Here is a 72,089-nt window from a genome sequence, read left to right on the forward strand (position 1 = left end):
GTGAATTTGAATGCAGATTTAAACATTGGATTTGGTAGTTCAACTACGTTTTACTCAACACTTACTGTTAACGACTTAGCCAGAAGGCGCTTTTATGCGCTGAATAATGTTTTTTACGTTCATAAGTGTGTATTTATATTCTATATTTAGGATGAATTTCTATTTGTAAATGTATTTTATGACTCTCATAAATGACTAAGTGATTGGTCGTAGGTATTTTGTATATGTTTTAATGCCCATGCATATGTATGTATGCTATAACAGATTCAGTAATAAAGCCTTGTCAGTACACTAACGTCGTTTATATGGCACACGCCGTCATCTAGCGAATTGCAGCGAAATGAGCCAAATTTCGAAGACCAAGCACATTTTGTGATTATGTCCCACCTGGGATTCCGTAGGTGACAGATAGAGATATTAATACGTGACGCTATCTCCATGAAGGTTCGTATGGTCGGGGTAGTAGCTGTGTATGTCACTTCAAAACTGAAGCCAAGAGAAATAGCTTTTTCAATGTAATTTGATAGTAATAAAACGTATATTGCGCACAAACATGCAAAATATCTATCACAATATTCCGAGTCTAGCGTCTGACATGTGTCAAGAAAAAGAAATTGTTTAGAAATTGTAAACTCTGTTTTAAGTGCATTTGTGTAAGTTGGAAAAGCAACAGAAAAATGGTGGCCATCGTGAAAATGGGGGCCAAAATGACCCTTAGATGAACATGTGGGCTGTCCATCACATGAAACTGTGTAGCATAGACATCAATCTTTTTGAAAAAACATTACGGAAATTTGTCTTCCGATTTGGTTGTCAAACATGAAAATCAGGGGTCTGGCTCGTGCAGTACATGTATCCCGAATAATTGTGCTGTTATGGCCTGAAGTCTGAGCGGCTTGGTACCATCCCTGTGCCTCTTGACTCTATGATCAAGGACGATGTCTAGACGAATATGCTTATGTGCCGTTAACTAGATTGTTTTGACACACATCACTTCAGTGGAAGATGCACGCAGGTTATTGTGCTTACGTAAATATATAACGAGTGCGTGTGTGGACTTATCTGTGGATGGGTGGGTTGGATGGTAATCCAGCTGGAGCGATGGGGATGGTAGCCAAGTGGTTAAGGCGCTCGCTCGTCACGTCGGAGACCCGGGTTCGGTTTCCCAAGTGGGTACAATGTGTGAAGCCCATTTCTGGTGTGCCTCGCTGAAGTATTGCTGGAATATTTTTAAAAGCGGCGTAAAACCACACACACTCACTGACAGTTAATTGAGTTAGAACAAGTATATATGGATTACAACTTCAATGATCCAAGAGCCCGACATTCCGATACAAGTTAGTGCTCTTGAATGAAAGAAGTTGTCATCCATATATTTGTTGTATCTGACTTCCAACTTTAAAAAATGCCAAGTGAGTGAGTGAGTGAGTTAATATTTAACGTCACTACGGCAATATTTCAGCCGTATCGTGACGGGAACAAAACACTGAAAAGGAATATATGTGTGTTATAAAACCTGTCGACAAAGGACATTAAAACAACTACAGTATCACAATTTGAATTAAAACTAGCATGGAAAGTTAAAAGTAATATCAATATTTCGACAATACAATATAAAAACAGGCTATAGATCGCCAACAACAGAAGGTAGATCACCAGACTATGGACCATGGGGACTTACAGTACCTTTGCTACTTGCATGGATCCTAGATGGATTTACACCATCCCTTCAGCTGCTGGCGAGTGTACAATATGCTAGCCAAAATTAAAACAACAGGAATACTACGATTAAAAGCCTGGTAGACTTAAATTTACTATGAATGTTTTTTGGACTTATATACCCTCTCAGGAGGATAATAATTTTACAATACTTCAACCCCCTTTGAGGGTACAGCCACTAACAATTCTAGTTACCAATCCAATCTACCAATTATTAAAATACATCTTTTTACAGAAACATATTGCTCAAAATTCAATAAAAAATCAATTTCTTTTAAGAAACCAATGATTAAATGAAAACTAACGCCGGTAAAAAGATCCTTCATTGTTTTAACTGTAAAATACATATCCCTTGTGATGGAGAGTTCAACACAGTCAAGCAGAACATGCTTGACCGTGACTCTCCCATCACAAGGGATACAAAATGGAGGATCCTCACTTTTTAACAGGTATGCATGAGTATATCTAGTGTGACCAATACGACATCGTCGTAAAATAACCTCTTCAAATCTGGACTGGTTGCTTTTGCATGCTCCACCATATACGATGGAGCCATAATCGAGTTTCGAACGGACCAGTGATCGTTTTATTTGTAAAAGGGTAGTTTGATCCCCTCCCCACTTTGAGTTGGAAACAACTTTCAACAAGTCAAGAGCCTTCAGGCATTTAGTTTTAAGGGACTTAATATGAGGCAGAAATGTTAAGTGGGAGTCAAAGATTAGGCCCAAGAACTTGGCCTCCTTTACAACTGTGATGGGAGTGCCATCTAGAGATAGTTCTGGGTCCTTATGTGGCTTATATTTTCTGCAAACATGTATACAATTAGTTTTTGATTTAGAAAATTTAAAGCCGTTTTCAAGACATCATTTATTTATTTTGTTTAAACACAACTGCTGTTGCCGTTCAGTAGTATGCATATTTTTCCCACGACAAGAAATATTAAAATCATCCACAAATAACGATCCATCCATTGAATCGTTTAAAACTTTTGATAAACTATTTATCTTTATGCTAAAATGTGTAACAGACAGTATACTGCCTTGTGGAACACCCTGATACTGATTGTAATGATCAGACAGGGTAGAACCCACTCGAACTTGAAACTGCCTGTCATTAAAAAGTTGGCTATAAATTGAGGTGAACGACCTCGCAAGCCAAAGTCATGGAAACCTCTTAAAATACCATATTTCCAGGTTGTGTCATATGCTTTTTCGAGATCAAAAAAGATAGACACAGCATGTTGTTTATTAATTAGTGCATTTTTAACAAATGATTCTACACGCACTAAGTGATCGACAGTACTTCTGTTTTTGCGGAAACCACACTGTATATCAGTTATAAGGTTATTTGTTTCCAAGTACCAAACTAGTCGATTATTTATCATGCGTTCCATGGTCTTGCAAACACAGCTAGTTAATGAAATCGGACGATGATTGGATGGATCCGTATGATCACGTCCAGGTTTAGGTATTGGTACTACTATGGCATCACGCCATGAGGGAGGAAAGTTAACCGATGTCCAAATATCATCAAAAATACATAAGAGCGTCTCTAAACAGGATTCTGGTAAGTTCTTCAGGAGTTGATAATGTATGTTATCAGCTCCTGTAGCAGTGTCATGAGCTTGATCAAGAGCAGTATGGAGTTCATGAATAGAAAATGTTTCATTATAATCTTCACCATTATCAGAATTGAAATTAATAGTTTTCTTTTCCTGTTGTTTTTTACATTGCTGGAATTTAGGTACATAATTAGAAGAGGAAGAGTGTTTAGAGAGGGTTTCACCCAGTTTATTAGCAATATCTGATTTATCTGTAAGTAACTGATCTCCATGTTTAAGATGATGGATAGTAGATTTAGTACCCTTACCTTTAATTTTCTGGACCATGTTCCATACCTTGGACATGGGTGTCCGAGAATTTATTTTGGATACATAATTTTGCCAAGATTGGCGTTTGTTCTGTTTAAAAGTACGCCTCGCTTTAGCATTTAAAATTTTGAATTTATTTAAATTATGCACCATAGGATGGCGACGGAAATAATGTTCTGCTTTTTTCCTTGCCTTCTTAGCTTGTTTGCATTCATCGCTGAACCATGGTTTTCGAATATGTGGAACTGCAGAGGACTTTGGTATACATTCATCAGCTATGGAATTCAGTTCATCAGAAAAATATTTAATAGCATCAGGAACGTCAATAAAACGTTCGGGTTTAAGTTTTTCAGCACACTGCGTTTCATATAAAGCCCAGTTAGCCTTTTTAAAATTCCGTCTTGATGATGGAGGAACATCAGATGGAGTTACAGCTTTTAATATAGTAGGAAAATGGTCACTTCCATACAGGTCATCATGGACTGACCATTCGAATTCATTAAGTAGTTCTGAATTTGTAAGTGACAAGTCGAGAGCAGAATAAGTCCCTGTCCCAGGGTCTAAATATGAGTTGGAACCATCATTATAAATACATAAATCATTGTCAGAACAAAAGTTCTCCAACAACTTACCTTTAGTGTTTGTATTTCCACTACCCCAGAGTGGGTTGTGCCCATTTAAATCTCCCATTATAATACAGGGCTTCGGGAGCTGATCATATGGAGCTTGAAGATCGGTTTTGGCAAACGCCGAAGACGGTGAAATATAAAGAGAGCATAGCGTAAATGCTACATGTAAAGTAATTCTCACAGCAACAGCCTGCATATTAGTATTAAGTGAAACGGGGCTTTGAATAACGTTTTGTCTGATTAGAATGGATGATCCACCAGTGGCCCTATCACCCGGAGGTGCAAAACAATGATATGCATTAAAATGACGAAGGTCAAATGTATCTGTGTGTTTTAAATATGTCTCTTGGAGACATAACACTGAAGGTGTAAAATCTTGGAGTAATAGCTGTAATTCGTGTAAATTAGTCCTCAATCCTCTGCAGTTCCACTGTACAATATTATTGGAATAAACTATCTTTTGGGGGGATTTATTGGGGATCTACCCCGCACTCTTTTGGAGGGCGACAAGCTATGTGCCCTAGAATGGACGTTTTCAGAAACGTCCATGTCTTCAAGAGACCCGTACCTATTGAACAACTGAATTTTGTTCTGTGACCCTTTAGGAGCTCTGCCATTTTGTTGCCTTGAAGCATCAGACTTTGGCTTCGGTTTACTTTTCACCGTTTGTTGACTATCAGCTGTAGATTGAGACTTTGAGTGTGACTGAGATGCTGATTTGTGATCAGAAGACTTTGAGGTATTAGGAAGTGATTCCTCAGTCTGTGATGATATAGCAGTGCACAAATGCTGTGGAGAGTCGCAATTTACCCAAGTCAAGGTAGTTTGACAGCCTGTGGTTGATGTTGTTTTAGAACTAGACCCCGATGATGTCTTTGCTACTGTAGCATAACTTTCTGAAAGTTCAGATTTCTTTACTAGTTTTTTGGCCTCAGAAAAGGAGATATTTTGTGTAAATTTTATTTTATTGATCTCCATTTGCTCTTTCCAAATTGGACACTGTTTAGAAAATGAAGAATGGTCGCCTGAGCAATTGGTGCATGTTTTATAATCATAGTCACAATCTTCTGTTGTGTGTGTCTTCTCACCCACAGTGAGCACACACAACAGACAATGTGCAAGTATTCACACTGTGTCCATATTTCTGGCATTTAAAACACCTTAGCGGGTTGGGGATGTAGGTATCAACTGGAATGTTACAGTAGCCTGCCTTCACTGATTTGGGAGCATTAGGACATGAAAAAGTAAACAGATACGTGTTCGTTTTGATAGTTTCATTGTTTCTCATAGTTGAAAAGCGCTTGACGTAGAGTACACCGTCATCCTTCATTTCAGATCCTTTTTCAAGTTCCGAAATATCTTCAAACAATCGGTCTCGATCTCTAACGATACCTTTGCTTGAGTTCAAAGTTTTGTGTGCAGAGACCGTGACCGGAATGCCCACGAAAGATTTGATGTTCAGCAAATTAGTTGCTTGTTGCTTTTTCCTGCACTCTACTAGCAGGGCACCTGAACGTAAGCGTCTTATGTTCTTCACATCCCCTGCAATACCTTCAATACCCTTGGATACAGCAAAGGGGTTCAACTTCAAGGGTGTCTTGTCAGGAGTCTCAATTACAATGAAACGTGGCCAATACTCAATCGATGCAGGCGGTCGATGGTCAGGAGCAACAGGGTCAGTATCAAGTGGACGTTCTGGGGGTTTTTTTGTTGGGTTTTCATAAGCCATGGTTAGTTTATTTTGGTTCATCATCCGAGTTCCCCACCCACCACGGAGTAACACAAGGACAATGCTAAAGTAAGCGGGCCTCCAGCTTACAGCACCAAGGATACCCGGATGATATACTCCAGCAGAAGAATTAAAAGATTAATAATTCCACCAGACTGGCCCATGAGCCACCGCCTTCTGGCATAGGACTCTAGGCAAATTTCAGAACAACATATTTCAAAATCAAAAATGTTTTAGATAATAAATCCAAGTCCCAAGGTACAACAATTCCAAATGACATGATATGTGCATTGATAAATATAGAAAATACTCCATGCACAGGGCTTGGCATGACCAGCCGATTGGTCGAACCGGGCCCATTCGACCAAACGTCTAGGAGAAGTCAGGGCCGAAGTGGTGTGTTGAGCAACAGGAACACGGTTGCAGGCTCCCCTTGCCCTCAACCACCAGGATCCCCTCATCCACCGACACAGGGCTGCAACCCACGGCAAATGGGTTGGTGGACCAAATATCCCCCCGGGTCCACTATGGGGGTGTCGGCGAGCTCTTAGCGTTACCCAGCACCCACCACGAGGAGGTGGCTCGCCACGGGTGCCCCAAAAATGCCAAGAATTAACTGGATTGATTTGAGATTTATAATTAGCTTTCAGTAGTATTTTAGCATTGGCGATTTCACAATGATTTTGAAAGCAAGCATAAGTATATATAATATCTATTATCATGTTACATATGTTTGTAACACAGGTACGGTGGGGTAGCCTAGAGGCAAAAGTGTCCCCTGTGATATTGCTGGAATGTTGGCGTAAAACAAAATCCACTCACTCATTTGTCATGTACAACCTCACACGTCTGTGTCCAACAACTCCAGTCTTTCATCTCTGTGTTTGAGACAATTTTCAGACAGTATGAAATCTTGTCGCGTGTGTTATATGTTGTATTTTATTCCCGCTTCAGTCGGCGACAGCAGCAGGATTGGTGTTGTAGTTCCATTCTCGAAAACAGTGAGATACTCACACAAGATAGGTTCAGTAACTAAATACTGAGGCTTGTGTCGAATAAAAGGTTCCTCAATTACAACCCCTAAATATCCATGTATATATGGAGGAGAAAGTACTTTGCACATAAAGGGCACTTTGGATTTCATAGTGTCACTTTCTTGTTTCCAAGAAAGAAAGAGTTAATAGATGGCTCAGTGGCTCGATACATAAAACTTTTTCCTGATGTAACCTACTATAAATTTACTGAAGACATGAATAATAATAATGAATAAACATTGAACATGTAATGACTTTATTTTACATCATTATGTAGGACACAAATAGAGAATTTCAAGTGACAATAAATGACGATAGCCGTGACTATGTGCTAGACCTAACATGATTTAGAACTTTTCCTATATTGTAAAACGTCATTAATATAGAATAAACTCTGGATGTTGATAAGGAATAATGCGTCAAATATATTCATTTTGTAGGTTTTAAGACAACCTCAATATTTCATCCACTTCAGTTGGCGTCGATTTACACTGATTTTCCTAGATATTCACGAAGACATACAAATAAGCCCATGCCATTTTGGACACGTAATGGTGCATTGTTAGACAATTGTTGAGGTTAATTAGCTGTTAATGGCCAGCACATCATCTGTGTTCTTGGTCCTATAAGAGTGATTGATTATGGTTTTAAGCCGCTTTTGGCAACATTCCGTCAAGATTGGCCGCCAGAACTGAAATTCCCGCATTGTACCCTTTTGGGGAATCGAACCTGGATCATCGGCGTGACGAGCGAACGCTTTAACTACTGAGCTACCCCACTGTCCCAGCCATGCATTATAATTATCTTTGCAGCATAACGAATCTTTCTGTGACACAATAGTTTGACTTTTTCATTGGGGAACACAAGGGACATTTTATTACCTCGTCCTTGGTTCACTGTCTGTTTGGGGTGGAGTTTTTTCCGAGCTTCTTTTTCTGGACGAAATATCCCGGATGATAGAAGAATAGGCATGTCTGAATCTCCTCCCAGCCAGGAAGTACAGGTAGAAGTTAACGGCATGGTTGCTGTCGGCAATGTTGGTTGTAAGGACGTCGAGGAAATATTTTCTCGCTTCACCTAAGGAACAACTAGTTGGATTCCAGTATTCATATACAACCAAGAAAATGCATCTTGGAAACGACAGAAGTACAAACACTGCCGCCACAATTAACAGCATCGTTGTGATCTGTGTATCCAGTCTCCTTGTGGCAACAGTTGTCGAGTGGTTTTCTGACAGAGTCCGCAGATTGTTGGCCGACTTCCTGACGTAGACGACGATGAGGATGTTGCAGATGAAGAGGCAGGAAGCCGGCAGGACGGCGTACACGAAGGAACCGACATAGAACCAGGCCTTAAAGGATGGACCTTCTAATGTCAACGTGCAAGTGTATCCTTCATATTGAATGACAGTCCACAACAGATGCAGGTGGATGAGGCACAGCAAGACAAACACACAAGAAATAATCACCAGACCTTTCCTCACGGTCCACTTGACCGCCATCTTGAACGGGTACCTCACCGCTAGGAATCTTTCTATTGCCAGGGTAGTGAGTATCCAGTTAGCGTATGTGGAGAACACAAGCCCTAGGAAAAACAATCCTCGGCAACTTCTGTCGTCCATGGCGAGTCTCCTGTTCTGGGACTGGTTCTCTACGAGCTTAAGAACAATGGCGATGTTGTCCACCACTGCCAACAAACCGACGTAGAACAACGACGTTGTCAAACGTTGCTGGCACATCCTGGTGACCACAATAACGCTGATGATGTTGCCAGGGAAACCAGCGACAAACACAACCCAGATGTAGAACTGTTTTATGATGTCGGACACTCTGACCAGGTGGTCGTACTCGCCCGACGTGGCGTTGCCTTGACACAAAGATAGGTTGATCTCTGCCATGGATGTATTATGTTGAACACTCATCTTTCACAGCGGGGATGGCTAATTCACAATGATCTGAAAAAATCAAATATGTGGATTCAAATTAAGCTTAAGAAAACTGTACATTTTGAAAAAACGTATTTCATGTTGTATTTTTGTCAAATAATAATTTAACGTCATATTCATTCATTCATTCATTCATTCATTCATCCATTTATTTCAATGTTCATATTTTGTAAACAAAAAATCCGGGTGTGGGGTATTCCTTTATTAGAATAATACTGAATCAGTTCTTATCCGGACAATCCAGGGAGTGATATTATCAGCAATGTCCCATAGCCTCAGCGAACGCAGTGTGACGTTGAATCTGACCACGTCATCCGTTCAAATGCCTCCCAACGCAAACCTTGCTCCAATTCCCATGGGTTCCAGTCTAGTCAGCTCTTAACAGGGACTGAGGCCTGACTCATAGAATGAACTAATTCACCAACATAGACGTGATGCGTACATACATGTAAAATGTTCAGCAATTACTATTTGTCTGTTGTCTATGCATCACACGCAATATGCAACTTGATTATAAGACAAACATATGGATGTCAACTTCTCATATGTTGCATAACACAATATTTCTGGGATACTTGATGTCGGTGGGCGAGCTGGCTAAGGCGCCAGACTAGTGATCCAGCGAGTTTGAGGTTTCGGGATCGAGCCCACCTGTGACCGGATGTAAAAACCTTGGAGTCAACTTTGTGTGCAGACTCTTTCAGTGTTGTCTCAACCCCTAGTGTACGGTACACAACCCTGTGCACTTAAAAGAACCCACGAATTCGTTGGTATATGACCAGAACACGAGCATACACCTAGTTGTGGGTACAGCAACGTGCAGTAAACTTGGACAAAGTGCTGTGACTTTGTGTCCCAGTACACCCAGTACACCCAGCTGTCAGTTGGGTACCTCGTTAGGATGAGAGAGCCACAACAAACTCGGTGCACCTAGTGGCAGCAAGAGTTGTATACTCCCCAGGGAGTTGAAATTGAAATACCATGTGCTGTTGAGATTGACATCCAGTTATCGAGGGGAAAATAATAGGGCCTTGAGCATGCACTAGTGCATGGATATGTGCACTATATAAATATCCTATCTATCTATCTATCTATCTATCTATCTATCTATTTCATTCACCTGAATTGTGTTATACAATAAATAAGAATTTGCTATCCATATATTTGTTTTATATATTCACGGACGTCTAAATGCCTCTCAAGAATACAACTTCACTGCTTTCATTTTTGTAACCTTTTGGACCCTGCATTGTAATGTGTTCTGAAGTATTGCATTTGTTGTTCTGAGGCTCCACAGTTCTCATTTCCTATATGAATAAATATTCTTCAAATGCATTCGACAATTAACAGAAAATAACCTGGAGTACCACAAGACCAGGAACAAATTAATCACACATAACTTTGATGATATTTGCTCGAAAAGCAAGTTTTAGGATATGATGCTTGAAAAACTATATTATCCTTCAGAATGATTGAGAACATTAAAATTGTATGTCACTAAAATACATCGATGTAAGATGAAGAAAACGTAATCGCATCATGGCTGCTAAGAAGTATCCGTTTCATTGATACAGCAGCCTCTGAAGATGTTTAAAAGAACAAGAATATGCAATTTGAGACAGTTGTTGAAGTGGAGCAAATAGAAATGAAAAAATCAACCTTTTCGATAATGAAACGGAATCATGACGTATGATCACATGTGTTTGGTGTAGAGCACCATCAAAGGAGTAACGTAACTCTCATTCATAACTGAAACGTTACTACTCAAAGGAGCCATCGTTTCGGTTAAGAAATCATGCGATTTTGTTGCCATTAAGTCTAATTAGATAAGCACTGATTCTAAAATTAGCAAAGCAGTGGGCGGATAGCTTTATGGTTAAAGCATCCGCTCGTCTCGTTGAAAATCTGGGATCGATTCCCTATATGGGTAGAATGTGTGAGGGTGGGTTCACCAAAAGCGGCGTGAAACTATACTCACTCACTCTAATCTGATGGACATAACACAGCATGACGTTCGATGTTCAGTGTTTTTGTATTTGATAGCTCTACTTCACTATCTCTACTGTCCCAAATGTGATATTATGGAACCTACCACTTATCATCACACGGCCAATGTTCAAAGCTGACAGTAGCATGGTGATATATTCAAAATGGTCAATAAATCATTGTGAAAGTTGTCCAGCATAGTATGAGATAGTGTTGAAACCTTGTTGGTCTCTTAATTACAAACTTACATGACGTTGGTATGAATCGTAAAATAATCACATATGGAACATTTGACATGCCATGATGAATAACAGATGATGACTTTGAACCCATGAATCGTCCAGCATTCGTTTATACGATGTATCCGATTCAAAGACAGTCCGAAGGACAGTTCGGCTGGCGTTGTTGTGGATGTACACTTCCGACTTTGTACCAGACAAGGTATGTGGACAGAAAGGTTAGGACAAGCCGCTGGAATTCTGGAGATGTTTATTTGCAGCGGAAGGTGTCAGGACTGACACAAAATTGTCGAAAAACACGCACACGGCACAACTATTGGCGTTTGTATGTAGTCTCAGTTGCTTTTGGTTTTAATATTTCATCACCACCTACTACGTTTTTAGAATTAGGCCCGTGAAGGTCCGGTTAGAATTGGTTAGTCGTAAGAGGCGACTAAGGTGATCTGGTGACCTGGTGATCTGCGGAGATCGATATTCCTGCTCTTGATCGTTGGGTTGTCTGGTCCAGACTCGATTATTTACATACAACCGCCATTATCCTGGAATATTGATGAGTGCGACGTAAAACTTAACTCACTCACTTATGTAGAAATCAATGTTGGTGTGTGGTTGAATATACGATGCTGTTGCGAATGTCGATATAGCAAGATTCCGAGTGAGCGAGAAAGTTTAGTTTTACGCCGCGTTTAGCACAATTCTGAATGGTCAATCAAATGGAAATAAACATTTCTGATTGAAACAGCAAAGCTGAATGCCACATCTCGGAAAAGGCTTTTCAATGTCACGATTGTTTTTAGTACTTATATGTGCAGGAGTAGATTAATAATTACTTGTCCCTTCATTAATTTACACATGATGGTCCAATTCTACGTATTTCCACTTTAACCTTACAAATGTGCATTTAACTGGAACATTCAGGAAATTGACGGGCACAAGGAACCCCCCCCCCCCCCCCCCCTTGACTGAGATGTCTAACATGAAACAAACAAGTAAATGTCAGTCGATGGTGACGTATTTCATACAGATTGTTTCATCGGCATTTTATTAGTTAGTGTTTCAATATCGAAGGATCAATTTGATACGGATTGCTTTATCGGCATTCTAGAAGATGGTGTTTCAGGAACGAAGGATCAACTTGATACGGATTGCTTGATCGTCATTCTAGAAATAGAAGGCGTCTCTGTGTGTGTCTGTGTCCGTGTGTGTGATTGATGGTGTTCTGCCATCACTGTCTTTTCAGCCGAAATCACTAATTTGGGGAACTTTGTTAATTATTTTAGATTTCCATTGTTAACAACAGGTAGGCATTGAGCATAATCAGTGACAGATATATGTCGTTTTGATAATATTGGAATAGTTAATTGTATTTTTATAATATCGTCATAAGGGTTTTAGAATATTTTCTTAAGGTTAAGCTTCTTATGAGAAAAAGCGAAACTGATGAGAAACTTTTCAGTGAATGAACTTTTGTTTCGGTGATGTTTTTTCTTTCTTTCTTTTGTTTCCTGTTGTTGGTTTTTTATTAGGAAAGCGATAACTCTAATTTCCAAGCAGAAGGGTTGGAGTGAGAGGTAACAACATTGAGCTGGTAATTTACGCAGTTGGACATGATAAGAACAAACCATTATGATTTGAATAGAAATAAGACATTAATGTCTCCGTCTCAAGAACATAAAAATGGTAATTTGTTCTTTTATGGCAGTATTACATTTGATGTAGCCAAAAGGGCATTTGGTAATTTTATTCCATTTTCTATAGAGGCTAAACACGTCTGTACATTATCAACAAGTTGCTTTGTCACCTCTAATCATTAAGGAATGAAAAGGATTAGTATGTGAAGTCTCGTGTCTTGACTGCGTCTAATGCACACAGACCACAATCAAGGCAGTAAAAGAAAACATGGAGGATACTCTTTTTGTGTTTTATGGTTGCTATGGAAATGAGATTTTGTTTAACAGATACGTTTTCAGGAAGATATGTGTCAATAGTTTGAAAAGCTGGGGCAGCTGATGTTACAGGAAACATTCAAGCAGTGAACGATCGAGAACGATCGCTGGATTAGAAAGTAGATCTGGAGCTATGCACAAGTTTCTATCATCTCTTCTCGGTATGAAAAAGGGTGTTTGTTTACCCAAATCAGAGAGCCTACCTGATCTTGCAAATAGTTTCAATCGGTATTTTGCCGAAAAAATATCTTACATACAAGATAGTGTTAGAAGTGAGATGAAGGACAATCAACACCTATCTACACGCCATTTTGATGGCCCTGTCATGGACTGTTTTCAGCCATTTACAGAAGTGGAAGTCTTGAAACTGATTAAGGATTGTAAGCCAACGACATGTGTCTTGGATCCTATGCCCACCAAATTGTTGTTGGAATTTCGTGATGTGCTCATTGTTCCAATAACTAAACTGGTAAATTTGAGTTTAACTTCAGGTGCGGTTCCTACACCCCTGAAGGAAGCAGTCATCAGACCATTGATCAAGAAAGCAGGATCTGATCCCAACGACTTGAAAAATTATCGTCCCGTCTCCAACTTACCCTTTCTATCCAAACTTGTGGAAAGGGCTGTGAAAGTGAGACTCAACTCTCATCTTACAGCGCATGGACTTATGGAAAAGTTCCAGTCTGCTTATAGACCACGTCATAGTACGGAAACGGCACTCATTCGTGTTATGAATGATTTGCTCTGCTCGGTTGACAGTGGAAAAATCGCCCTACTTGTACTCCTTGACCAGTCAGCCGCTTTCGACACTCTTGACCACCATACACTTTTGAAACAACTTGAAATTTCATTTGGAGTTACTGGAGTGGCACTGTCCTGGTTTGTTTCTTACCTCAGTGATCGACAGCAGTCAGTTATCATAAACAATCATTCATCTAAGAAAACCCCATTATCCTGTGGAGTACCTCAAGGATCCGTTCTAGGACCAGTGTTGTTTACACTTTACACCAGAGATCTTGGAGATGTAATCAGTACACATGATGTGAGCCACCACTTCTACGCAGATGACACTCAGCTGTCTGATTCATGCTATCCCAACACTGCAGAACAAATGTGTGAGCGACTGTCAGAGTGTACTGGTGATGTAAAGACATGGATGACGACAAATTTGCTCAAACTAAATGAGGCGAAGACCGAGGCGTTGCTTGTCGGCACTAAGAAGAATCTTCGTCATGTGATGACCAACTCACTCACAGTTTGCAACATTGACATTCCATTTTCGAAAACGGTTAAAAATCTTGGGCTTCATCTGGACTCTGATCTCTCTATGAAAGCTCATATAAACACAGTTTGCAAATCCTGTTACTTCCATTTACGAAACATTAGCAGCATTAGAAGCTCCCTTACTACACCAGCAGCTCAAGCCCTAGTGCGATCGCTTGTTCTTTCAAAGATTGACTACTACAATAGCATATTTTATGGACTTTCTGAAAAACTTCTGTCAAAACTCCAAAAAGTACAAAACTCTGCAGCACGACTTGTCTGCAAAGTTCCCACAAGGATCCATATTACACCTGTCCTGGAAACCCTGCACTGGCTACCAATTAGAGCCAGAGTTGAATTCAAGGTCCTGAGTCTTGCCTACCAGTACTACCATCATACAGCTCCAGACTACCTTGTTGAGCTAGTCACCAAGTACAATCCTTCTAGAATGTTAAGATCAACAGACCAACACCTTCTCATTGTTCCCAGACAGAAATTACAGGCATTTGGATTTCGCTCATTCGGCTATGGTGCTCCACAGTCATGGAATCAACTCCCGATTGAACTCAAAATGTCTCCCTCCATTGACTCATTCAAAAGTTCACTGAAAACTTATCTTTTCAGAAAATATTACAATGTATAGCTTAAATTTCCTCAGATTGTTTTTCACCATCGTTCCAGCATAACCTCTGCCTTGCTTTGTAAATATTTGCTTGGATTCATTCAATGTAGCGCTTTGAGCATGCTTTATGTGCGGAATTCAGCGCATTATAAATACACATATTATTATTATTATTATTTGATGAAATTGGGACTTGTATGGATGAACGTATTTACTCCGTTACACAGACAGTGTGGAATCTCTCCAGGAGATGATAAGGGTACTATCGACACACGATATTCCAGTACTAGAATAGATCGGTTACTCAGTCAGATTTGTTCGAATGCCAAGGCTAGTTTTTCAGGAAACGTATAGAACGACTGTGTTCATTGTTTCTAACAGAGACGCAGACACTCACACTTCTAGCTGAAATCTGGTTAGTGTCACACTCGATATGTTAACAGTGTTGCAGGACTGGTGTTAACAATGTCTACAAGCACCACTTTCCAGTAAAACAAAACGTCATGCCATACACTTCTATACACTTCCATACACTCCAGATTACGTGTCAGTGAAGCTACCTCCATTCACTTGGTGAAACCGAAAGCGTCAAAGTAAAATTTACCCAAATCAATTTCCACATTACAACTTGATAATGGATATTTCATTATATCTGTCAGAATAAACAACAGATGAAAATGTATTGCCCCAGACGGGACTGAATGACTGCACAAACTGGCCAATGACATACATATGTGTCCTTAAAATATAATATACAAATGATGTCGACAATGCATCAATAAAACAGTCCTATTTGTCGATCTTCAGTTATCCATATAATTGCAATATTATTGGGAAATGTAATAAACTGTATGTTTCATCTCGTTTAAGCAATGTGAATGACAGTGTGTGATGGATAGGATGAACTTCTGGCGCCTCAGCTTGGGTTATCCTTCGTAATAACGTGAATGGATATAATGCCTGTAGAGGCAGGTCATACATGTTCTTAATTACTGAGTTTATTCGAACACGGATCTGCTGCTTTGCACGACACTTTCACGTATTTCAGATTGTGACTTATTGACACAATTTGATGTTAATAATGAATATTGAAAATAAGCTATTTCACCATGAACATTACAACAAGATGAGCTGTTTTGTTGTTTGTATGTTTGTTTCTTTATATATGTTTTTGTGTTGGTTTTTTACTATTTGGTTTACTTTTGATGAGTCGCGTATTTTGCATTGCCAAGTTCAGATCAGTGTGTTGTCTCATGTATACCTGCAGTATTATCTCTTGTACATCCGTGCTATTATCACATGACTAACTACACTATTATCTCATGACTAACAAAACTATTATCTAATGTATTACTGCACTATTATATAACGTATTACTGCACCATTATCTCGTGACTAACTACACTATTATCTCATGACTAACAAAACTATTATCTAATGTATTACTGCACTATTATATAACGTATTACTGCACCATTATCTCGTGACTAACTACACTATTATCTCATGACTAACAAAACTATTATCTAATGTATTACTGCACTATTATATAACGTATTACTGCACCATTATCTCGTGACTAACTGCACTATTATCTCTTGTATAACTGCACTGTTATCTCTTGTATAACTGCACTGTTATCTCTTGTATAACTGCACTGTTATCTCTTGTATAAATGCGCTTAGTATTATATCATGTATGTCATGACAATCAACAGGATGGGGAAATGTACAAACACTTCTGTCTGCCTTAGTGATAAGCGTATAAATACCCATTAAAAGTAAGCAATCTTCAGAAGCAGTTTTTGAAATGCTGCTAGAAATTCGTGCTGTGTCGCACTATATTATTTCTAGTCCGTAATTTATTTTTAGCCGCTTCACAATTTACTACGAACGTTGCCCAGTGCAACAAACAAGAAGTTGTCACCTTAGTCTTAGTTATATACATGTGTGCAGGTGCGTTCCCTGAGTCTCGGCGACCGAGTCTAGTAACATTATTTATGAAACATGTGTCATATTTGGGATTACACTTTCTTAGTAAAGTACAAATTCTAGTACTTTTTTGGTTGAGTCACATCCGGGATTCGAACCAACGCCAACCGCCTAGAAGGTGTTATCCAAAATATGGCATTTGTGTTACGAGTGTGAATTTTCGGTATATATTTGTTATTAATTAAGTAATAATTATTATTGGGTCACAACATTTAGTGTTTTGAATAGTAAATATTATGGGTCACATTTCGTTTTAATAGCTGGTCAACACTTTTAGCATTCTGGTTTTCCGGAATTTATCTGCTCCTAGTTTTCGATAAGATTACTTCCGGGAGACTTAATCTAGGGCATTCTACAGTGTTGACGATGTTAGTTTGTGCCCGAACTTTCGGGAAATGCCTAAATATATATATGAAGGCTGATTGCCGTGTTGAGGGCGACACTCACATTCATTCATATTTCCTGGAGTTACATCTCTGTCACGCTTGATCATCAAAACCCGTCAACTTCTGACCTACATTATCTGCTGTCGCACCGATCGCTGTGTTGACATTCTGCCATAGTTGATTCTCTCTCACACCAAGACTTTGGTGGGTTTGCTGTATTGTATTTTGTGACCCACTTACTAAGGTTTTGTCTCTCTTGAATTGTACCTGAAATCTGCATTGTTATATTGACTTGTGACTTTGTATACCTTGCTCTCGTTGCATAATAATGATATCTGAATATTTTAAACTTGTCTTTGTTCTGTTTTGCTGGTTTACAAAGGGATTTCTTGCATTGTTGTCACGGTAAATTCTTAACCGTAACATTTGTCAAAATTGACCATTTTCTAAACAACATTGTGTAATCATAGCTTTAAGCCGCGTGGGCCGTGCCAATTTACACTTATCAGAGCAGAGGGGTACACTAATTACGCAGGATAGACTATCAGTCAGCTTCTTTTTTTGGGTGGAAGTCACGGTGGCTGATCGGGGCTAGACGGTTGACTTTGTGTGCTGGCGATTAGGTGCCTGACTCTGAGGGTGCTGGTTCGATTCCCAAATGGGACTCAACCAAAACAGTACTAGAATCTGTACTTTACTAAGAAAGTGTAATCCCACATGTGACATGTGTTACATTTGACCACTTTCTACATGGCATTGTGTAATCATTTTTAATGTAATTCAACCTTTAGATACACGCTCCTTTGCGCAACACCCCATCCGTACAATAATGTATATTCTAGGAAAATGCAGCGTCAAGACAATAGAGAAAACATTTCGAACAAAATGCAATTTTTTGCCAGCGTCTTTCGAGATTTATTTCCAGAAAATTATGTATTTATGTATTTTCTCCTTATATCGGACGTCTAAGTGGTGATGAATGGAGACAAGATCCTTTCATTGACTGGAGACAATCAATAAGTTGGGGAGAAACGTCTTCATGGTTTTATTGAACTAAGACATAGCCCAAATAGATTGCCCTGTTGTTGACAAGCTTGTAAAATGTACGAACGTTTCTCTGTCTGCCGCTAATAATTAATGGAAACCGTGAAGTATAAACAACATCCAGAAGCATCTTGGAGAATGCCAGTTGGGAGCCGCGCTGTGTCTGATTGTGCTAATCTGACAACTATCCTGTCAGAGGGCGTCACATCGCTGATTTCATAACAGATCATATTGAGACACAATTGAAAGTGCTCTTTGTAGGATAATTTCAAGCTATTATCACATGCACGTCGACATACCAGACACTCCTAACTGGGATTCTATCAGTTGTTTGGGCGTATTGTCACGTATTGTCTACTGTATATTCATATCAATGGCTTACAAACACTAAATAAACTGAGTGAAGTATTTCCCCTATCTTACGATCGGTATGAGAAGCATGATTAATGGAATATTCAGGATCACTGCAGAAAAGAGAGTCCCAGTTGGTCGTTAAACGGAGCAAGATAATCTGACCCATCTCTCACAGAACAGTGTTTTACCAAACAAACCAGATCAAGGTGTGGATGAAACAAACCAGATCAAGGTGTGGGTGAAACAAACCAGATCAAGGTGTAGGTGAAACAGCGGCCAGAGAGTACTGGAGGGAAAAATGTATGTCTTTGGACACTTTTCTTGATTCCTCTAACCAAAGTTGATATAAACAGTCAATTCCACATCTACCTAGCTATGAGAATCATGTGATATAGTTTTCCGTATGGTGTTTTTTTTAAGTAAGATTTTCTCAAAAACTTAAGAAGCATTCGTAAAGTGAATAGTTTCTTTTCCATATAGCGGCACTTGTTTATGTCAAAACTAACAATCACAACACAAAAAAACAGGTGCACACGTATTCTTGCTTTTTCATTCTTTGCTGTCGTCATGGCTGCAAGCATATTTCTTTTTGTATTTTTCGTAAAAAGGTAATATGTTGCACAAAAATCCATGCATAAATAACCGAAAATGATTATTTTTTAGCGTTACTAGATTCGATCACATGTCAGACTTTAACTGTGCTCTGCTACTTTTTATGTGACAGAAACAACTGTTCGTCCTTTTAAAATGTCAGTCAAAATTAGAAGGAGAGCCATACATTCCAGAGGCCAATTTCGATCTCGATACACATGCGCACTGATTATGTCAAACCTGAATCCAAGGGCAAGTTTTCAAATAATTGTCCAAACAGGCGATTATGCCTTAGCATACTGGAGTGTAACACATGCAAGCACATGGTGTGTAATATAAATAATTACACAATGCGTATACAACCGGTTTCTGAAATGACTTAGCTGACGACGGATCATAAAAGGTCTTCTTTTTAATATTCTGACATTGCAAACAATTGAAGAAATGATAACTTACTGTTGGCATTCAAAAAAACAATGCATGAAATTTGGTAAGTTAGCGGTGCAAAGGTACAGTAATCCGTACAGTCTCTGTGGTTGTTATTGTCTATTGCGAGAGAGCGTGGATGTGTGTGCGCGTGCGTGCGTGTGTGTGTGCGCGTGTGTGTGTGTGTGTGTGTGTGCGTTACAAGGATCTGTGTGGAAGCATTTGGTAATGTTAAGGTCTGTTCTACTAAGGCTACAAAGGTCTGTTCAGCACTAAAATCTGCAGTTCAGGGATAAAGTGATTTAGGCTAGGTGTGTGAAAGATAAAGTTTGGTGTCATCTGATGCACGCAGACAAAAATTAAGACGACCAAAAAAGATGAGAACACTTTGTATTTCTAAGTTTGCCAGAGAAAAATGAGGTTTTGATGAGAATCAAATGAGAATGCAAGGTACTTATGGGAGGATGTGTGTCAAGATTTTGAACAGATTGGAAAACTAGCGTTATTGGAAAATATGAAGCAGGATGTATTGTTTGTTTGGATGCAGTGGCGTGAAAGTTAAACAAAAGTGCAACTTTGGTTGGTAATTACCTTGGTTACGCAGTCACACAGAATGGTTTCTCTCTCAGAGCTGGCAATGATAATACCCATCCGTGTTATTCCACTACCAGAACAGACCAAGATGGTTTCAAATTCTAGCCTTAGTTGTTCCACACATGTGCTATATGATTCAGACTGATATACGCATCGATCAGTCACTCGCCATGAAACTTCTAGAACTTCTGAGTTCATCGTTCTGGTAAACGTCTGGATAAAACGGCGACTAGTGTCTGTGCACACTCATAGGACTACCAAAAACATGACGGTATGCAAGGCTGTGAAATTAAATCTCATTGATGTACCATTCAAGCGCAAAAGTAAAAGTCGATTTCATCTATCCGCATTACACGCCATCATAGACGATGTGATATATATTTCATGATTTCGGAATAAACGACATATTAATATGCATTGTCCCCGACCGGTTTCGATGGTTGCTCAAATGAAGAGGCGTCCATAATAAAGTCAGTTTGATTTATCGATCGTCGGTTTCATATAATTGCATCTTGGGAAATGTAATGAACTATTAGGATTCTGAGTTTATCATGATGTGATCGATGTGATCTGTATGTGCATTAAACCGACGCAGTGTGATAGGGTAAGTATGAACGTAATAGGCTCATTAGCTGGGGATCAAACACAGATCCACTGCTTGACATTCACTTTCATTTATTTCACATTGTGATTTATTGGCACAATGTATTGTTGGATGTTTATAATGAATATTGTGAATACTAAGGTGTTTTCTGGTATGAAGATTTAAACAATATGTTTTGTTCAACTTCTTTATTATACAAGGTCACAACGTTTGGAGACAGATTCTAGTCTCTTCTTCAGGTGAAGTGAGGGTAAAACTAAAGGGTTGTAGTATATAAACACATAACAGTAGACTGATAACAATGGGTAACTAGATATACAGGTTTCTATTAATTGATGTACAGGCTTCAACTTATGTACAGACTTAAACTGATTGGTGTGCAAGCTTGTGTTGATTAGGTTAACGAGTTACAAGTACATCAATTAATCGAAGCCTGTACATCAATTAATAGAAACCTGTATATCTTGTTACCCATTGTTATCAGTCTACTGTTATGTGTATATATACTACAACCCTTTAGTTTTACCCTCACTTCACCTGAAGAAGAGACTAGAATCTGTCTCCAAACGTTGTGACCTTGTATAATAAAGAAGTTGAACCATAAAACACTTTTAGTTTGATTCCTCGAACTTCCAAATGCCTTTGAAACAACTAATATGTTTTGTTGTATATTTGGCTTGCTCTGCATTTTTGTTTCCTTCTTCTTTTCTCGATTTGAGTCAGTTTTACAGGGTGCTGTGTTTGCTTTGGTTGGTTTTGTTTTGTTTTATGGTGTGTTATTTATGCTAATTCTCTATAAGGCAACGCTACAGGAGGCAGCCGATGCAGGGTAGACAGCCCGCCATCTACACCATCCAGTTCAGCTTGTGTGGATACTTTTCACATGCACTACTATCGCATGTCCAGTTACACTGTTATGGTATGAAGGCCGGGCGGGGCAACTTAGGAATGGCCAGCGAGTCCTAACTTGACATACAGAAGGGAGCAAGCTACAAAGACATATTTTATATCATTGGAAAGATCTTGAGGAGATGAACACGAAAAGTTCATTTGCCAGTGTGTTCACGTGTTAATAAGCTCACAAATTGGCTCTGAAAATGCATTTCTGCAGAAATTTCTGGCAGAATTTTTTTATTTCACTACCAGAATTATCTTAATTTAACAAAATTAGAGAGTATAAGTAATGATACTGCTGCATGAGTGGTAGTTTCATGTTTATTCCAAGTAATAAGCACTTAGCGAGATCAACGGATCTGATATTTTTCTTTCGATACTAAAATTATCTTAGTTGAATAAGATTAAACACAATCGTTAAATAATTTAATATAGACTTTCTTTAAATGGTGTCGTTTTCCCTGTTTAAAGCCTATTAGTACCAGACAACCGAGAATTTTACAGTGTGAATTTAACCGTATTTCATTATAGCTTTTACAGTTTAAAAGGCTTATGCATTATTCCCATCCGTTTCGTCATAACACAGTTGTAACTTCTTAGTGGATTCACGTCGTGCAAGATTAATTTAACACTATCGGGGTGCATTTTCTAATCCCAATAAGCCTACATTGTTTTTGTATGCGACATGGGTTGAAGGCGAATAAAGACGAAACCGGACATATACTACATACATACAATATAATAACAATGTAAGACGTGTGAGCCATAATTCATCAACATGCCCGTAAAGACCAGCGTACCAGATGAGATGATAAACAATGCATCAGTGTTCAAAGTGACAATGCCCGCGAAAATGTAATTGCCTCGTTGAAACAATAATTTATGCCGGAGTGGCCACCGAGTATTCACACCTGTTAACGTGGTTTATCAGGTTGTCTCTATAAGCGGTCATCGTTCCGATTCGGTTGGCCTTGAGTGGACACCGCGGTTAATAATTGCGCAAGCCAGAGAGCGGCCACTGGGGAAATACAGCGAAACAATGCCAGTTGGTGCTGCATGGACAATAGACGTTTTATAGAGTATATCCAGTACGTCTTGTCGGTTCAAGGTCACATGCAACACAAAACAGTTCTTTGCAGATTCTGAATCGGTTCGGTAACAAATTATCAAAAGTGCAAAATAAAGTTATGAAGTTGAAAATAACGCGATTGAAAAAACGCTTCCCTAGCGCAGGGGGGAAAAGTGGTTTCACCACCCATAGCACATGTGCAGTGATTATTTTGAACCGGAAAGCCAACTTGAACTCGTATAAACACAAGTGATGTGTGCAAGATTATCGTTGCGGTGGGAGAACAAGAGATGTTTCTTGTGGTTACAAGCATCCTGGTTCGGCAATAATAACAATACACCGGTACAGTACCTGCATATTTGCAACCCATGCTTTTGAAAAAAATGTATAGTATTAGAAATGCTAATTTCATAGTTCAGTTTGAAAACTGAAATGTTTTAAATCATGTATATGGAAACAAAGAATACATTGATTGTGACAAGCAGTCTATGTCATAGACAAAGCGCAACGTCTGTTTACTGTCAAATGTCACTCTGCTTGTCTGCTAATGACAATATGCAGTACTTAGCTTCAATCATTTACCAACTTAACACCTATCAGGCTATACACCGTAAACAAACTACACTGCTTTATGGCTCGTGCACCTGGGGTCTGTCTCTGTCACATTATGTAATTAGACAGACAGGTAGGTGCGATTCCTGTACACATGATATGTTATTACGTCTGTGGGTTGCAAACAAACTACCTCCATTTTCTCGGATGACTGGGTAGGACGGACCTGAGTGCAAACTCAGATTGTCAGTTTCAAGGTCTGTATGTACAAAACCCAACATTTCAATATATAATATTTATGGATAACAACTTCTTCTATTGTGTGTGCTTAGAAGTGGATGGATGAATCATAATGATTGGAATATTTTCAAACTGTTTAACGCTGTATTTTGCACGAATCCACGAGTGACCAACATAGTTCTTACTATTCCTGTTTAAAAACATGTAACTGATAATATGCCGACGGTACACTAGAACAGTGATATAAACTGCCATCATCACAGACACATTTATACAATTTAACATTTCAACCACTGGCCTTTGTTGCGAAAACACGCCAATCAAGTTATCTCACTAGCTTCTGTCATGATGGGACCATAATTCACTCACTAGGGTCTTGGTTAAAAAAGGTAGGAATAACAAATATAAAGGGGATATTGTACCACATTAGTCATTCTTGAATGGGATTAACAGGTCTGAAAACTCGGTGGCCACTTCGGCAAAAATCATTGTTTCAAAGAGGCAATTATATTTTCGCGGGTATTGACACTTTGAACACTCATGCATTGTCACATAGGTATTGTTTATCATCTCATCTGGTACGCTGGTCTTTACGGGCATGTTGATGAATTCAAATTATGGCTCACACGTCTTACATTGTTATTATTGTATGTATGTAGTATATGTCCGCTTTCGTCTCTATTCGCCTTCAACCCATATCGCATGCAAAAACAATGTAGGCTTATTGAGATTAGAAAATGCAACCCAATACTGGTACTGGTACTAATAGGCTTTAAACAGGGAAAACGACACCATTTAAAGAAAGTCTATATTAAATTATTTAACGATTGTGTTTAATCTTATTCAACTAAGATAATTCTGGTATCAAACAAAAATATCAGATCCGTTGATCACGCTAAGTGCTTATTACTTGGAATAAACATGAAACTACCACTCATGCAGCAGTATCATTACTTATACTCTCTAATTTTGTTAAATTAAGATAATTCTGGTAGTGAAATAAAACATTTCTGCCAGAAATTTCTGCAGAAATGCATTTTCAGAGCCAATTTGTGAGCTTATTAACACGTGAACACACTGGCAAATGAACTTTTCGTCTTCATCTCCTCGAGATCTTTCCAATGATATAAAATATGTCTTTGTAGCTTGCTCCCTTCTGTATGTCAAGTTAGGACTCGCTGGCCATTCCTAAGTTGTCCCGCCCGGCCTTTATGCCTAACTGCACTGTTATCTCGTCTCCACCTACACTATTATATCTTACTGCACGACTGTCGCATTTCTAACTCTACAGTTTGCCTAGGGCTTACTGCACTGTTATCATATAACTCACTGCACAATTGTCACACGAATCATTGCACTGTTATCACATGACTGCATTATTATCTCATTTCTCATTACTATTATCACAAGACTCGTTGCACTGTTATCACATAACTCACTGCACTACTATATCATGACTAACTGCACTAGTACACTAGTATCTCATAACTAGCTGCACTATCATCACACAGCGCGCTGCACTGATATCACATGGTGCACGGCACTATTATCTCCTGAGGAACTGAACTATTATCACTTGACGCACAGAACTGTTATTTCATGACACACTGAACTATGATCTCATATAAAACTGCACTATTATCACATGACTCATTGCATCAGCATCACATGACTCGCTGGTCTTTCATCAAGTGACTCACTGTTCTATCACACGACGCACAATGATGTGACGTCATTTGGCATTCGTGGCTTTCCTGGTGATCATTACGAGTATGAAGGTGTAACCAAAGGAGCTACAGGTCACCAAATGTGTCTTCAGGCACTTCTTTCTGTCCATTAATGGACATCTGACTCGTGTCGAAAGTAGTTTTACGACGTTTGAGTGCAAATGGTTAAGATGAACAATTACACGTTCACATATATGATGGAACTTTATTAAACAAAGCAAACACTTCCTTACCTCTGTAGACACAAATCAGTACAATACCTTATTCATATATTTAAATGGAAGTGGGCTGTGAGCTGGAACTAACAGGCTGGAAGATGTGACAGACTGTATTTGGAAAATACATATAATGTATCTATGAACAGGTGCACTGTTGTGACAGATACTTCTCTTCTGAACATTGTTAAACTTGAAAGATGTTAGTACAACTTAGATATTCATGAAATTGTCTACTACTTAAACTTCTGGGGGACAATATTCTCTTATTCGTGAACCGCATTATCTCGTAGAGGGGATCGTACCGGAGAAGAGAGATGGGTTGAGGGGTTCACTGCTCTGTGAAAGCTTTATTCATCGATGTAAATATCTAAGGACAATAGATTATCTGTGTACATCTATATAACAAACATCGTGGTAAAATGTTATTGTTTTGATTTTGCCAACTGAAGCAGAAATTCTGATTCAGATTCGCGGGGAAAGGAGCACAGTTGATCAGAGGGATGGCCACTTTACGTAGACTTTATCAGTGAGGAAATCAAGCATTTCACACACTCACTTCTCAACAAAGTCCATATGACATTTATTTTTTACTTTTAAAAATTGCACTGAAGCACGTATATTTAGAAGTGGCCTATGGATCAGTAAATGAAGGATTTCCTTCAGGTTGTCAGTGTTGTACGAAGTTGAATATCAATCGTTTGGACAGGACTGAATTGGAATTGAAAATTTCTAAATTGTTCACATTAAAGCAATTCTTTGAACATTTGAGAATCAACATGGTATTAATTCCGCTTGTCTCAAAATACTTTTTCTGAATACAGAGAGTCATTTCTTGATAGTATTGAGGATTACAGTTAAATCATTGAGAAAGGAATTCGGGGTATATCTACAGCGCCCAGCGTCCCTTAACGCCAAGTTGAAGTCCATTCTTTTCTGGCGAGTTATAAAATGACCTGTCACTATAAAATCCATTCAAAAAGATTGGTAAAGATCACCATTATTAAATGTAACGCGTCAGGTTGAGTGTACGTGTTGAAATACATCACTGCGTAATGTTATATTTGATTATCAAACAGTGGCTGTCATATGACACACAATACCAACAAAAGGGAATCAATCAGATCTCTCGTCGAAATGGGGATATTCATCCAAAACTGATGTGTCGACAAAAGCACATTCAATGCCCAAATGAAACTAAAGAAAATCGTTCCATTCTTCAACAGGAGCATTGCCGAGTTCTTGTTAGTGGTGAGATGATAGTGCTATGGGACATAACAGTGTAGCTGAACATGAGATGACTGTGCAGCAAAAGTGAGTGAGTGAGTTTAGTTTTGCGCCGCATTTCGCAATATTCAAACAACATCACGGCTGGGAAAATCAGAAATGGGCCTCAGACATTGTACCCATATGGGGTACAACCCATACCCTGGCATTCGAACGACCAACGTTTTTATCGCTGGTGGAGCCAGAATGACAGAGCTTGTGAGAAAGTCGATTTCCTACTCGTTCAGGTGAGTGAGGATGGGGTTGGGGGACCAGACAGGCCGCTCTATTAACACAGTGGTTTCCTCTAAGAAGGCTCTAAGGACGCTGCTACAATGGCCGTGCGTTTTACTCTTTGAGAATGAAGTCCGGTCCGACTGCACCAGATGTCGTCTCAGTTACACATCCAGAATGTCATCCCTGTGGAGCGCACCTGTAACAGTACCTCAATCTTGGACATGGAGATCGGTATTCCCAGCTCCACTCGTCACATCCTTAACTGATTGATCACCCTTGGTAGCGGTTACGTTCGGCTACGTTGGAAATATGATACATTACAGTCTACGACTAACTCGGGCACGACGATTACAAAGTATTTCAATTCATCAACGAAAAGTACATCGTCCCTGTCCTGTCTCACCCACTGACGCGACCTTCAGCACATCCCAAACGGGCCTTTTGTGGGATCCATATGCCAGACCGCCGAAGAAACGCTAATGAGAAGAAACGTCAACGCCACTGGCATCTTTAGGTCATTTCTGGTTATGATGACAGTTAAGGAATGATGACGTAATTTTCAATTGCTGCCATTACCTTTGGGGTTGTTCACTATGGACCACGAGCATGTCGCTGTGAACCTGATCAAGACTTCTGTTAATCGATCTGTTATCGATCAGTTTGATAACTATCATACCGATCATTCTTTAATTGACGCCAGAGACCTTTGCGACGTGACGTTGTGTTGATCCAGTTTTAGGCGTGCCTAATCACTTGCCTGATTCTACGACCGTCAAAAACGTCTTTGATGTTTAAGGGACATAGGTGCATTCAGTTCTTTAAATAGTCAGTAGTACCTGCTGTGATCTCTGATACTGACGTCCAACGATTCTGTCACGATACGTGGAAAAATAGGTTTTCAAGCACCTCGAGGGTGCCTCTATTCGTCAGTCAGGAAACTATGATGCTCTAGGGGTTATACGGTCCTTACATGCGAACCTGTTTCAAGTTTATGGTTGAATGACTTTTTTCACAAAAGAATTATCTCAGCAAACTTTTAGGAGCATTTATTGTGATATTAACCACGATTTCTGAATGACAGTCTCTTGTCATTATCCATCTGTTTATCAACTCACTATCGACTATATCAAGTTCAAGCACTCTCAAATACGACAATTTTGTGTATTAACTTTGTAATAATACTGTTTCAACGTGGAGCAATAATGTCAAATAGTTTCTCTCTCCCTCTCCTCTGTATTATTGTTCATGGCATGTATAGTGTTTATTGGAAAATGCTCTCTCTCTCTCTCTCTCTCTCTCTCTCTCTCTCTCTCTCTCTCTCTCTCTCTCAAGCGTTTCTTCTCCCTTCTTTTGCTGTTACTCGTTCTCTTCCTTCCTTTCTCACTCTCTCTCACTCTCTCTTTCTAATTTCCTCACGTTCCCTCTCTCATCAATAGCAGCGTACTTCTTCGTCTTCTGCTAGTAAATAATTTTGATAGAATTATCGCAAAACAAGTAGCATTGCTTAACTTACGTTTCTGCATATCCCAAACTCATCATGGTTTCATGGTCCTAATATTCCTCCTTTGGTCCGAACAAAACGTCACATCACATTACTCCCAGCCGCTCCCATCAGCCACTGTCTGCCCGCTGTACTCTTTCAGTCCATAGTCCAATAAGAAATCTATGCTAGTGAGGCTGGCATACCTAACCCGCTTCGCTGGGTCTATATTGTCGCGGTGTCACATGACTCTTTATTTTTCGGTAGCTTGTAAGTGGTATGGCGAGGCAGCATCTGAATATCGATTGATTGAGCAAAGCTTCTCGTATTGGAAAAGAAATATTGATTTTCTTACATCAGGAAATTACGAAATAGATTTTTATCTGAAAGTTTACCGTTATTAATGATCTCAGCTCCGTACGTTTTAGAGCTTTTTATATTGCTTTATTTGTCTATATAACTGCTAAAGACCAGTTCTTGAATATGATCGTATTTTGTTTCAGGGAAGAGGCCAGACCGCCTATCTGATGGTCGACTCCCAGTCACGTCGTATCATAAGACGTGAAAAGGTGGTTCATATTGTTGCCCTGCCTGCGGCTCTCATTGGGGCTGAAACTGGGATTGGAAAGACAAACATGAATGAGCTGGACATCCATGTGAAAAACTACGCCATGATATCTCAGTGGGCTGGTACCACAACACCGTCATTACTTCGCATGTTAATGAAAGCACGCACGAACGCGCACTCGCACGCGCACACGCTCACGCTCACGCACACACACGTCGTAAATATAAGTTCAACTGCATTAAACGCGACAGTACACTTCATTTTACTTCAGCACCTCGCGGATCTAAATCTATTGCCAGTCATAAGCCTTAAAAAGAAACGTGACGTGCTACACGCGGTGTTTGCACCATTGCTTGTCAAGCAGAAATCGGAGGTCCTGAGAAAAGCCATCTACAGTTATCTACAAACGTCTAGAGGCAGGTTAATCAATGACATCACCGCGATTCTCCGGGGTCATAATATGCAATATGCACGGAGCATGTTGTTTTAATGTTATGTCTGCCCAGAAACGCAATAAACAATAGCAATGACAATACTTGAAGTTATTGCTCCAAGGAGAATTCTTTTTACATCTTTAAGTGGTCACATGATTACATATTAGGAGACGAATACTTGCACAAACGTTTTTTGTTTTTTTTGTTTTGTTTTTGTTTTTTTTTTGTTTTGTTTTTTTTTTTTTGGGGGGGGGTGTTGTTTTCAAATGGGGCATCTGGTATCGGCGGCCTGAAGGTAAAAGATGATATTCAGAAAATAAACATGGCTGGAATCCGATACAATTTTCTCAACCAGGTTAAGAACACAGAGATTAAAAAGAGACGATGAATCCGAAAAAGACACCCCAGAGATTTTAGCTGCAATTAAAATAATTTTGTTAGGATCAGATTTACTTTGGATATTAAGAGATTCATATACCAGCATTGAGTTGAAAAGGTTAAAATACTTTCAGCAAAACAACAACAGAAGGACAGCATCACCTTTTTGCTTTCGTTAAAAGACCTCATAAAATACAATCTTTGGTGATATGTGATGACTGCTGGCCACTCATGGTTTTCCCGCCTATCCACGCCTGACGACTATTGTTCTGGTAGAATTGTCGCTCCACATTGTCTTTATAGGCTTCCTTACATTTCTTCACACATGCGTTGATTTAGTTCAGTTTGTTTATCTAACTACACCAGAGAGTACGAATCTACATTGCATCGAAGAAAATAGATACACAATTCTTTGCTGGCATTTCTTGAAAAGACAATCAGTGTTTGGAACCCACCGTAGTTTATTGTCGATAATATTGCCAAGATTATTTGTACTGTTTTACAATTTCGATAGTTTCAGTTTAAACCATCTTTTTTGGTTTCTAAGTCCGTAACTAGTTCTTTGTTTTGGTAGCATTAATTGCAGGTAGTTGTCGCCATACCAGTGTACAAAAGTCTTTAAGGGGCTTTGTCCCTTTAATAAGACCGACCAAAACCGCATCATCAGCAAATTTGAGTGCCAGACTAATTTCCACTGACTTACACGTTAATTCATCGTAGGACAGATAAATTTTTTAATTCAATTTTCGTAAGATGCAAGTTTTCTACATTTTTTAGGAATCACCTACAATGAAATAATTTCTCTTTAATTTTCTGTTGCATATTTATCAAATGGCAACAATTTAATCAACATATGTACATGTCGTGAACCCATTTAACATTGTTCATTGTGGAACCATACATAAGATGATTAATGTGATGTCATTAGTTGAATAGTGGTGGAGAAATTGAACAGCAATTATGTACGCAGAGCAGCGAAGATTTCACACATGCTTGTCAAAATTGACAAAGATCCATCCTAAACTCACTTCATGAAATTTATTTATGCTACACAGAAATAACATTTGCGTATGTGGGAAGCATGGGCGAGATGACACAGCCCTGAGATGCTCCAGTATCAGTCTACATTGTTGATGGGTTTGTCTGATTCACGTGCACATATAGGAGTCGGTCAGTTAAGAATAGCTCAGTCCACAGTAAAACAAATATGTAAAATATGTGGCTGTATAACGATAAACGCGGAGGAACACTCAATAAAAAGAACTCCAGCATACGATTTGGGAGTTTCTAAATGTTTGTAAATACTGTTTAAAATACCAACTTTAGCAACTTCCACACCCTGTCGTGCTCTATAAGCAATTGGAGAGTGTCCAGAAGGTGTCCATCGTTAGGTATCTGAGTATTAAGAATGATCCTTTCGAAACACTTCAGAGCTATGAACGTGAAGGCAACTCGACGGAAGTCGTTCAATATAGACGGAATGCGTTTTCTTAGACACGGGAATAACTTTTGGTGTTTTCCGTAGTGTTATGATGTGTGGCATGATATGATGATAAATTGAGAGTTGATAAAGTCGACTAAAACCATGGCACACATGATCACAACATCGTTTGAGGATGATTCCACCAAGCCTATCAGGACCTGATGCTTTCCGCATATTCGGCTTAGAAAACTGGGTTATGAGTATCTCTGGTGTAATGGTGATAATATTCTCATTGTCCGGTATGATACCGTTTATGACGGTTTTGCGCTGGTTGGTGAAGTCAAAGGTATCGAATATTGATTAAAACTGGTTTAGATATTCAGCGCACTTCCGGTCGTAAGCACCGTTGATATGTGATGGCCACTCATGATTTCCCCGCCCTTCCACGCCTGACGACTACCGTTCTGGTAGACTTGTCGCTCCACATTGTCTTTACAGGCTTCCTTACTTTTCTTCACACATGCGTTGATTTAGTTCAGTTTGCTTATCTAAATACACCAGAGACTTCGAATCTGCATTGCATCGAAGAAAATAGATACACAAATAGGGATAATAACGGCAATGTCTCGAAGGAGTTCGTGATGGCAATCAATAATAAACGTCAACGTCGGAGGACAAACAGCCGCGACTGCACAGACCCAAGAGTAGAGTAGGTAGAGTAGATAGGAAAACCACATGCATCAAGCGAACATACACGGTGTTCACGAAAGGAACACTCGCCTCTCCCATAATGCCTCTGCATTAAAAAGCAATTGACTGCTTGTGACCCGCCGGATCCATGTCGGTTCAAGTCTTCAGCATCGCATTCTTAAAGGGCGACAAAGGGGATCGAGATGTCTGGTTCGCTGATTTGCCTCACACCCGTCATGTTATCTCAGTTGTGTACATGAATACCGAGAGATGAACGATATTGCACACTTTTTGTAATTTAAATGTAATATGTGATGAATTACACTATATTCTTAAATGTCCAGTACTAAATTCACACCGTGAACAGTATATACTCACCACAAAATGCCTTAACAAATGGTCAAATGCTATCATGTAATTACAAAAATGCTTGCCAATCCATATTACGTCTTTGTATTTATGTACCTGTTAATTGTATACACTGACTTGTGTGTAAGGAACAGTATGTCTGCATTATGAATCATTATATTGAATTGTCTATCCACAACGCATGCATATGATTTGATGTTTATATACTCTTGTACCACCGAAGGTATTTTAATAAAAATAGTCAAATAGATAGTCATGATGTTGATTACTGCACTGTCTGGTCTAGACTTCAGTATTTACCAACCGCCGTCAGTTGCCGCAACACTGCTGAGAGCGGAAACAATACTATGGCCCGAAGTCGTACTGTAGCAAATCCATCTGAAGCCATCTGCATCTTCTCTGTGATCCCGATCTGACTCAGGCAGCAAGAGAGCGAAACAAGTGAAATGATGAAGGCATTCCGACTTCGATTTCCCCGCTGTTGAAACGTATGTCCTCTCCCTTTCACGCTGGACCCGCTTGATGCTTCTTCATCTATATTTATTCAAAATCATTGCTTCCGTAGCAAACAAACCACTCCCCTAAATATCACACTGGAGCAACCTGATCATAGAACTGATACACTGTAGCGTGAAATTACCAAAGGAAGTAATCTCTGCCCTCTCAGGATCAATAAACTAACTCCCTTAAGGGTAAAATCAATCCCCTTAAGAAAAAAAATGCAAATATACAAAAAGATGTTTACGAAAGAAAATGTAAACTCAAAAGGGATAGAGACGCCACACAAAATATCCACTGGTCTTGTGTTGATAGTGACTGACAGGTAGTGTCATTGCTTCGTTACTCACCTGGGAAGATATAGCTAAAGATGTCTGTTTGGGAGGAAAGAGTCGTCATTCTACAGAGCCGTTAATCACGTGAATATAAAATCCATTAATGCGATAAAGCATGTTAAACATTGTTGCTGTGTACAGACAGCGTCACAAGACCATTCCCAAACTCCCTGCCACCCTGAGATTCGACCCGTGAGACAGTGGTCCTTCACCGAAACAGGGGAACCCTCCCTCCATCGCAAAGACAACAACATCCTTATTTTCACCACAAGCAAGAACATCGAGCACTTGTGTGCAGCAGACCGAGCGTTTCGCAACGGCATGTGACAACAGAAGTCTGGAGCCACTTCGACAACACACAAACAATAACGTCGAGTGGTGCACTCACAAGCTCACTAAACTTGCCAGGAAGAGGAAATGCAAGAATATCGACACCCGTTTACAGACGCTCAAAGACGACCTCCTCAACAACACCATCGGCAACATGGACTACATGGATGATGTTCCTGGTGTCATTCACCAGCAGTAATACACAGACAGGCAGTCAGTCAATCAAAAAGACCCCAATGCAAAAATACGCGGTTCAAAATTAAAGAAATGGACACTGAAATTCTGTTACTTGATAACTGTTTAATTCTTATATGCTGGACAAAATGAGTTGAGGATATTGGTTTTTTGTGAATGATATTACATCAGTGTGACAATGAATAAAAGATCATTATTCACAATTTCATATATCTGTTAAATTTCCTTTTTATTAATTTTTTGTTGTTTGTTTTTGTGTGTGTGTTTGTTTTTTGTTTTGTTTTGGTTTGGTTTTGGTTTTTGTTGTTGTTGTTGGGTTGGGTTTTTTTGTTTGTTTTGGTTTGGTTTTGGGTTTTTTATTGTTTTGTTTTTTTGTTTTGTTTTGGTTTGTTTGTTTTTTTTGGGGGGGGGTTGGGGAGGGGTAAGTTTTTTGGTGTTTTTGGGTTTTTTTGTCTCTACGAAATTAAATGGAGACACAAATTTAATTGTGTTTCTCGTGTATTGCGACTGTTGAGAGAGCTAAATCCAGCGTTCGCTGAAGTATGACCAGTCTCACGAAAGCCACATAGGTTTTGAGGAGTGTTTATCTTTCAGGTTTAGCTTTGTCAAGCCCAAACCCATTAAACTACATTTATTAACAAACATGCTTATAAAGAACAGTGAGTGAGTATGCTTTTATGCCGATTTCAGCAATTCACAGGCATATCAGAAACAGGTTTCACACATTGTGCCAATGTGGGGAATAGAACCCGGGTCCCCAGCGTCACGAGCAGACCCTTTACCTTCAGGTTACCCCACAACGCCTTGCAACAAACAGACGGACATAAGAAACAGTGACTTTGTGTATGTGGCTTCGGTTAAACCGAACTGATATCAGAATTCACTTTAAGTTTGTCATACTGGTGTTTAGGGGATTTTTTTCGTTTTTTTTTTTCGTTTTTTTTTGTTGTTTGTTTGGGTTTGGTTATTGTTGTCTTGTGTGTGTGCGTGTACGTTATGAATGAAGACGATACTTGTAAAATACATAATTGTTTTGTAACCATTAGTACAAATGCCAATGATTATTTTGTACCCATTAGTACAAATGCCAATTTGTCAGAGGGGTACACAAAGACTTCCTTTAGGTGGGAACTGAGATGACTGAGTGGGTTAGACGGCTGAGCTTTTGTGCTAGCGATTTGGTGTCATACTCTTTGGATGTATGTTCGAATCCGGGATGGGACACAACCATCAAAAGAACTACAACATGCACTGAAAAGCTGTGATATCAAGTATACCGAGAAGGATCAGTGACAAGACTGTGTTCGCTGCAGTCACTTATTTCGACATTAACCACATGTTATTGAGTGGTACCTTTTAGATTTACAGGTGACTTGCATTTGCAGTGTTTGTGATCGGTGCGCCAGGATCCGCTCACCTTGTCCCGAACGCTTGGTTTCATCACCATTTGTTGTCATTCATAAACAAATGGTTATGATATAATCTGAATTGTACACTGGGTCCTAGGATACTCGAAGTATTAGGTAGATCCCTTCAACTTCCGGTCCTCGCCCAACTCTAAGTAATAGGTAGATCCCGTCAATTTCGGGTCCTGGGATAACAGGAAGAATTAGGTAGATCCCGCCAACGTCGATACACCATTGTTAGACTGTCTGTCAGTTTTCATCTGGAAGATATGTGAAAACAACTTCCCTGAATACACATTTTGCCTGCAGCAATCCCTTCAATCACGGTTTTACAATACCGTCAAGACATTCCATTATGTTTCCTTCAGACACCCAAGGGAAATTACCAGCCATGTCATGTGATGGACAATTCGTTCCCAGATCACATGACCATTGCCCCTCCTGTCGCATCTTGCTGTGTACAGACAGCGTCACAAGACCATTCCCAAACTCCCTGCCACCCTGAGATTCGACCCGTGAGACAGTGGTCCTTCACCGAAACAGGGGAACCCTCCCTCCATCGCAAAGACAACAACATCCTTATTTTCACCACAAGCAAGAACATCGAGCACTTGTGTGCAGCAGACCGAGCGTTTCGCAACGGCATGTGACAACAGAAGTCTGGAGCCACTTCGACAACACACAAATTACATTTGTAATGAAACTGTGGTGAGCTACAGGAACAAAAGCAAGAAATGTTTGCACATAGACTGCCTCACAGTCCTAGAAACGCGTTATTCTTCCTACTGCCGAGCCCTTTCTGCAGCGATAATGTCCTTAAAGATGTCCTCAGGTGCTGAATCTGACAACTTGCAAGGACTTTGTTTCTATCCAGTCCAGCTTGCACCTGGTACCCTGAATGGCCTTCAATGAGTTTTGTAACCACCACCATGTCTGCTTGTTTAATGAGACACTTTGCCATGTTATAGCTATACGATCAGTGTCTGGTTTATATACACTCCGAACAAGTCAATCCGGTGATTGAAATCATGAGCATCTATCTGTACAGCTGTTGTATGCATCAGACTACTGATCCAATTACAGTTACCACATGTTGCTAAAATCAGATTCTAAACCAGAATCTTGAGACGCCTTGAGACTCGATCAGTCTGCAGTGGGCCTCTCTTCTGGCCCAATGTCCCGCGCCACTTAATCTACCTCAGTGTTTCTGACAATTTCCAGGGTATGCTACTCGCTATATATATCAAGAAGGCCCATTGCCCTTCACTTCAGTCAGTAATAGCACTTTTAGGCGGACACAAAGCGAGTTTTACTGATCTCTAAATCAGTCCATGTTCATTACTACAGTTGCCAGACGAAACGAGTCTCGCCTGGGACTTCTAGAATAACCACAGATGTCACATCTATTCTATCGTTTTGTTTGTTTGTTTCTATGTTTGTGTGTTGTTCAACGCCTCACTGATTTGACATTAATCTAGTTCTAGTCTGGGCATCGTCGTTTTCTCAAGGTAGAGATTTCGAACATCATTTGTAAGCAGTAAATATATATATATATATATATATATATATATATATATATGTGTGTGTGTGTGTGTGTGTGTGTGTGTGTGTGTGTGTGTGTGTGTGTGTGTGTGTGTGTATATATATATATAAAACTGAAAACGTAATTGAAAATATATATCAATTCACCGATTTCAGTGTACGTTTTAAACCACAGGATTAAAACAGAAGGTGTATTTCCTGAGCCGATTTGGCACTTAACTCACAAACTAAATGTAACCGACAGCAAACAGAAAAAGTTTTGAATTGTCATTGCCTAATACAAAGCTGTCTATAGCTCCCAAATATATGCTTACGATAGTCATATCGTCAGGGTCGCTTTGTGCTATCGTCAGGGTCGCTAGACGTTAGGTCCTAGTATTGAGAACAAGAACCGTTTTAATTAGTTACATTCCTAAACATCATTTAACGTGAAAAACAACAACATATAAAATCTTAGTTATAGGACACTATGTTACCTCCTGGTCTTGATGGAACAACCTAGAAGCATCAACTCAGGGACAACGTCTTGGCATATTTCTATTACATGAAATACCTACGGCGTTATTTAGTTTAAGAGTTCAGAAGCTTATGTGATACCAATGAATCTCATTCCAAAATCTGGAATCCAGAAAGGACATTATTACCCAAGTGGTACTTCGCAAAGTTGTTTCATAACAAAGTGTTATGACACATATGTGTCATAACACCTTCGAGTGATTTGATTGGCTAATGCGTGAACTTTGACATTACTGGTACTACTTTCATCACTCATTCAATTCATAATTTTCATTCACGTTTTCACACCTGAGAGCATGTAAAACGAAAACACTTCTATGGAATTAGATCAAATTTATTTCATTTAGTGTGGTTACTAGCATTATTTTCAATTCTATGATAACTCAAGTTTCTGTAATAAAAACGAAAATAAAACAATCTATAAAAATACGTAAGCAAATATGTCTAGTAGACCTCTCATGAGTGTAAACAAATATGGCGTCGCCCGTAAAAGTTATTGATTTTGTCAAAATTGTCAGACAGTTGGTTGGAAGAGTTGTGAATGATATCAAGAGATTGAATACCTTCTGCGTGTATGTTGTGTGGACTACACTGTAACACACAACATCAAAAGACGAGCGGCGTTCTTGTATCTCTATCACTGCCACTGTCTGCCGCATCCATTCGCATCCTTCCCGCCGTATGGGAAATACATTGCCTCTACGCAGCGTACGTTTTCCTGGAGTGAAGCGGTTGACATTCCAATGACCAATATGATGTATTAATCCGCGTTACATGGTTTTAGATCTATGTAGGAAAGCAAAACATTGCCTTATTTTAACGATATTTTCACTTTTTAGAACGAGGGTACAAAATATGATACAAAACTCGTTCCCCTTTCATATCAAGTTTATGCCCCGAGTGAAATAAACCCGTAGACAAAAAATAGCTCGTGACAAACCAAAATTATTTCACTCGGGACATAAACTTGATATGAAAGGGAAGCTCGTTTAATATCCTATAATTATCACATTGTCTCCCTCACGAAGACAGGAAAAGAGTGGCAACGTTAACCAAAGCGCGGCAATGCGGCAAATGGCCAAAGTGCATTGCTGCAGTTTAGTTAATTTTGCCACTTTTTGCTTGTTTAGGTGTGGATGACAACGCGATAACGCGATAATGTCCCTTGTAGGATTTCATCCAGGCGTTGGAGCAAACGAGCAGTGGAAGTTGGAAACCATTTGGTTTGACTAAAGCACTTCAGCACTTTTGATGTCTTCATCACATTACCACCGTTTTGACTTTCGCCATTCTAACATATTCCTCTAATATATTATGTATTCTTTGGGGGACAAGTGTTATTTTAACATGTCTATCAAACAGGTTTGTGATGACAATTATGCTAATACATAATTTAAATGGTTGACGGTGTTGCGCATAAGTGTCGCATGATCGCCCGATCGTAATTCCAGTCTTAGACAGTTACCTCATCTGTTAAACCCATTCACATACGATGCAGATAAACCATGTAGCGCACAATCTGACAAAATGTAGATTCAAGTCCATGATCACAGTATTCTGGCACACCAAAGGGACGCACCCCTCCATCGACTTCCCGTCGAGAAGTGTTGTTCTGGCCTTACACTTTTACATTGACATCGTGAATTCAGATCACAGAACAGTTATGTACAGTTAAATATTACAAGGAATTATGTCGACAGTGACATTTCACAGAATGAGGTGAGTGTTCACACCGCTGTACTAGCCTGGTATGTGAGTGCCTCTAATGTGACATCTAAATCATTGCATGGAGCCCTTTCATTGACATAGGGATTAAAGAGTAACACTAGATAATTAGGGATTATAGAGTAACGGTAAATAATTGGATTGTTTTTCAAGGAATCTCGAGAGACACATGCACACATATAAATAAATTGTTTGTTCCTGTGCATATTTCTTGAGAATAATTCCTGATGTCTTGAGAGTGGTTGACGTTGCAGACCGACATTCTGTTTTGTACCTTTCGCTGTTTGAATCTAATAGACCATCAAAGGTAAACTCGCGACTGGTGAAATACTCATACCATAAACGACTGAACCTAAAGCATTCTCAAATCTTGAATCTTATTAACACCCAATAATTTAATACAACAATGATTGTCAAATATTTCTCATTATTGTTATGGAAATAACATTAGACTAACACCTGGTCTCTGAAATTAAGACTATTTACATAAAATGGTTCCTAAATCAAATGTAATACAATGGAACCTAGAGACCTTCATTTTTCTGAGACTGTTGTAATCTCGAGTTGGACTGACTGTATTGGGTATAATTGTTTCAGAACCTGTATTGCAGGTAAACAAAACAGGGACGTAATATGCACGAATGTTGTTTACATTATTATAATATTTATACCCCCAGCATGAACATATATTATTATTATAAGTAAACTCAATGTACCTCAATGTTTCAATCTCAGCTCTTTAGATCGTGATGATCTGATCAGTTGGATATGTGACTATGATCTCCTTTGTGAAGAAGTTCCACCCAAACTCTTGTATGGATATAGACACAGATACCTAAGCAGGGGACCTATTTGCAGTTGTGCTGTCAGAGTTGAGTGTACCCACAGACATATGAATATCTAAATGCAGAGAGTATTCTGGACTCGAACAGCCACTGGACTCGAACTCGAGCCAAACCACATTTGATAAATATCCGAGGTATATTTGTTCCGGTTAATGGCATGTTCCAAATGCATTATAATTTTGAAAAGACACAAATCTGTTTACCTACTGTCAGGAAACAATGTTTCAAAATATTTTCTTGGTACGATTTCTTGCGTCTTCAACCCAATATTTCTGTTTAATTAAGAAAATGGACTACTCCGACTGTATTAAATTTAAAACGAAATTCAAACTTACCCATGAGATATCGTCAGACGCTGCATGTCCAGCCTGTCCATGTGGTCATCCTGAGCACGCTGACGGTCTTTTAGTCCATCCACAAGATATCTGTAGAATGTCAGTGTTCCTGAGCGGAACAAACATGGCATTGCACTTCCCCCAGTTTCCTGGTTTTACGGCGTGAATGTTAATCTAAATTGATTCTACTTCCTTGATGGCGGTGAGGCGTCGGGCAGTTGTAACCTACGTACAACCAGTGTAATTGGGGTGTCATGTAGCAGTTGGTGGATAATATTATTAAAGTACATGTAAAGCGTTGTTTGCGTTGTTATTATTGACACATTTAACAGTAATAGAAGGCTTGTGTAATTTGAGATATCTATATTACAGTGAACCCATCAATAAAACTTTATTTTACATATTGTATTTTCAACAAAGGGCACCTGCCGTTGTTATGCCGTGGATTGCAATTAGAGAAGCAAATTACTACATAACGCCTGTTTAAAACAGGATATTGTTCCAGAAATAGATGATGTACTTAAATTAATGGCAAAAACATTTCGACAGAACGACATAAATATTGAAAGTACGATGGGAAATGCATGGCTTGTGAGCACGTGACTATGCTTGAAATGTCAGATATAACAGTTTCGGAAACGTTTGCAATAACGGGATGAATATTATTATATGTTTTCAAATGACTGTTCAGAAGTGCTTTTTCGTCGTTGCACTGGCAGGCTCTTTTTACATCTGACACGAACAAAGGATTTTGGGGAAAGTAAATATACTGTCACAGACAATACAAACGGACAGTTCTACACGTTTATAACGAACTACGATTTTAAAGAAAATTAATGAAACTAATGGTTTGATCAGTTAAGTTATAACGATTTTAGTGAGACCATGGTGCCAACATAGGAAATCGTGGTCCCCGTTCCTGTTTTTGCACTGACCATGGTGCCAACATAGGGAATCGTGGTCCCCGTTCCTGTATTTGCACTGATCATGGTGCCAACCTGTATTTGCACTGACCATGGTGCCAACATAGGGAATCGTGGTCCCCGTTCCTGTTTTTGCACTGATCATGGTGCCAACCTGTGTTTGCACTGACCATGGTGCCAACCTGTATTTGCACTGATCATGGTGCCAACATAGGGAATCGTGGTCCCCGTTCCTGTATTTGCACTGACCATGGTGCCAACATAGAGAATCGTGGTCTCCGTTCCTGTATTTGCACTGACCATGATTCCTGGTTTGTCTGGGAACAAATACAGAAGACAATCACCGATTTCAAGTACGTTTTGGTGACCGACTGAGACTACATCATGAGCAAGTGTTTATGAATCATTACGAAAGTGCGGTGACACCAAGATTTGGTGCATCCTGCCCCATCAGGTGCTACGGTCATACACACATGCAAAGGCAAGGCAATTGTCACCTGAACAAACACCCGAACACATCGTTCAAGTCAAGATAGGACATTGCAACGGATATCATTTGACCAATCAAGAAATTTCTTCAACGCGCCCCTACATCACAAGGGATAAGTATTTCAATGACTAAACTGTAATGGATCTTTTTATAAATTAATTATGATTTAATCATTGACTTTTTGAAAAACAATTTAGAGTTGATTGATAATTTTTTTAAAATATGCTTTGTGAAGAGATAAATGATATTATAGAATCTGTAAAATATATTAGCAGCAAATAACGTTTGTGAGTGTATCCGAGCACTGCAGGGGATTAAAGCACTGCAAAATGATTGTCCTCCTGATAGGGTACAAGTCCCAAAACGTACAAGGTCAGTTTAGCTCTATCCTGCGACAGAGAATAACAAGCCTCCATTTTCTATCGAAGCGGATGCGACGAGACGGCAGGGCAAAATGGTGGTGAGACAAATGAATTACAGAAATCTGGTGGTGAACGTGGTTGACATATGTCATCGTATTCCATTTGGATATGACTGGACTGTCTGATCCAGGCTCGATTGTTTACGACCCGTGAAGATTCAGGATAGAATAGGCCTGTAAGCAACCCATGCTTGCCATAAAAGGCGACTATGCTTGTTGTATGAGGCGACTAACGGGATCGGGTGGTCAGGCTCGCTGACTTGGTTGACACATGTCATCGGTTCCAACTGCGCAGATCGATGCTCATGTTGTTGATCACTGGTTTGTCTGGTCCAGACTCGATTATTTACAGACCGCTGCCAAATAGCTGGAATATTGCTGAGTGCGGCATAAAAATAAACTCATTCACGCACTCACTCGTGTATTTACACTGTCGACAAATACGTTGAATTTTGCTAAGGGTGGCGTTAAACACCAGACAAACAAACCTGAAAACCAATGTGCAATAGCCATGCCAACTGCCGCCATTCTCCATGCTACATCAAGATCCGAACTAACTAAACCAAGCTAGTGCATAAAGCCATCATGAATACATGCAGATCACAGCCGCCAGACTAGTTGTTTCCACGGCCATCATTCACCAACAGCTGTGTTGTAAGAGAGGAGATGAAACGTGAGTTATTCCGGAAGCTCTATCACACAAAGTCGCTGTCCGTAGTCGCCTAACAGGTTGAATGTCAGTTTTGCTTCATTATTTTAGAATTTTTCGCGAAATCGGAGAACGATTTTCCGACAGTGATGATGAGGGGTACAACACTGGATGAATGGTGGTTCTTAGATAAATCCCATTGTTATTGCGAGTCTCCTCATGAAGTATACATTGTAAGACGATGCAAGGTGTTTTACCACGCCTCATTTCACTGTCAAGAGTTGTCCGTTTTTAGCGTGCTAGAACCGTATAGCTGTAAGCTCGAATGCTAGAATCGTCTTGGGTTCTGTTCAACAACGCGACCCAAGGCCTAAGGTTGCCCTGACTCATACATTAACATAGGCTTATGATCATCGTAGCGGTGAAGATGTTTTGCAGAATGGGGTCCAGATCATTATATCTCTCCGAGAAGTTGGATGGGATGTAGGTCAGGGGTCATTTTGTATTTGCTTAAATATTTCCAGATCAATGTTGCGAATGTCAGAAAGACACTATCCTGTATATCATTACACGAGGCCAGTGGCTGTATCGTCCTTTCTAAAGTAAACTGGCAAATCATGCACAGAAGTCTGACTTCATTGAATTGCATTATAGGAGTAGAGAGGTGCACAAAAAGAAGTTGTTTTCCGTAAAAGCCTCAGTATAGAACCTGAAACCTACTTTAAATACACAATGCCATTTAGAAAGTGTTCAAATGTAAAACATGTTATACTGGGAATTACACTTTCTCGGGAAAGTGCAGACTCCGGTACCCTTTGGGTTGAGTCCCATTTCGGATTCGAACACCACACGTCGCACCCAATCGCAAACACACAAAGTCAGACATCTAACCCACTCAGTCACTTAAATCCCAAAAATACCATATGTTTCGTCTGAGCTCTGTCTAAATGTCATTGTGCATTCTCACCATTTTATCATGCAGGTACACGTATGGCAGTGAAGTATATATCTCGCGGCAACACTAGCACGTTACACGCCTGTACTTTTCAGGTGGTGTTAACAACTGGAGACATACACAGTGTCAAAGTGCACAGGCAGTTCTATACACTATCGCTAAGTCTCTGAATATATATTATTTTGGTAGTAAACCAATTGGAACTGAAGTGAGCCCTGATTCCTAAACATGAGGAAACCGACACTTGCTTTAATTGAGTTTAAGCTCTGCAGGGAGGGTTAGGTGATAGGGAAAATAATGCTGTTCAGGTACTGTGAGACAGACTAGCAGGTCTGCAATGACCATGTATTCTCCTGAAAAGATGCGTGGGTTGGACATTCTATAATCTCACATGTAACATGCCTTGTCTTGGGAGATTATTCTATCGACCATAATGCATGATACCTCACAAATCTCCATTACTGCTAAGTGATATCGACTGATAGCGGTCTAGTCGCCACTTTCAAACTATCTGGACAACAAACGGCCGTCATCTGATCCCTTTCCTTGACATGAACGCAGTGTTTTAATACCTCGTTTCCTCCGCTCATAGATCGCCATACATTTGCTGTTGGATAAACATATGTTACGCACAGATATAGGTTTGCAGTTCATCTTGACGTCGCCTTGAAGACACGTTTCCTTACCAGCGACGATCCCTTTAGTTTCTAAGTTGCGTACAGAACTGACACTCTGACGATTTCTAATGGGAGGCATACACTGATATTTAGCCACAGAAATATAGGTTATCTCATTGAAGGTCATTTTCGATGGTAGCCCTTAACAAGACCTACTTTCGGACTTAGGGTTTATGCAATTTTCACGTCTTAAGCTGGACCTGTTTCCATTTCGTCCCTAATGTCTGTGAGAGAGACCAGAGACGTAACATTTGTTATATGTGGGATATGTGGGATTACACAGTCGATTTCTGATAATCAGAACACTTTTATTGCAGTTTGAAGCACATTTTGTATTCGATTTTGTAATACCTAGTTTCGTCTTAATCGATCCTTCTTTCCTAGTCGTTTACCTCGGGCATCAAAGTGACAACAGTTTTGGTTTGTTGGTACGTTCTCAAAGGTCTGCAAAACAGAGTATGAAAAATTAATCGTATTGGTCACAACAGGTTGGCTTCTGTATTAGTATTAACATGGTGGAAATGCACAATATTTTATAAAGATTCTATGACAGAATATTTTATTGAAATATCGAAATGCTACACGTGCCACATCTTCAGTCTGCCAAGGGTCACACTGATAACGAAGGTCCAAGACCAGTATCTTGTAAGTGTTAACAGATAGAGATAGGCTAATCCAATTTATCGTGTACTTCACTCGTGGTCACACTGATATCGAATGTCCAAGACCAATATCTTGTATGTGTCAGCAGATGCATCATGTCTTTCGCTTGTCAACGCCGTTGTGGTCAAATACGTTATGAAAATCTTTATGTAATTCTGACAGATAGAGTAACTTAACTTCGCAGTAGGTACGTTATCGGTAGTCGAATTAGGCAATAGGATTTAGATACAACAACTTATCAGCAATATTATCAGTAAACCCGATTAGCTATGACAACTGGGAAAGGGTATAAAACAGGGACGACCACAGTCACAAATCATCCTGTGACTGTGGCGTAATAAACTCCTTGTTTATTTACTCAGAGGGTCCCGTGTGTTGTGTGGGTTGGTTGTGCCACTGGCACCTCTGCTGAGCGAGTTGAAACTTCAGCTCGTTCTTGATGGGCGGCGGAGGGCCAGTGGTGACCATGGCGGCTCACCAACACACACACATGGCAACAACGGACGCAGGACCCAGACGACCCACCCACAGACGACCCCCTGACTCCACCAAGAACCGGGTGGAACGGACAAGGCACTGGAGGATCCCACAAACCACTGCCCCGCGCACCAACACTACAGGAACCCCTCCAGTCGCGGTATGTGGGTATTACGTCCTACACTGTCCATTCGCAGTGAAGCACCGGTAGCTGGTTGACATGAGGGACGATCATGGATAACAATAGCAGGAGACCAGACGCAGGAGCCGTTACAACCCAGACATCATCAAGATGTCAGCCGTTTAGCAACAAATCATCAACTTCTGGACCCAACAATCAAGTGAGTGAATCAACGTTCAAGATCAAGTCAACCTCGGCATACCTCAAGAATCATCTGTAAGTTTCTTCCGATGTTTGTGACAATATCTGTGAACTTTGGTTCTGACTCTCACGTCAACTGTGGACGTGAACCTTTCAAGGACGTTCTTGTGTATGTGAGGTATGTTAGTATACTGTATAGTTATGTTGTATCTTCTCCGGTCACTGAATTGTCGTGTTCATGTTTGTCATGGTTTCATATACTGAGTACGTATTGCAATCTATGTGATGTTATCAGACATGCATTTTTATCAGATGAAGTTGTTGAAATCGGCTAGGTTCTTACTCTACGGTACGATATGGTTACGTCCTACGTCCTACGTCCTACGTCCTACGCATTTACGCATTTAGTGCAGATCAACGTTATCTGCGGGATCCGAGTCTTCCCATACAAACCAGACTCCCGGTTTCAAGGATTTTTCTCATACGTTGTATGTCTATGCCCATCGCTTTAGATAACAGCTTTCAAGAAGTTATTCAGTACCCTGTGATTTCATGCTTACATTTTCATATCGTTCTTTTTGAGCATGTGAGCGTCAAATTTATAAGTACTCATTGTGGACATGATATATTCGTGCTTTATCATTAGCTACATGTAAACGTATACATATGTTGTGAAGACCCATTGCTTGGCATATTCCACGAACTACCTATAAATATCTTCAGATAACGTAGATCACGGGGATTTGGGATGTGTCCTTCATACCTAAATTTAATTATGTCAACACCATCTAGATCAAACATAGTTCTAAAGTGCTAGAAATTGCCCTGACAATTTCACCCAAACCCTATATGTTGTTCTATTTGGTGTACACATTAAGTAACTCACATTTTCTTGTGTTTTGTTTTAAGGAAGGGGGCCCATCTTTAACATCCTCTGTATCCTGATAGTCGCCATCTCCCATCCATTGTTTGCCTAACAACCGCCCTTTGAAGACTCCGTACATAACAAAGGCCCCAAATGTATTTTCATACCCATTGCCAAACTGACCAAATGTATCACGCAATACAACATAGAGGCTCCGGTGAACATCACCAATCTCCAGATAGTAGGTTGGTTTCGTCCTAAATTATATGTCGACATGCCAGGGCTTACCATCACTGACGTTTCTTTAGGTAAGTCTGTCTCCTGTTTGCTTCCAATTTCAAAGAGGCCATTTTGTGCGTATATATTGATAGATCATCATGGGTACATACTCCCAGTCGGCTCTGTGAAACGTGCAGGGACACTAACTGCTATCTCTATCTACCCATCTCTGGTTGTGTAAATCTGTATAGTGTCATTTCTTCATGCAAAATTTCGGGGCGAAATTTTAAAACGAACGGGGGGATATTATTAACATGGTGGAAATGCACAATATTTTATAAAGATTCTATGACAGAATATTTTATTGAAATATCGAAATGCTACACGTGCCACATCTTCAGTCTGCCAAGGGTCACACTGATAACGAAGGTCCAAGACCAGTATCTTGTATGTGTCAGCAGATGCATCATGTCTTTCGCTTGTCAACGCCGTTGTGGTCAAATACGTTATGAAAATCTTTATGTAATTCTGACAGATAGAGTAACTTAACTTCGCAGTAGGTACGTTATCGGTAGTCGAATTAGGCAATAGGATTTAGATACAACAACTTATCAGCAATATTATCAGTAAACCCGATTAGCTATGACAACTGGGAAAGGGTATAAAACAGGGACGACCACAGTCACAAATCATCCTGTGACTGTGGCGTAATAAACTCCTTGTTTATTTACTCAGGTAAGACCCTTTACTTTCTTCTACCTTGGCAAATCGTTACCATTACTGTTCAATGTTTTCTGTAAAACATTTTTGCTATCGTGACCACATGTTAAGATCCTTGGCAAGGTCGTTATGTTTAGGTGGAACGTGGCCGTTAATATATTTTAGACTGTTTTACTCTCTATTGCTCTGTTCAGGAGCGGCTAGGTACCCTAGTGGTTAAAGCGTTTGTTCGTCAAGCTGAAAGCCCAGGTTCGATTCTCCACGTGGGCACAATGTGTTAAGCCCATTTCTTGTGTCCTAAGCTATTGCTGAAATATTGTTAAAAGCGCTGTCAAACCCAAATCGCTCCCTGTATGGCTGTTCATGTTTTGTCTGTTTGATAATAGTGGTTTCGTGGCTGTCGTAGAGCGTGTCGTGTATTGTTTCAATTAATGTATTATGAGTGAATATCTTTCCGTGTTGAATGATACTTGTATAATGTATAGAGTATGTTCGAAACTGTGTATTTCACTATGTACCGCGTAATGTTGTTTTGGATATGCTAGTATTTAATTTATAAGATGTATGAACGAAATTGTGTTGATGTTATGTGTTAGAAATGTATCTTGATTTATGTAGTATGTGTCGTGTACATCGACGTATGATGATTATGTACTTTGTATATCGGCCTATAATGATAATGTATTTTGACACCTGATTACCGTGTCAATATGATCCAATAATTATTTGTACCTAATCATGTAAAAATGATCCTGTGACTGGCGCAATAAACTCCTTGTTTATTTACTCAGGTTCTCGTGTTGTGTGTGGGTTGGTATAGTTACACCTCCTAGCTGCCAAGCGAGCTGATTCCCCAAACTCGCGAGTTAACATTAGCTCTGTGTCGATCAGAGTATGTGTTTGTCTGCCGTGTGTGTTCTGGGGTCGTTGTTGTTGTTGTTGGTGGTGGTGGTGGTGGTGTTGGTGGTTATCTTTGATGTTTATTGTTTGTATTGGGGGGGGGGTGCGTGTGTTTGTGTGCGTTGTATATCTTGCTTCGTTTTATGTCGCATTTGTACTGCATGTCATGATTTAAGTCTGCACGTATTTGTATGTTTGTCTCTTAAATGTGTATTAGTGTTGGTGTCTGTCTCTTGTTCTGTGTCTGCTAGTGTCTGCCTCTATCTGTGTTCATTTATCTTTTATGTCTGAATCTTTGTGTCTGTATCTTTAAAGATATCGACAGATACAGAAACCAACAGATACAGAAACAAACGAATACATACACAGATATAGACCAAGCATATTTAATGCACGTTGAAGTATGTGTCTCAGGGCTGTCTGTTGTCCCCAACCTGCACCTGTATGTTGTGTTACTTTTGTACCCTGCTATGTTTAGGTATAGCTGTAGATAAATACAATATTGTGAGGAACATTTTGGATGGTGTTGAAGACCATGTAATGCCTGTATCGCCTAACAGTACATCAAAACCAGAGGTTTTTAGTGCTCAATGTTTTCAAGATCTAGCAGGTTTAGACCTATTTTTTAAGCTTCGCCAGTGTAGACATAATTACTGTTGACGTTATTGCTATAACCAGTTCTTCCAGATATTATACTGTCACATCACATACTCTTTCACCATTGCTATGTCTAGCAGAGACAGGTTCCATCCTCAAACATGAGCACATCGCCCAAACGCAACTTCATAACAGGTGCCCGACATACGCATGTATTTGTGGTTTCTATATCTGCTATATAAAGCGTTGTTATGGTAATGACTCAAATGACTCATGGCATTCGAGACGACGCGGTATTTACAAAATGTATGTACAGTGTTTTGATGAAGACTTGAATCATATAGGTGGTGTCCCCAGTCAAGACATTGCTGGAATATTGCAGAAAGCGGCGTAAAAATCAACTCACTCACTCCCAAATTGAAGTAAATTGATCCTCCTCTTTACGCACGCTGAGTGAACTAACATCCAAATGATAATATTTAAGCGAAACCATATCTCCTAACGTGCAAATTCACCATTTATCGATATCGGAATGACAGCCACGCATGGCGTTACGAAATACTGATCTGTGAGCAGAGAAACGACGCCTGGAGCAACACAGGCAGTTCCGTCTAGTGCTAGCGTCTACCATTTATCACAGATAAAAGACATATTTACATTCCAAGACATACAGGGTCCACTCTCAGTACACGCGTTATTAGAGCCATGTCGCGACGGGTTACGTCGGTAGCCATGCCAAGTAGGTAGAGGTGTGGTATGTCACTTGTTAGTAAAGCGTTTGACTTAGTTTCAAGTAAATAAACACATCCGTCACTGATGTAAGACATCAGATTACATCCTTGGTATTTACCATGAATATTTAGTACTTAACGTTTGCGTAAAAAAGACTCTTGAAGTCGATGACTAGTGCATTATTTCAATGTGAAGTATTTGATTTAGTATGGCGTCGAGTTAATAAACAGTCCATCTCTGATATTATACGTCGTTTAGATATCATTCTTGATCTCAAGCATCAGCGTTTAACGCTGGCGTTCCAGACCATTACGACGTTTGTGCATTATATGAGGGGATCCCCAAAGTGCAGAGATTGGTATATGGTCTTTGTACACGCTTACCAGTGAGTGAGTGAGTGAGTGAGTATAGTTGTACGCCAATTTTACCAATATCCCAGCAATATAACGTTGGGGGACACCAGAAATGTGCTTCACAGATTGTACCCATGTGGGGAATCTTCGGCGTGACGAGACAATGCTTTAAACACTAAGCCACCCCACTGCCAGTGAAGTGTAGGGGAAAGAAGAAACATGAATAGGATTCCTAGGAGTTTGGTTCTTTCCAACACAGAAACATAGTCACAACATGGGTACCCGGTAGAAGTTGATGGTAATGTGATGGCTAACCTCGTTGTGTTACATAAATACATGTATATTATACTTTACAGGTGTGAATGGAACCTGTGGCACTTGGTCACCTACACTTACTCACTTACTCCATCACTCACAACACTGCTTCTGGTATTAATTCATTTAGCTGAGTACAAAATGAAATTTATGCTGTTACCATAATGCTATAAATATACGTAAAATAATTCATAATAATAATTTATAATAATAATAAGTTCGGTGTAGATGAAACAATAACGCCCGGGTCCCGGTTAAACACCAAACCTCGACTGAAACACCAGTATTACAATTACAATTCGACTAAATGTTAACTCGGCTAAACAGAAGCACTTTGAAGAACTTTCAATCTACGTTGCAAGCAACGTGTGCGCGTATCAGTCGGAAATTGACCTACGAGAGTAAAGAGAGTCTGAAGGAAATTGATTGATATAAAATAGATGCTGGATGAAATACTGCAGATTCCAAACATCACTATCATGCAATAGATTTGACCCATGTCTAAAGGAGTAGGAGCTGTTTTTCCTTTAACCGCCGTATAATGTATAGTATTCTGTATACGTTACCATCTTTATCGTGCCCAGACTAGTTTACCCACAAGAAATGTCGTGACTCACCAATGTTTATTGGCTTTTTCCGGTAAAGGATAATACCGACTCGGTATTTTTATACGTTCTGACTCAAAATATTTTGTAAGTAACCTTCTATTAGCAAATGATCATCCTTATAAATCGACAACGGGTCAAATGGCGTTCTCTTATATGTTTTTCTGTGACATAAAATGTCAATATCCTCCTGGTTCGGGATATTCAGAATTATTCCTTGAAATAGACAGGTATCGACGTCGATGTAATTGTATACTCTTTGTGGTCTTTAAGGTGTCTGATTTCTGATCTTGTTGGGTTTTTCAAACAAGAAGCTTCGACATTTATTACGCATGATTATGCACTGCTAGGGCAGTGACTGGACAGAGCTCGGCCACGTACACTGAACATGGGGACCATATATACAGTTACAGTTGCATTTCCTAAGGCTTCAAGTAGGTGAGTATGTGAGTTTGGTTTTACGCTGCTTTTAACAATATTCCAGCAATATCACGGCAGGGGACACCTGAAATGGGCTTCACATATTGTAACCATGTACCCGTCAAACCCTGGTCTTCGGCGCCACGAACCAATCAGCTACCCACTGATTCTAAGGGAGGGAGTGAGTTTACTTTTACGCCGCATTCAGCAATGTTCCAGCAGGACGGCGGTGGTAAGTAACTGATCGAGTCTTTACCACACAATTTAGTGATCAACAGCATGAACATCGGTCTACACAATTGGGATAAAATGGCGTATGCTAAGCAAAACAGCGAATCTGGCCTTTCAATCCTCTTACGACAAGCATGGGTTTCTGTAGATAATCTCTAACCCGGATCTTAACCGATCCGATCCCAAGGTTTCAAGACAAATTATCGTAAATCGCCGAAAACACGGACGTTACTTTCTTGTTCAGCGCCGCACTCAGCAAGTTTTCTAGTTACATGAGTCTGGACCAGACAATCCTGTGAATAACAACAAGAGCATAAATTTACGCAACTGGGCTACGATGATGTACGTGAACGACGTCAGCGAGTCTGACCACACGATCCCCATCCGAGAAATAGCAATGATGCCAGATATACCCTAAATGGAAAACGTTTCGTTATCACCTGCCAAGATAATTTTAATCAGGAGATCACCACGTGTGTGGTGTTGCCTGGACCCAAACATCAGCAGAATGTAAACAATCGACTGACAGTGACTCAGGCCCCCCTAAGTAATTGAAGGAATTACAGCAAATTTGAAGGAATTGCATCTCAAATGGAAACAAACGCGAAACCACTCGCGAAACAATTGCAGCGATATCGGTAGTTTAGCGGTAATAATGGAAACCCATCGGCCCTATCGGAAGCAATGTCGGTAATACTGGAAACACGCTCGGCCATCTTCGGAGATTTTTCGGTCGCGAGCGGAAACTCACGCAGCAAAACATGGCGTCGTTGGAAGAAACACCCGTCTCGGTGAGTTGTGTTTTTCGTTCCCACTATTACATTTTTATACCTATCCATCTTTGACAACCCGTGTTGAATGCGTTTAGGTATGAGGTGTTGTCGGGGCAATAGCTTATGTTTTTAGGAAAAGATAGTCACTCTAGAAGAGTGTCACAAGTCATGCCCCTGGAGGTTGTTTACATCTGAACATCGAAGTCGTGCCGATGATTACGAACGTGCGCTAGATATAACATCATTGTTTTTGTAAAATGTGTTTAAATTTGTCAATTGCACTTCATAGACAGAAGAATTATGGCTCATAAACTTCTTCATGGCGCACGTTCATGATGTTCGTAATCATCGGCACGACTTCGATGTTCAGGTGTAAACAATCTCCAGGGGCAATCTTTTCCTAAAAACATAAGCTATTGCCCCGACAACACCTCATACCTAAACGCATTCAACACGGGTTGTCAAAGATGGATAGGTATAAAAACGTAATAGTAGGAACGAAAAACACAACTCACCGAGACGGGTGTTTCTTCCAACGACGCCATGTTTTGCTGCGTGAGTTTCCGCTCGCGACCGAAAAATCTCCGAAGATGGCCGAGCGTGTTTCCAGTATTACCGACATTGCTTCCGATAGGGCCGATGTGTTTCTGTTATTACCGCTAAACTACCGATATTGCTGCAATTGTTTCGCGAGTGGGCTGCGTTTGTATCCATTTGAGATGCAATTCCTTCAAATTTGCTGTAATTCCTTCAATTACTTAGGGGGGCCTGTGACTGTGAACAAGGCAATAATGCTTTACTGATTTTTATAAAACTAGTTGGGCAATACAACGCAGTGATAGCGAGTCTCGAGTAGAGATTCTGTTGCTTACAAGTGAAAGATGTTTATGCCGTCTACGATTCGGGTATCGGTAATAACATGTGTAATCTACCCCGTAAACACACTCAGGTCTGTAGGTTAACAACCTCACCTGACCAGTTCCGTGACAGCAATAACGCCGTTGGTTTCATTTGTCGCGTGTATTGGATCTTCAACATTACCATATTACTGGCCGGTTGATTAAATCCTTATTTCAGTATAAAGGACACAGTCAAGTAGATCTCACTACACTAATCTCCAATTACGGGTGCAAACTGGAGGTCTCTGGCCTCAAACATACTGCTTTCTGATATTTCTGACAAGCTCATAGTGAAACAAGCGCGAACTGCTTCAAATGGGCGCCAGAGGCAACTAGCGGTGATTGGTACATGAATGGATCTCTGAGTCAACACCAGCAACACATTGGTATGACAGTGATGTACTACACCAGGCAAAGGAGGCATTGTACATCCGGACACAATTTCATTAAAAATGTGCCCCAAAGCAAGACAAAGACTCATACTCTCAAAATGTACAATAAGTAGTAGCAAATATCAGTATGTCATATTATTATTTGGAATCGTTTCCTTCTAAAACAAACAAGGTGAATGACTTGTCTATGAGTCAGGACGAATTTAAGGTTATGACAAGGCATAGACTATAGTGTTAGCAGGACTGAACCTGAAATCCAAACTTGCTTCCTTTGGGGCACTGTAGACTGGGCGGAAGGGAGAATAATGTGGTTCGGGGACTGTTGGGCAGATAGACTTTAGTTTCTGCACGCATATGTTTTTGATAGAAACAAACCATTCCTTTTACATGAAAAGGAATCCCAGTGAGATGGGAGATTATGAACCTGACGAAATCTAGACTTGCTTCCTTCTTTGGCTTTAGTGATGCAGAAAGGCCTAGGCAGAAGTGAAAATAATGCGGGGACTGTGGGTCTATATATGGCACTTGCGGAACTATATCACTGGACCATTTACCCTCACGCTAAGAGTATAAACTTTCATAGCGTTACGTTAAGCTGGGCAAGGTCGCCAAATGCTCAACTAACATTTTTGTATCCCAAGTTACGACTTAATGAAACAGTTGTGTATCGATTTAGTCAAACGGCACTCCATAAGCCTGCCTTTGAAAAGCCACAAAAGATTGACTAGAGTTGCATACCAGAATTCTGTGTTCGACGTCTCTGGTTTGGTGGAATTAACATTCTTATTTAATTAGACCATCAGTCTGTATGGTGTTGTTTTCAAATTTGCAAGTGTACTAATACTAAGTATACTGAGTCAAAAAAGAAACTTCACATTCAATCTTCGGGGCACTATAAAAGAACAAGAGATGGTAAGATGGTTGAATTGTTATTATTTCATTGCTGAGATCTGTGTGATGTACTCGATACACTGACAGTGCCACAATCAGTTCCATTAGGCTACATCGCCGTTCCAAACATGGGTGTACAGAATGTCAAGTCACAAGAATAAAAATTAGAAATTTCTCAGTTCAATATTGTGTATAACCGCCCCACGCATTCACCACTGCCAAACACAGTCTTCTCATCGACTGCTTGATGCTTGTGAACACGTGGTTGGGGATTCTGCACCATTGCTCAGGGGACCTCGATGGCCAGTCTTTGACGTTGATTCCAGCGTTTTGAAGGAAACTTCGTTTCAACATCGCGGTATGTGGTCGAGCATTATCATGCTGGAATTGTAGACCCAACCGATTTCGAATGGTCTGTGAGGACTGTCGACGTCTAAACATCTCAGCCCTGGTTCGTGTCGCCGGTAGAAATCTGTCACGTAGGTGACGTAGGACGATTTGGCGATCTTTTGCTCGTGACGTCACACGTGGACGACCCGACCTTGGGCGATCAGTAGAGTTTGTTGTCGACGACTTCGCAAGTCATACACAGTACGACGGCTGCATCCCATTTCTCTTGCAACGTCAATAAGTGATCTTCCCGCTTGCAACATGCCAACGGCGCGTTCACATTGCACATTTCACAATCATGGCATTTAAAGTACCGTTAAAACTATGGTTTAAAAGCGTGGGTTTTTTTTCAATTCTTGAGGCCAGTGCAAACCCCGAGGGTAACTTCTAACCAGGATCTTCACGGGAAACAGAGAGAAGTTAGTTAGTGCTCGTGAACCGGTCACTTTCAGCCGTATTATGCTCTACTAGTGGGTCATGGTCTAGCAGATTACAGAGAAACATGGTGCCAGACACTTTCAACGTAAAGGATTAAGATGTTGTTATGACTGACTGACTGTATGATTTTATGTCGCTTTTGATAATGAAAAACACAGTAAGCAGTGATGTCTCTCTCATGCCACGTTGCAGGGACGTTCCAGATCAGATTTTGTTTTGATTTGTTTTTAAATATCGCGTGAAGCAAGTAAAATGACTACTAATCTCTCTCAGTTCGCATGGGAGCCAATACCCTTAATGTAATCACTAGCACGTCACTATGAAAACACTCTTTTTAAAATAGTTACGATGGTATTCTGTTTGTTGTTGGTATTGTTGTCGTCGCTGTCATCGTCGTTGTTAGCGTTACCGCATAAACACAGTGTGTGCTTTCCTTTTTACATCAGTATAGTAACTTCCATCAACTTGTAGTCACATTCACACTCAGATAGTGCTGATACTACATGTGAACCACTGCAACTTGACGCAGATCACGTACTTCAGCTTGACGTATGACATCATAGCCCAGTTGCCTAAATCGATGCTCATATTACTGATAACTGTTATTTATTACTTGTAATCAGACACGATTATCTACAGAGCGACGCCGTATAGCTGGAATTGATAACCAACAAACAAACAAAAAGGGAACGTATAGAGGCCAAGGACAATGATTGATGGTATCTACACGAGGAGGCGTATGGTCAATGAAAGTGATGGGATGTCGACACTGTATCTGAATCCGAGCGGATTATTTCAGTATCTGTTACCAACTGATGTCGTGTTGAGACACAAAACCAGTACTCCAGAGACGTGGCTTGAGGAGAAATGTCACTTGGTGCATTTCATCAATCACAATGCACGTTGTATCAATATTCGAGCTTGAGTTATTAAACGAAATGTGCTTTTGTTCGGTCATGCAAAATCTAAACAATGGAACTTATCCGACAATTTATAAGCTTCCTCTAAATCGATAATCTGCTTTATACCACTGGTACAGTGATTCATGCACTTCCTACATCTGCAATAATCTAAGATGTGATTAAAGAGATGAAATGTTATTTTCCCAACAGTTATTCAGTATTCAGTTTGGCATGTGAGATTTGGCTTGTTCTTATTTACGTTTCATATCTTGGTTATAATTGTAAGAGTTCTTACTGGAAAAGCGGAATCAATTGGCCCGAAATACAAAGGTTCTGTGCTGTGGACATGGCAAATGATTCCGATCTATATATCTCCATAATCACGGCTACTAAGATGAAAAAAACACATGTTCCCCGAAAACTGAAAAAATAACCCGTTCAGTGTATCCTTGAAAGGTAAGGGACACAACTCTTGACTGTGGCAAAAATAACCACGTTACTGTCATATGTCCTTCATTCGGCTGAAATGTTTTATAACAGGAGTAGTTTCTACTATCCGGTGTCATGTGATCTTGTGCTCAGAGCGAAGGACACGAATCAGTTGAAAATAAGCGACGTCGAGCTCGGACAGACCTTCGATGGGTGACCATGTTTGGCAGCTTGACTCCTGAAAGATTCTAGAAAGTCAGGCACATGTGATACATGTGGTCTCACTTTAGGCAAGTTTGTTCAAAATTGCCTCTTTTCACGCAGCTTAAAATGGATACCCGGGTGGTAAAATCATGTGACTATAACCTTCTGGTGCCCAGCAGGTAGCTTGGGCTATCCGGGATAAAAAAATCTGATTCTGATTAAGCACCGCGAGCAATCACTTGATGTTTGGAGACTGTGTGCTATAGAAGATGATTAATATTCTTGATGAGATAGTGAATGTCAGAGTTGCCTCCCTTTATAGTGGGTCCGTATTAAGGTTCGTTCTCAGCAATATTTCTAAATTTGTCAGTTATCGTTGGTAAACCTCTGAGACGTACATCATTTTGGATTTTTCCTGCAGTAATGTAACTGAACACTGTTGAATCCAATCACTCACTCACTCACTCACTCACTCACTCACTCACTCACTCACTCAAATTCCATCCACCAACCCACTCCCTCATTCACTCAAACTGGAGCGGTGAAAAAGAAATATTTAACGTATGATCAACGTGTTCTATTTATGTATTTGTGTTACACAAACACATTGTGGCATACAAAATATACACGTCTTGCACATGTGATGTGGATGCTTAACGCGTTTCTAATTAAATATACACCTATATGCAGTATTCCACATTTGAGAGGTATATTCTCAGTTCCTGTTGGAATGACGCTGACTGTCGCACAATCCGGACAAGCTCGGTCGTAATAGAAGCAATTAAAACCTTATCAATCTGGCAATTAGAATCGCGTCAATTTGCAAAAACTCGCCTGCAAGGGTAAGTAATTAGAACCTTGTCAAAGCGACAAGACTGACCGCGAGGGAATTAATTAGAACCTTGTCAATCCGGACAATCCCGAACGAAGAAGCAGTTTGAACCTAACCAATCCGTACAAGCCCGACCGCAGTGGAAGCAATTAGAACCTCGTCATACCGGACAAGCCCGTCCAACGGGGAAATAGGATGACTCATCAGAAATTGCAGAGAAATGACCCGCGTTGAACTAATGGGAGATTTAAAACCAAAATGTTGTAAATAATAAACAATAATCATTATTACTGGACAATTCATGTCTTCTGACACTCTTCATTGATAAGTCCGAAACTTGAATAATCCAGTTAACATTCATTTGCACGTTGTATATTATGCCACTCAAAACAGGTAGTGTATATTCCATTTTGCAAGCATATCGCTAGTCAGTGCCAATTTATATGAGAACAAGTAATATATGTCCATACAGATGAAACGTTTCCAAAGGAATGGAATAAATTGTCACAATTTCCGTTAATTTCTCTTCATCATCTGTTTCCTTCGAGTCTTCGTCATTTGCTTTTTATCAATCTTGTAAATCTTTTAAAAGCATGCATAGTAACATACAGCATCAGTCCAAATGGAAGTTTCATAAAAACAGAGCTTTCATTACTACGTAACAAACACCATGTTAAAGCAACATGTTTTTGTAATATCTGCATCCAAATATATTGGTGTACATTTGTAATATAAATGTGTCTATAATCTCAAAAACAAACTGTTCTCGATAAAATTAATGGTTAATAAAATCCGGTTTAGCCACGTCCAACTATTCACAAGACAATCTTGAACCGGTTTTGTCAGTAAAGCTAGCCCACGTCGTACGCTGACACCTTAGGTACGTTGTCTGGTTCTATTTGAATAAACAAATCTTGACCCGCAACTTTCACTTCAGGGAACGACTTCAGTGGCACTTGAGACACTTTCCAACAAATAAATATATATGCTTATCAATAAAGAAATAATAAGTTTAATGGATGAATTTCGGTACAACTTTATAACCGCTGAATCCTCGTGGATTTTCAGCAGCATAAACCGACCAATCGAAGTGATGGTAAGGGAGATAACTCGTATCACCTAGACATCCAAGCCAGTTTCAGTGGATGTTTTGTGTACCTCGTGTTATTCATGGACAGGCGATTCCTGCTGTTTACGGAAGGCGCGAGTGGTGCTGAATGTCTTTTCTACATGAAGATATTATTTCCATTAAATATCTTTGAGTGTAGTTACTTTTCAAACATAGAATTTCCCGCTAAATCCAGCATTGTTATTTTTCTGCTGACATTTGTATATCGTTAATATCCAGCACAGGTGCTCAAAGGCGCCATGAGTTGTGTACTGTACACTAGGGATTGTGTCAACACTGAAAGAGTCTGCACACAAAGCTAACTTCAATGTTTTTACACCCGGTCACAGTTGGGCTCGATCCCGGCACCTTGTTGAATCACAAGCCAGGCGCCTAAGACATGCAGCTGCAGCTCAGCCACAATAAACGCTAACTTGTAACTCGCAACTTGGATAAAACTATAGTTCTCGTAGCGTAACCGATGGCAAATGGTAATTTGAGATATCAAGAACCACGATGATGAAACAGAGAATGAAAGTACATGGGGCTACAATCAAGCTGGGTGATTTTAGTAAAGCTTCAGTCAGTTGAACGTATACGTAATTGATGTTCACACATTCGTCACAACTTGCCCCTTTCCGTCACCTCCAAAGAAGACTGTCCGGCTTGTCCAGGGCTAACACAAGGTCAGTCACGAATGAGTGTCTCCTTGCCAGTCATCACCAACTTGTGTCATGCAGATTAAGGCGTGGATGATAGTCTGGAAACAAACACTATAAGATTTTGAATGTCAACGGTAAATGGACGCGTCTTTCCTCTCCACAAAGCGCTTGTCCCAGAATGACACGACCCTGTCAACACTCGACCCTTTTCCGTACCCTTTAAGATAGCTATTCGGCTTGTTCCGGAGTAGCACGAGTTGGTCACGAAAGATCAAGAAAGTAACAATTGTTGCCTGTACGCCAGAACGCACTGTCACGACAATATCCTTGATGGTTTGAGCTAACATAAGTATTGCCTTGTCTTGTTGAAGTGCTGGAAAATCTGTAAGGTGCTCCTATATTAATGGAGACCAACACCGACAGCACTGACACAGGGAAATTCCAAATACCTAGAATCCGAACAAATGTCATCTATATATAAATGAACAACTTATGGTGAATTCCCATCTAAAGTGGTTTGAGGCCACGTTCCGTTCACACTGGTGTTATTCTGGAGCAGGCCAAAGGTCTTCGATAACAGAAAGATATGACTGTACGCCGTTTACGTTCGTGACCAACTAGTGTTATGCCTGAGCAAGACGAACAGTCATCGTGCAGTTTTCGGGAAGGGTGTTTGTAAGCATACAGAATATTGACACGGAAAGTGTCGAGTACATTCAGCACCTTTCGTGCCTTTCCGTAAAATGTGATAGGATTCCGAGTGCTGTAAAAGTAAAAGTTAGACTACACGATCAACGTGAGGGAGCATGTCTTTTCTTGCCACTAATGATTAATTTCGTCGCATCATAGAAATGGTCTGAGAGTGAGTGAGTTTAGTTTTGCGCCGCGCGCAGCACTATCCCAGCTACATGACGGAACTGGAATCTGGAACCGTACACCATCCATGTTTCCCGGCCGTCAGAGAGCTCCCATCCTAATGTTCTTGAATTCAGTAGTATAGGGAATGGGGGTTCTGGACCACTTTTAAAAAAAGTCTCTTCAAAGCCTTATTTACTAAATAAGGCTTTGGTTGGGACCTTAGCTCTTGCTACTATTACCCGTACTACAAAAAAGTTGGCGGTAATTACTGTGTCTATGTCACGTTTATATCGATGAAACAGTTTAACGTGAACCGCCTATGATCTCTTTGGTGTTCATAATAAAGGCTTGTTGGGCTTTTTGTATCCCTTGTTCTATGTACTTTTTTTTCTCGTCTTCGCTGATAGCAGACTTACGAGATTTGGACCGAATATCTTGTTTCATTCCGTTATATTTTGTGAGTTCAGAGAGGATTGAACGAAACTCCTCTTCTGAGATCTTACTATCAGAGAGTGCCGTGGAAATACGCCCACTTACTGTGTTGAGCTTTGCTTCGGCCAGAATCCTGATCTCGTCGTGTTTCAATACCTTACGATGAAGTCTGCGTGATACTAACTTAAGCGCCAACCCTAACACCCCTGCCACCCCAGCTGTTATTTCAATACCTAGCACTATAGGTGCAGCCACGATGGTAGCTAACAACCCAACACCTGCCGCCCCTAGTCCCATGCTGGTTGCCATAAGGGTAGTGTCAGCCCCGTCCACAATATTGAAAGCTCTATGGTAATTTTTACATAGTGCTTTCCGCGTGTCACGGTCTTGTTCTAGTTGGCGTTTCATATCACATAACTGCCTCAAGCGGAACCCATCTACGGTTTCCAGCGTCTTCGCTACATCCTCTACGACTGGGTACAGGCCCATCCTATAATATATATTTTGAAAGATATTTTAATTGGGTTTCAGTTAATATTCTATAAATTAATTTGAAGTCTATAAGTTCTAGACTACTACTCAGGGTAATAGGTGATAATCTAATAGACTTTCCTGTTGTAATAAAAAACCCACTGAGGTTTATTAAGCGGTTTATAGAACCCCCGTGGGTATCCCGTTGCATAACAATACGACAATATTGACCTTGGTGTTCGTCAAACCAGTGTATTGACACCCCGGGTAAAATTTGGTGTACTCTTGAGGTGTTTTCATTGCCTAAATTACTAAAGAAGACTTCTATGATGAGTGTGAAAGGGGAGTATATATCAAGACTTATGTTAAAAGAATAATTGATAAATGCTAATTTATTTTTTAATGCAGTCTTTAACCTATTTTTTTCGGTATCAGTAGTTGCTATGAATACACTATCCGGAATGAAATCCCCGGCCCAGATACCGTTGTTCCTAATCTTAGAGATATACCCCGTATCTGCGTCTATTGTGATATAAGGTGAGGCGAGTGTTAAGTTGATCAGCCATTTGGGCTCTTTAAAATCTGATAACGACACCAGTCTGTACACGTTGTCTTTGAAGTGCAGGATATATAAGGCGTCTTCCTCACCAGGCTGATCGAATCCCTCTGTATCTCCTAGGTCGTTAAGCGTAGTGTTGGGACGATGACTGGTCATTATTATACTATTACGATATAATTTCCAACTGGTTTTCTGATAATAGTTCAGGGGTGAACTTCATACCCATGAAGTGTATGTTGTCAGGCAGGAAGATATTGGTTAGTGATATATTGTTTTCCACGATCACGTTGACACCCTGCAGACTGGTGTTGGAGCCGACACCCACCCGCACGTAAACGTTGCAAACTTGATACTGGTGTCGTTTCACCCACCCGAGTTTGATCCCCTTCACGATCTCGACATCATTCCCCGATGGTTCCCCTAGGTAGACTTTGATGATCAGTGTTGAGTTTGCCGGTAGACTCTCTAGTATACTGACCACGCCTTCGAATTCAGACACCAACTGCAATTTCACGTTTTGTATGGCCGGTTTACTCGATAGCATGTGGGCTGCCATAGTGTTGAGTGGGCTGACGACTACGCTACGTCTCTGAGTTGGGACGTAAGCCACGAGCAGGGTTCCATTGTTCACGACTTTGTTTAGGTGGTTGTCTTTGTTATCCGTGAACACGTAGGGAGAGCCGAGTCTAATATTGAGAAACCAGTCGTTATCGGGTAACAACACCCACTTGTCATCTTCGGTGAAGACGAGCATATATGGCTTGTTTCGGGCGACGGTAGTGCTCTCAACATCGTCTAAGTCGAACAGTTTACCCCCGAACGATGGGTATATTATCCAGTTATTACCGGTGTTGACAAGGGCGTACTTAGTGTTGACTATTGCTCTTGTGGTATCTACTATATCACTTAGGGCTCCACCTGAGGTGACTTCAACGCGTTTGTAAATGCTGTTTTTCAGTTGAAAGGCGTACGATGTACCATCTACTCCGGGAGCGTCGAAACCGCGCGTGTCTCCGAGGTCGGAGATCCCGATATTGACGCATTTTTTCACTCCGGGCCCTTGTGCGCTGGTCATTTTACATGAAGCGTTAAGCTGAGGTATCCTATATTTACAGGATTATGATTTATATCTAACACCGATATTGTCAGCTCAGGTATGTTGCCCTGGATTAATCTCTGCCGTGGTGAAAACGACTCGGTTCTACCGTCGTTGTATTTCTCAGTTTTCACCGGCACTGCTCTCAGTATAGTGGAAGGGTGACCTCCTTGAATGTTGTACGTTGTGCTCACCTGACCGAGATGAATGTACAGCTCTCGGTACGGTACTAGATCGGGTAACTTCGTGCCTGTGACGGTTGTTGTTGGTTTTATCTCGTCAGGAGACATACCGAGTATCCTCGCTAATGGTCGGCCGAGCCTCAAGGGGTTTCTTCCGTTGTTGATTAACACCACTGTGCCGTTTGAGTCGTTCATCTTGAGTTCGGCTCCCAGGGGTTTGAAGACCTCGTCGTTTAGAGAGCACACGCTGTAGTAGCCGTCAGTTATCTGGCTGCAAGTTCCACTGACGAACAGCTTATTGTTGCTGACGTTGATGTTAGTCCATTGCGGTAGGTAGGTGATATCGCAGAGTGCGACTTCGAGTTGGCCTGACGTGTTATCGATCGCGTGCGTCAGCTGAACGGCCTCACCGCTCGTTATTCCTGGAAGTGTTATGTACATATTATAATATATAATTTATATATTATAATATGGACTTAGCACACTTGAAAATCGTGGTGGTAGGTAGTATGGGGTTTAAAACAACCTTTATTAATATCTTTGAAAACTATATCGTGTCCGTTAATAACGCGCAGGCGGTGGTAAACTGGAATCAAAACCCAATGCAGTTTTCGCAGAACCAACTCAACTTTGCTGTGTGGTGTGCGAGGACAGGGTCGGGTGTGACACTAGACTACGGTATAGACGAACTGAGTAAGGCAGTCATTTTGTTTCATATTTATTATCAAACGAGACGAATATTGAAGGAAATAAGTGCTCCTCTTCCCCAAGATAAAGCGTGGAGTATGACGAATAACCCCTATGATAAACGCGCTTATGAACGTGTTTGTGGGGAGTTTGAGATTCCAACGAATAAAGACTTTCGCCTTCCTGGTGTGAACCATTGTCTCGGTATAGTTCTCGTGTACTTCTACAGGTCCGGAACATATATGGCCGGTTCTAAAGATGGTACATACAACCCAAACCGTCATACATTTACAGGCCCCACAACGAATGAAAAGATCCATGTCAGCTGCATAAAGCAAACCAATTCTGATGCAGCCACAGCCTGGACTAAAATGATCTCAAAAACATCGAAAGAATTCACTCGTGCTGGTACAATACGCTTGAACGACTCGATTCGAACGTACGTGTGGGCGCTGTTGGGTGCGCAGTCGATGACGCGTTCCAACATCCTCGGTAAGGGAACTGCTTACGACGCTCAGAAACAGTTCGTTTCCAACGTTGAGGATGCTATCAATTCTCCAGTTGATCTCCCGCGGGCCATCGACCGTTACCAAAACGTGTTAGAATACGCCAGATCGAAAGTCAATTACGTGTTCGGCGTGGGGCTGTACATGGCTCCGAGTGATATGCAACTGAGAGTAAAAAAAGTGGTGGGTTATAACAACAAAATAGTCATAGCCACGAAGGATCAAAAGTTGGGTATCAACCCCGATATTAACACCCCCTATATCCCACACATCCCACCACGTGAAACGGGTATAGTGGCGTCACCCCCGGAGCCTAAAGTTCAACCAACACCACAGGAGGTGGCCCCCCATATTCAGGATCAGCATATTGATAGTAAAACGGCCCTGGTGGTTGGTGGGGTAGCTTTGGGACTTATTTGGTTAAAGATTTCTTAGCCGCTACGTACACCAGACCCGCCACGGCGACGATGGCTGCCCACAGGTTTTGGCTGAGCCACGTGACAGTTTTAGCCAGAGCGCCCAACAACCACGAGACGATGCTACCCAGGATGCCGGGAAGGGCTTCGGCGGCTTTACCAGCCAGTTTAGCTAGACCTTCCCCGAGTTTTTTTATCCAGTCTTTAACACCACCGCCACTTGGGGTTCCGCCGCCGGCAGGCCCCACAGGGGTACCCCCTGTCAGTGACACCACCAGGGTTGATATGATGAAACCCAATGCAGTCAGAATGCTGGCGATGGTGATCCCTTGCTCCCGGAACAATATCCGAATCCTGTCTGCTAACGTGGTGTCTCGGTAGAGGACTTGATTGATGGTTTCCCACACACGGTTGGTCTGGGATCGAAGCTTTTCTTTGTAGCCGGATGCTGTCTCCAACCAGGTCTGCCTTTCATCTTCCAAATTACGTATTCGTTCCTCGATGGTGGCTTTCATAGACTCGTCCTCAGTTTCACCGAGTTTTTCCTTTTCATAGGCGATGTGGTCGTCTATCTCACTCATTTTGGCCGTGCTTTTCCAGAGCTGACCACGAAGGGTTTGCATCAACGGGTCCAACCCCTTCAGTTCCCGAAAGGTAATTTCGAGGCCCGGGAAGGGCTTGTTCTTGTAGTCGGCCAACACCTTTTCAATATCATAAGTCATGTTTTGATCCGATGTGGCGTCCCTGATGCCTTCCAGACTTTGAACTAACTTCGGAGGATACTGCTTAGGTCGCGCGCCACCGTAATCTATGAAGCCTAGTTCATCGCGGACAAAGTTACTCCCATGTCGACTGCTCAGTGTTGATAAAGCAAGCGGTTCTCTCGTGCGTTTATGCACGAGATCGATCTCCGGGTGAGCCTTCAAACGCAGCGTGCCATTGCTATCGAGGGTAAACCTGGAATAGTCCCTTCCCAACGGCTTGAGTTTGGATTTATTTTCAACTGCGTTGTAATAATCGTCGACGGCGCCCTCCATGAGTGAGCCACCTTGCGAGAATGAGGTCTCCTGGTCATCATTGAATGCCTGGGCACTATCGTCCCACATATCATCCATAGGTATGTCTTCATCCATTATTTAGTATTAAAAATATATTTCGTTTATATATAACAATGTACGGCAGAAAATTAGATCCTTTCAGAAGATTGAGAGAGCCATTAGGAGCCAGAGCCGTGCGTCAGTCGGTGACCATCACCAACAATCCCAGCAAGATAGACCAGAATCAAACTCTGCTGGTTAGATTTCCAAACCTTGGTGAGAATGACCTTATTGTACCAGGCACTGTTCGAGTGGCGTTCAATATCACGTTGACCTCCGACAACGACAAACGCGAGCTAGTGCGGAACGTGGGTCGAGCTATCATCAAGAAAACGACCGTCAAGATCAGCGGTAACGAGGTGCTGAGCATCGACGACAGCGACGTGTTTCACTGCTACGGGGATCTCTGGAAAAGCGAGGGAGAACGAGTCAATGATGTGTACCAGGGTATCAGCAAATCAACCCGGTTGCGCATAGGGTATGCCTTCACGCCAGACCAGCAAGACAAGCTATCGGACGGTGAAAAGGCCATCGCTCGAGCATACGGGAATCGATTCTGCGTGCCGCTCGACTTCGAGTTGCTCACGGGACACTTGCCGTTTTACCAGGCCGCGCTGGGTGATAGGCTCGAATACGAGCTCACGTTTAACGACTATAGCAAAGTAGTGCGTACGCCGAACGGTGATGAGGCCAGTTATGCAATAGACAACATCTCTCTGGAGTTCGACATGGTCACTAGCCCGGAGCTGGCCAGGCAGGTTCGAAGCCAGTACTCTGGGAAGATGGCTATCCTGTACGATCGCGTACTGAGGCATAGATCAGTCGTGCGAGATAAGAGCGACACTGTGTGGAATATCAACCTGAACGTGCCGGCGCGATCGATGAAAGGTATCCTGGTCGTCCCCGTGCAGGATTACGAGCCATTCCGGAGGGACAGCGAGAAGTTTTTCAACCCCGAGATTGAAAAGGTGGAAGTGACCATCGAGGGCGTGCCCAACCAGCTGTTCAGTCATGGTATGAGACCACACCAGCAGTGGGATGAGATAAAAAAGCTACCCGTGGGGGATTACATAACAAAGGACCTGGACCTCGGCTCCGTGCAGATCGGTGAATACCTGACCACCAAGTACGCCCTATGGTTGGACATGCGATCCACGGATGATGATAAACTGCACGGTAGCGGGCGCCGTATAGATAACGGCAGCGAAGGGGTAACCATCCAGATTACTAAGAAGGCTCAACCCGCTGGTAAGTTGAAATTATATCTGTACGTTATTATGGACGCGCAACTTAATATAGACAATGGGAGATTCGTGCAAGCCATCTATTGACCTCCCCACTGACCCACACTGCGCCATAGTGTGCGGGCAGACTGGCTGTGGGAAGACCGTTTTCGTGTTGGATATGTTGGAGGGTTACTACAAGGATGTGTTCGATAACATCGTTATCATGTGCCCTACTCTGAGCATGAATAAAACGTACGCGCGACCTTGGGTGATGACGGACCCGGACGTACACAAAATCGACCCTGGAACACGCCTGCAGGACTGGTTGAAAGCTCTTCACGAGAAATTTAAAGGGGAACCGACGCTGTTCATACTGGACGACTGCAGCGCTAATCGCAAGATAACAAAAAAGAGAGACATGCTATCGTACCTGGCCTTCTCCGGCCGGCATGCAAATCACAGCGTCTGGGTGCTAACGCAGAAGTTCAACTCGGTGTTGAAAGACCTCAGGGAGCAGACGCGATGGGTGGCCTTATTTCACTGCAAGGACAGGGATTCGTTCGAGGAGTGTTTGAGAGAGAACGATGTGATGAGCAAATTAGAACGGGAACGGGTGAAGAAACAGCTCGCTGAAACTAAACACGCTAAGCTCGTGCTCAAGACCGACCAACCAGTAGCATATAGAGTATGCTAAGCAAAGCTAAGCAAAGCTAAGCTAAAGCTAAGCAAATGCTAAGTATAGCTATGATATTTGAAGTGTTTGTCGTGTGCAACTTAACCTTCATTTCTCTGTGTTTTGTCTGCATCGGGTATTATATAGTTAAAACTAAATCTTACTTGTTATATTATAAGATGGAGTGTGAGGAATTGCTCGAACAATTGTCTGGGGATGATGACAAGCGAGAGAAACTGGTGGCGTTGGCTGTTGGCGGCAAAGCCAAACATTACTTTGGAGACTACACTCCGGATAAAATTCACAAAATGTCAGCCGAAGAAATCGATAAGCTGTACGCTAGATACGAGTCCCGGCTCGGAGCAGAAATGACAAAGACAATAGGATCGGCTATGACCCAGATATACACCGGTATTGTGTCATACTTCCTTCCCATTCCACCAGAGCGCCGACTTTACCTGTGGGAGGACCTCGAGAAAGACCCTTTTATCGAACACGCCGTGAGCTCTATCAGCTGCGAGCTGTACCACAAATATGGTATGTTGTTGGCTCCAGTGACGGCGGCGATTATCACGGCAAAGCATTGTCAATTTGAGAGAAAAAATAATAATAATAGTATAGATGGATGCTGCTCCCGAGGTGACGGTGGGGGTACCCCCCACAGTGAGGGAAACCCCTCCCGAGGTGACCCCTTCACAGGAACCAGTGGGGGGTACACCCCACAGTGGGGGAAGTGACCCCAACAGTAACCAGGCAGAAGAATCCTAAGAGAGTAGCTGCCGGTAAAAAACGGTGGTGTAACCAACATAAAATTATCAACCCCCGACTGTTGTTGGCTGTAGGCGCTGCCGTGGTTACAACATGGTTATACGTGGGGGTACCCTCCCACAGTGAGGTACCACCCAACAGTGAGGTGGTAACCCCCACTGTCGACCCGCATATCATGTTATAATTTTAATATTTTAATATCATATACATAATTTCTGAGGGGAAAACGTTCGTCAACGACGCATACCACGCCACAGTGGTCGCCAGTCTAGCCGTAGGGTACGCTCGGTTGACTAAAATGGTGCTTAAACAACCAACTATCAAGCTAGATTTCAACCTGCAGGATATGGGTATGCTCATAATGAACCTTGGTATGGCGATGGCCACAAAAGACATCCTAGTAAAACAAGGAATAATACCTGAAAATATAATGAAATAAATATAGGATGGCCACGATAGCTATGATGGTCGGTGGGGCGTTAGTGAATGCCCTGGCATTTTCCGGGAGTAATTTCCTCTTCTCGAAACTACGAGATGACCACGCGGCTGAAATACAGGAAGAAAGGAAGCGGCACGATCTCGCTACTGAGAAATTACAAAGGGCACAGGCCGAGTACGCTAAAAAACGCCTCCAGAGGATCGATTTTATTAACGAACAACTCCAGCGTGAAAACCATGCCGTTCAAACATTCAACGATGTTGATGAAGCAATGAAAGAATACTACCTACTAACTGGTAAACGATTGGAACCGTTCAATAAACCCACACTCGCTCAGTACTACACACCATCCAAGGGACAAATGAATCGTGAACTGGGCTTCATAGTGTTGGGTATAGCAGCTACTGCGTTGGTTGCGAAGCAATTAAATTAAAATACCCATATAAGTAAACATGAGACCCGCTCCATACCGATGCGAATACATACTTATGGGGAAGACCGAGGCCTGTGGTAGGAAATGCAGGAATCAGGGGTTCTGTTGTTTCCATATGGGAAGTCCTAACTACACGTGTTCTGTGTGTGGTATCGGGGTTAAAGGGCTCTACTGTCTATGTAAAGCTCACGGAGCGAACGTAGTCAGACATCAACTCATCTACGAGAATAAAAAGGGCTACATAAAAGAACGTAGGCGACTGCTCAAGATAGACTCCAAATAAATGTTTTACACAAGGAACACTATATCCAACAGTGCGTGAAACAGCCACATATTTTTTATTAAGGGTTACCTCCCTTTACTGTGAACCAATTAGACATTGGTTCTCTTAGGTGTAAACACTATGACTACTGTGCGCGAGCTTAAGCGGGTCGCAAAACAGAGAGGTGTGATCGGGTATTCTCGAATGCGGAAGTCAGCATTGTTGAGATTACTAGGTTTAGAAGCCCCTCCTACGGTAAAACAATTAAAAGCTCAAGCAAAACAGCTTGGATACACGGGTTATTCAAACCTGGGGAGAGCCGGGTTAACCGCATTGTTATCACATACCCCGTAGCAAAACCTCCCACTGTAAAACAACTGAAAGCCGAGGCACACGATTTGGGTTTAGGCGGGTATTCCCGTATGAGAAAACCACAGCTTGTAGAATTATTACGACAGAATAGAGCTATTGACCTACAGTTCGTGCGCACTGAGCGCGCTGTAGGCAACTATTTGAGAGGTTGGCGCATGCACGTTGATAGAAACATAGACATTACAGATATCAAGCCTCTGATAGCTGATAAGGTCAACCAGGAACTAAATAACCTAGGAAGTATCAAGTTTCAGATCACAGTGAAAATGTCGCTCGATAAGCAGGATGAGTATGTTCAGCCTTACTTCCGAGGTAAACAAGAGGTCGTCACACATACAGAGACCATTGACGCATCAATCGATACCAGTTTTCAGCAGATACGAGAATACCTAGAACGCTACACACACTTGGGGTCCGGGTGGGCTGTAGATAAAATCGATAATGTCTATCTAGACATAGCTAACTACGTGCCGTTCACAGGCGGGTCATACTTAGCCTTGCCTCCCTACTATAGGAACAAACATGCCATAGTAAACGTTAAGAATAGAGGAAACGATTGCCTGAGGTTAGCTATCAGGTCAGCCTTATTTCCAGCTGACACTCATTCAGATAGGCTTTCTAGCTATCCCCAAGACGATGGGCTCAACTGGGATGGTATAGATGAACCCACCCCCATATCCCAGATCACTAAAGTAGAAAAACAGAATAATCTGGCTATAAATGTCTTTGGGCACGAAGGTAACACAACAATAGTACACAGGGTCAGCCCGGTGAAGGATCGCCAAGTTATCAATATATTCATGATCCAGCGAGGTGACAAGTATCACTACACATGGATAAAACACTTTAGCAGGCTGTTGTATGACCAATCGGCACACAGAGAAAAGACCCACTTCTGTGAACGATGCCTACATGGCTTCACACGAGCTGATTTATTAGAATCCCACCGGGAGGATTGCCAAGGTGTGGGGCAGACGGCCATACGAGTCGACATGCCTAAGGAAGGTGATAATATCCTAAAATTCAGTAACCACAAGAACCAAATGTCTGTGCCTTATATCATATACGCCGACTTCGAAGCCTTGGTTGTGGGTGGGGATTCCCCCAGTGGTAGCTTCACCCACAAAACACAAGAGCATAAAGCCTGTGGGTTTGGATACATTGTCGTCCGTTGTGACGGGGAAACGAAAGCTCCGTTAGTGTATAGGGGCCCTGACGCGGCTGAAATGTTTCTAAAGTGTTTGCAGGAGGAAGAAAAAATTATTAGGAATGCATTGTATAGAATCGCTCCCATGCGTATGACCCGAGTCGACAGGCTAACTCACGCTAGTAGCACTAACTGTCACGTGTGTGACTCACCACTTAACGGTGATTCGGTGAGAGATCACTGCCACATAACTGGTAAGTATAGAGGCGCCGCTCACAGCGCGTGCAACCTCAAGCTTAAAATCAACCCTAAGACAATAAACATCCCTGTTGTCTTTCACAACTTGAGAGGGTACGACTCACACTTGATCATGCAGGCCATCGCGAAAATCGATGGTAATATAACGTGCATCCCCAACAACATGGAGAGATACATCTCCTTCAGCTTAAACGGACTTAGGTTCATTGACTCGTTTCAGTTCCTCCTGTCGTCACTCGACAGTCTGGTCAAGGCCAACAATACCTTCCCTATCACCGATCGATACACAGACGCCGAGACTAGACCCCTGCTTATGAGGAAGGGTGTGTACCCCTATGAGTACATGGATAGTTGGGTCAAGTTCACCGAGACCAGACTACCCCCTATTGACTGCTTTTATAGCAAGCTGAATGAGGCGTCCGTCTCACGAGATGATTACTCGCACGCGACTAACGTATGGAATAAACTGGGTTGTAAGAACCTGGGTGATTATCACGACCTGTACTTGAGGA

General features: G+C 41.0%; 1 protein-coding gene across 1 annotated transcript; it reads right to left on the minus strand.

Annotated features, from left to right (window-relative positions):
- Window positions 1-7,220: 7,220 nt before the first annotated feature.
- On the minus strand, window positions 7,221-40,293 carry LOC137256443 (probable G-protein coupled receptor 139). Its single transcript, XM_067794285.1, has 2 exons — window positions 40,242-40,293; window positions 7,221-8,935 (listed from the first exon to the last, which is right to left on the minus strand). Exon 2 carries the CDS (start codon window positions 8,900-8,902, stop codon window positions 7,859-7,861), a length of 1,044 nt encoding a protein of 347 aa, XP_067650386.1. The 5' UTR covers window positions 8,903-8,935; window positions 40,242-40,293; the 3' UTR covers window positions 7,221-7,858.
- Between the last annotated feature and the right edge of the window lie 31,796 nt (window positions 40,294-72,089).

The sequence above is a fragment of the Haliotis asinina genome, chromosome 11, assembly GCF_037392515.1.
Source record: "Haliotis asinina isolate JCU_RB_2024 chromosome 11, JCU_Hal_asi_v2, whole genome shotgun sequence".
Classification (NCBI taxonomy): domain Eukaryota; kingdom Metazoa; phylum Mollusca; class Gastropoda; order Lepetellida; family Haliotidae; genus Haliotis; species Haliotis asinina.

What these genes read in the sequence shown, in the direction of transcription:
- LOC137256443 (XM_067794285.1), bottom strand. Translation starts at nt 8,902, where the DNA reads ATGAGTGTTCAACATAATACATCCATGGCAGAGATCAACCTATCTTTG.